Genomic DNA, 72,089 nt, shown 5'->3' with positions numbered 1-72,089 from the left:
TCACACACTTCGCTCAAGGTTCAAGTTGTGCATTTCTGGATACTATTTAGGCTCGATTGCCGCAATGGTTGTCAAGCCCAATAAGGCAGTCATAACCCATAGTTTTGTGGTAATCAAACTGTCGACGCGCTGTCCAGGTCCGATGTGCTCCCTAGAGCAATTGGGTTTTAGGATTTCTCTTAGGTTTTCAAGTAATGTTGAGTTAGCGATTTTAATGGTTTTGGGTCTTGCAGTTTGTATAAATAGATTTCAAGTTAATCCACCGATTAATTCAGTTTAGTACTTAATTAATTTTCATCTAATTTCCACAATATATGGTCTTTAGGGATTTTCTCCTGAGATGGTACTCGGGTCTTTGTACGGATTTTTTCGAGACGTTACAATCTACCCCCCTTAAAGAAAAATTTCATCTCCGAAATTAGTACCTTTTCATACCCCTCGAGGATCTGAGAGTAGTTCTTACTGACTTTGGCCTCCGTTTCCCAAGTAGCCTCTTCCTCGGTGTGGTGTGTCTATAATACTTTCACAAGTGGGATAACTTTGCTGCGTAGCACCTGTTCCTTCTTATGCAGAATATGTGTTGGTCGCAGTACATAGGTAACATCTTCACTTAGTTGCACCTGCTCTCACTTGATATGTGAGTAGGATTAGGAACGTATTTCTTCAGCATTGATACGTGAAATACGTTGTGCATGCTGGCAAATGGTGTGGGCAAGGCGAGACAGTATGCTACCACACCCACTCGATCTAGAATCTGGAATGGGCCTATGAATCTCAGCATAAGCTTCCCCTTCTTGCCAAAATGGAGTACTCCCTTTATGGGGAAAACCTTAAGAAACACATGGTCCCCAACCTCGAATTCTAACTATCGTCATCGGGGTATCGGTGTAACTCTTCTGTTTACTCTGTGCTACAAGGAGTCGGCGTCTAATAATATCAATCTTCTCTAAGGTCGCCTGAACCAAATCTAGGCCAATCAGGCTCTTCTCGCCAACTTTCGCCCAACAATGTGGTGCTCGACATGGGTGCCTATACAATGCTTCGTAGGGAGCCATCTCAATGCTTGCTTGGAAGCTGTTGTTATAAGAAAACTCGACATAAGGGAGATAATCATCCCAACTGTCCTTAAAATCAAGCACATATGCCCACAACATGTCTTCTAATATCCGATTTACCCGTTCCATCTGCCCATCTGTCTGTGGGTGGAATGCAGTACTGAACTTCAATTTCACCCCCATTGCTTCCTTGATTCGAGTCCAGAAAATGGACAAGAATCACATGTCTCGATCCGATACAATCTCCATAGGAACTCCATACAGCTATACAATCTCCTTGATGTATAGCTTGGCCAAATCATCTGCCGAGTTTGAAACTTTAATCAGGAGGAAATGAGCCGATTTCGTCAATCGGTCCGTAATCACCCAAATGAAGTCATGTCCCTTCCTTGTCTTAAGTAACCTAGAAATGAAATCCATGGATATGAAGTCCCATTTCCATTCAAATATGGGCATGGGCTGAAGTAAACTAGGAGGTCGGCGATGCTTGACCTTGACCTACTAGCACGTGAGACAACAGGATACATAGTCTGCTATGTAGGCCTTCATGTTGTCCCACCAGTATGAACGCTTCATGTCTTTGTACATCTTCATACTGCCTGGATGCATTGCCATCCTTGAATTGTGAGCGGTGTCTAGGACTTCCTTTCTTAAGTCATGGAGATTCGAGATGCATAGGCGGCCACGGTATCTCAAACCTTCATCTAAACCAATTCTCCATTCAAACTCTTCACTATCACTTGCTCGCTCTCTCATTTTCACCAATAGTTCGTCTTCTTTCTGAGCCACAATGATTCGATCATCAATAAGTGGCTATAAGCGGATGTGTGTAACGCACTCAAACGGCTCCTCTACTGTAAGCTTCTGTTCGAAGTCTCGCACAAACTCTACCATATTCCATTCTTCTATCATCAGCGGAGCTGTAAATTCTATTGTCTTCTTGCGGCTCAACACATCTGCCACAAGGTTTGCCTTGCCAGGATGGTAGGAGACCTCAAACTTGAAGTCCTTCAATATTTCCATCCAACGTCATTGCCTCATATTCAGGTCTCTCTATGTGAATATGTGCTTGAGGCTCTTGTGGTCGCAAAAGAGCTCGAACTCCTCTCCATAGAGGTAATGTCTCTAGAGCTTTAATGCGAAGATAACTGCTATCAATTCTAGGTCATGCATGGGGTAGTTTTCTTTATGCTTGCCCAACTGTCACGAGGCATAGGCGATCACCATATCCTTCTGCATAAGAACACAACTCAAACCAACACGAGAGGCATCAGTGTAGATAGTGTACTTGACCCCCTGCTCTGGTAATACTAGCATGGGTGCGGACGTCAGCTTATCCTTTAATTCTTGAAAGGCTGCTTTTACTTTCTCATTCTAGGTGAACTTAAGATCTTTTCGAGTGAGTTGTGATAATGGACTGGTTATCTTGGAAAAGTCTTTAATGAAGTAGCGATAGTAGCCAGCAAGTCCAAGAAAACTCCTTACTTCTGTAACTGAACCGCGCTGTTCCTAGTCTTGAACCGCGGCCACCTTGGCAAGGTCCACGGCGATACTTTCCTTGGACACTACGTGTCCCAGAAACTTGACCTCTTCCTTTCAAAAGTCGCATTTCCAGTACTGAGCAAACAACTGGTTCTTCCTGAGAGTATCGAAGACTGCTTCAAGTGCTCTTCGTGATCCTTTCGACCTTAGAGTATATCAAAATGTCATCTATGAATACAATGACGAACCAGTACAGATACGGCCGAAATACCCGATTCATGAGGTCCATGAACACGGCCAGTGCATTCGTAAGTCCAAACAACATCACGAGAAACTCATAGTGCCCAAAACTGGTTCTAAATACTGTTTTCTACATGTCTTCATCCCTGACGTGCAACTGATGATACCCCGACTACAGTCAATCTTAGAGAAATATTGTACTCCTTTCTACTAGTCGAATAGATTATCTATCCTGGACAAAGGATACTTGTTCTTCACTGTCGCTTGGTTCAACCTACGATAATCAATACACAATCACAGCAACCCATTTTTCTTCTTTACAAACAATACCGATGCTCCCTAAGGAGATACACTAGGCCATATAAAACCTGCATCCAACAGATCATCAATCCATTTCACATGGAGGCATGCGATAAGTTGGTAGAGAAATGGGTGTCGCATCAGGCATAAGGTCAATAGTAAAGTCGATCTCACACAGAAGAGGTAGTCCAAGTATTATTCTTAGACTACAGGCGTGTCCCCAAGTGTCGGAACATCAACATTCTCCAATAAGAAAGCGTAACAACTTATACGGTAGGGCCAACTAACCTGCACTAGGAAAGTTAAGGTCATGCCCTCATGTGCATGTGTTGTCACCAATCCAGTATCGGAATCGATCTCTGCCTTCATTTTAGTGAGCCAATCCATGCCGAGGATGATGTCGTAATGATGTAGTGGAGTGACAATCAGGTCAATGTGTACTGTTTTGCTCCCTAAGTCTATCGGATAATCTTTACAAAACTTAGTAGCGTTGGAGAAAGTCCCCGTTGTGGTAAGAACTCTCACCCCAACCAAAGGAGTAGTGCTCAACCCTAAGCACTTGACTATAGAGCATGATATTATCGAAATAGTGGACCTGGTGTACACCAATAGAAATACAGGTGTACCTTGAATGTGGGCAGTGACTTCAAAGGCTAAAGGCACTACAGTTGTTATCTCAGATGCACCAGCTGCTAGTGCACGTACACATGCCTATTGTTGATGATTCGGTTGTACTACCATAGGTCATTGAGGTGGCCTATTTTGAGGTACAGGTGGTCAGTAAAATGGTAGTGTTGGCGGTGCCGATCACAGAGGTGGAGCTGATATAACTTGTGGTTGCTAAGGATTGATCTTCTAAGGCGGCGTGAGACCATTGTCCCTCATCTTAGTAAAGCAGTAGGTGTCTGTACGGCCCATCCTCTTATAGTATGTGCACCACATATCTGATCACCTCTGCTGGGTTGGTGGAGCCATAAGCCTAGGAGGCGAATCTTCACGTAGCCTCTTGTCGAGGAACGGTCGGTTTGGCAATTCAGGCCGAGGCCTCGGGCCCACTAGTAAATGTGTACGAGACAGTCTTTCTCCAACCTGCTCAGCTCACAGGGACATATTCACTAGCTCAACATAGTTGGGAATGTTAGCGCAACACATCTTCGTGTGGATATCGGGCCGCAAACCATCTGAGAAACGTCGCATCTTCATCGACTCATTTGCTAAGATTAAAGGAGAGTATCTGGCTAGCTCCATAAATTTGTTCTCATATTCCGACATGGTCATCCCTCCCTTTCAGAGATGAAGAAACTCACCGTCCTTTTCATTACGGTAAGTGAGGGGGAAGTACTTCCCATGGAAGCAGGTCTCAAATGCATCCCATGTCCACATGTGTTCTATAGGAACTATTCATAGGACGATGTCCCACCATAGACTAGCCTCCTTCTTAAACATATAAGTGACTAGCTCAACTTGTTCTGCCTCAGTGCAGTGTAGCGGCTTTAGTATCTTAGAGATGTGATCTAACCAGTATTCAGCTTCCTCTCTTCCCAAAGGGATTGTAAACTGCAGCGACTATAGTAGTGGGTCTCGTATATGAACATAGAAGGCATGCACTGCCTCTTCACTCACATGGGTATTTCCCTCAAATATGGGACCCCATCCATTTTCCAGGAGCATGTCCATTACTAGGTACAACCCGAAAAGCCTTTCATCCACATGAGCCTCGAATACAACTCTTCGATTATGGAACCTACCTAATTCGATGCCCGCTGGTAGCGATCTTTCGATAGGGATCCACGGGTTAAGATCCCATTTTGATCTCCTTTCTTGCTCGGCGCTCGTGCTTGCTTCGGCACCCATCTTCTTCCAGGAACGGGTTGGGCGGTCAGGCTCAGCTTCATCCACGGACGCCCTCTTCTTTCCCATATGGGAAAGGAGTGTGGTGAGAGAGAAAATAGTAGTAACTAGCTCAAAAAGAGTCATGGGGTTGGAAAATCTTGAAAGGTGGGATGGGTTTGTGGATTTGGAGGGCTATGAGGCACAAAAGAGAACCTTTGTGCTCAAATAAGTAGGAAATGGGAAGATGGGGGGTTCTAAGAAAGAGTTTTAAGGAAAATGGTCGAGGATGGGTGTGTAATGTAGAAGAAGAAGAAGCCTTGTGTATGAGAGGGATATTTGAGAGAGGAAATGTGAATTTAGAGGGGTTTGGAGGGTTGGGAAGCCTGAAAGGGGGTGAAATGGACAAAGGGGGCAAAGGGGACCTAAATAGGGTGGTCCCACATGAGTACAAGGCCCCACACATGTGGGTCCCGCCGCCGGATCCGCGGGCCCGCTGCGACCCGCTGGAGGAGGGTGCGGCACGCCGCAGTTAGGGCAGTGCTGCTGCGGTCCTCTAGACTGGTGGCGGTGGCATCCCCCTCATGGGGCTCCGAAATGATGCGGGGGACCCCCTGGGTCCCACCAAATTTTGCTATATGGGCCTCTACGTCCGTGAAACGTGTTTTCACGGTCCATTTCACACATATTCACGCCCTTTGGCATGCTTTAAGTTTGGAATTAGCCAACTAATAGTTTAAACCCATCGATTGACGACCTAAGAAGGAATCGAGAATATTTCACAGGATCTCGGACACGTACGGGTCACATTTCGATTGTCAATCTTGCCAATCGTTAAAACTTAGGATCTAATGATCATTTCTACATTTTTCACCCCCTCTTAAGTCAAAGTGCATCGTGTTACCATAACACAAGGCTAGTTTAATCTAAATCATACTCTGATACCAACTTGTAACGCTCCGAAAATCGAGGGTCGAGCAAAGCTCAACTCCCGAGTTCCAGCGCATCACTTATGCAACATAGATACTGATGTTTAAATATTGTCCATATTAGTTGTAAGTGCTATAGTTTATATCCCTGTAAGTTGTCAAATTTGCGGTGACAAAATCTCTGTTATGTTTTATATAACTTGCTTAAGTGAAGCTCTCTCAAGGATCAACATTCATGACTTCATGAACAAACTAAGCTCACATCAAGCAAAGCTCTCAAGTACAAGACTCAGGATCTTGAATGAAAGAACTGATCACAAGACAAGACTCTTGAATGCAAGAACTGCTCACAAGACTCAAGCTGAAAAGAAAAAGAAAGTACAAGGCAAGACTCAAGCTGAACTCAAGACTCAAGTTGAAAGTCAAGCTGAACTCAAGACTCAAGTTAAAACTCAAGCCACTTTCATGATTGAGCTACTTCAAGGTTTAGTCTACATCAAGACTTCAAGGCTCATTTTTCATGGTCTCTTGTTTCAATGTCCATACTTCATGATTGAGGTTTGTTTGACCATAAGATGACCTTAGAAGTAGGTCATTTCGGATACATAAGTCGAATGTTATTTTACATGTGATTGGTCTATTCTTCGACCAGTCTTATGTTCTTTGACTAGTCCTAGACTTGCTTGACCGATCTAAGAAAATCCTCGACCGTCGTAAGTTTGTTATAAATTTGGATAAAATCATTAGCCTTCAACTAGTCACGGAATTTGTTCGACCGATCGTAGAATCTACGACTTCGAAGTCCGAACCTGCGGACCTACGACCGGTCGAAGGAAACCTACGACCCGGTCGTAGGTGACCTACGACCGGTCGTAGGAGGGCTACGACCAGTCGTAAAATGGTCAAAGTATATCCCGCCAAATTTTTCAAATATATTATAGCTTCGACTAGTCGAAGAGCACTCTAGACGAGTCGAAGAACTGATCTTCTCACCTATAAATAGTGCACGAATCTCGGAAGAAATCATCGATTTAATTATAGTATTCAAGCCAATCTTCGTCGAACTTAGAGAGATAATTCTATGCTCCATCTAAGCTAAGTGTGCTTATTTAATATCTTCTTTCCTTAGCTTTATTTTAATTGATTTTGTTTCTTTTATTCCAATCTGATTTGAAAAGAGGAATGTTATTCCCTTTCTTTGGAATCAAAATCAATTAAGGCAAGCCCTATTTGGTTTAATTTAAAATCTATTAGAACTAGAACCATTGTAATCAAGTCTTGGACATTGAACTTGGACATTCAATCATCTACTTTGATTTGGTTCTACCGGGCTGCTACAACGAAGAAGATATTCGGGTATTTTACATATTGTAAATTCCTTTCTATTATTTTGGTTTCTTTCAAGATTTGCAGAAAAATCTTGTTATATTGGTTATCGAGGAGAGCCAGGAAAACTCAGAAGTGGGGTTTTTAATTGAGTAAGCCAACATACAAAGACACAATTGTAATGGTTTTGGTTGAACCTGGGAAAACCTATTTTTAGTGAACGCTAATATCCCCTGTGTGAGGATATTAGGAGTGGAGTAGCTTTTTGTGTGGCTGTTGTATAACAGTTGGTGAACACACAGGTGAACCACTATAAACCCTTGTGTTGTGGTTGATTGTTTTACTCTTCTAATTTTTATTCTTTTTGTGGGATGTATGTATGGTGGTGAATGTTGTAATTATTTCAAGCTTTGTGAGAATGTTGTAATAGCTTAGAATTTACTTTCTTCTATTCCTTTATAAGCTTGAATTTAAATTACATTTGAAAGTTGTTCCAGCTTGCCCTGCCATTTTTATGGTGTATGGCTGTCCCTAGAACAATACATCTTTAATTACAAGTTATTTCATTTCAGTTGTATATTTAATTTTGTATTCCTCTTCGATTTGAGACTTGATACAAAGACCTTTCTAGAAATAAGGTTGTCCTACCATAAACTCTGTTTTGGTGTAAGGTTGTCCTTAGAATAACGTTTGTATCAACCTCTCAAGATCTGAATTTTGAGGTTGTTTTCCTTTCCTGCATTGTTATTTAATTTGGCTATCATTTTCTTTATTATTCCGCTGTTATAAGTTTTTATTTGGCATTGTCCTATTCACTCCCCCTCTAGGACATATAGCTTGGCCTTTTCAAGTGGTATCGAGCCTAATAGCTCTTTTTTTTTGGATTTAATTCTGAGCTAACGATTTAAGCTATTTAAGATGTCAAATTTTGATAGCCTTTCGTCACTAGGCCTCCACCCTTTGATGGCTCCAACTATGCTTATTGGAAAGCCGGAATGAGGATCTTCCTCAAATCAATGGATGAAAATGTGTGGCAAGCCACAGTGACTGAATGGAATCCTCCTATCATGGAAGTTATTGGGGTTGATGGTTCAAAGTCTATGAAAACCACACCATATTACCAATGGACCACCCTTGAGAAAAGTGAGAGTAGTGCAAATGCTAAAGCACTAAATGCAATTACTTGCGCACTATCACCGGATGAGTTCAAAAGAATCATCTCTTGTGATACGCAAAGCAAGCTTGGGATACATTAGAAATGACACACGAGGGTACTACAATTGTCAAAAAATCTAAAGTCCAACTCCTCACAACCGATTTGAAGAAATTCATATGGAGGAAAATGAAATGTTTATGGACTTTTACACTAGATTGAATGACATTGTAAACTCAATGTGGGGTCTTGGCGATAAAATCCCAAAAAGTAAAGTGTGTGCAAAAATACTACGCTCACTTCTGAACGGTTCAATTCTAAAGTAACCGCGATCCGGGAACTTCGTGATACGGATAATATGAGGGTAGAAGAACTAGTTAGTTCTCTACAAACCTGCGAGTTAAACTTTAAAGCTCCTAAAGGAAAATCTATCGCACTAAAATCTTCTAAATGTAATTCAGAAGAAAATTCTGATTCAGAAGATGATATGGCTCTTTTAGCTAAAAAATTTTATAAGATTTTCAAAAGCAAGAAAAGGGTTGATTTTCAAAAATCAAATGACAAAAAGAAGTTTAGACCCAAATCTCGAAAATCTTTGAAAGATAGTCAATGTTACAATGTCTAGAATATGGGCACTTAGCAAATAGATGTCCTAAAAGGGACAAACCCAAGAAGAAGGGTATGTTGGCTACATGGGATGAATCATCTGATTCTGAAGGTTCTTCTGAATCAGAAGATTCTGAAACTGAGTCGGGCAATGAGGTTAAAGCTCTTATGACTCTAGCCAAATTCACATTTTCAGATAATGACTCTACAAGTGAAGAAAATCTGAATAGTGAATGTGAAAATGAAGATGATCTTCAAGACGCTTACAATGCCCTATATAAGGAAAGTTGTAAAATTGCTGTCAAACTTAAACTTCAAAAAGAAAAGTTTTCTAAACTCAAAAATTGTTTTAATTCACTTGTCTTAGAAAAATCACAAATTTCAGATAGTTTTGAAAAATCAAAATGTGATTTGGAATTCAAAAACTCACTAATTGTTGATTTAAAATCTGAAATTGAGAATCTTAAAACTGAAGTATCTTCTCTTATGAGTTCAAAGGACACATGGAAATATGCCCAAGGTGATCCAAAGTTAGAAAAACTGTTATCCGGATCAAGAAAATGTGGTGATCGATCCGGGTTGGGCTATGATAAAAATCTACCTCCTAAACAAAAGTATACTCCTCCTATGTTTGTTAAAGGAGAGTCCTCAAACTCAAAAGGGAAAAGTACTTATCAAGATTTTTCTAAAAATTCAAAAACTTTTCAAAAACCTAGAAACGGCCATGTCAACTTTAATCAGAATCGAAATCCACTAGCTGAAAAGATAGTTGATTTACTCAAGGAGCTATTAAAATCTAACTCTATAGGTCATTCCTACAAGTATACACAAAAGAAGACCAACTATGTTCCTAAACCCAAAACAGTTATGAAATGGGTTCCTAAAGTCACCTGCTTGGTTGCTCACACTGCTTTCAAAGCAACAAGTCATTCAAAGTGGTACCTAGACAGTGGATGCTCCAGGCATATGACAGGTGACAAAGCCTTATTCACCGATTTGAAAGATATGACTGATGGTTCAGTCACATTTGGTGATGGAAGCAACTGCAAGATTTTAGGCCAAGGTACGGTTCAACTTTTTAATCTTCCGGTGTTTAAAAATGTTTTATACGTTGAAGGCCTAAAGCACAACTTGCTTAGTATATCACAAATATGTGATAATAACCACAATGTTCGGTTTTCTAATCAAAGCTGTGAAATACTAAACAATAAGGGTTCTGTAATATTAACTGGACGTAGAACGTCTGAAAATTGCTATATTATTAGTGAATCCAGCTCTTCTAATCAAACATGTTACATGGTCCATACAGACGAGACTGATTTATGGTACAAACGTCTTGGACATGTACATTATCGAAATCTATATCGATTGAGCAAACGAGAACTTGTAAGAGGTTTACCCAAACTTCAGAAATTAGATAGAATATGTGGTGAGTGCCAGATAGGCAAACAAATAAAGAACTCACACAAAAAGGTGAATTCAAATACCACATCAAGACCACTCGAACTTCTCCACATGGACTTGATAGGACCTACCAGAACGAAAAGTCGTGGTGGTAAAAAGTATATCTTGGTAATAGTTGATGACTTTACCATTCACTTGGGTAGTCTTCTTAAGGGATAAATCCGAAACCCTTGAAGAAGTAAGAAAAGTTCTCAAAAGGATTCAAACTGAAAAATCTTCTCAAATCAGTAAAATTCATAGTGATCATGGATCTGAATTTGAGAATAGCAATTTTGAGAAGTTCTGTACCGACCAAGGAATATTACATGAATTCTCTGCTCCCAAAACTCCACAACAAAATAGAATTGTAGAAAGGAAGAATAGGGTGCTTCAAGAAATGGCTAATGTCATGTTGAATAGCATGAAGCTCTCTAAAAATCTTTGGGCTGAAGCAGTCAACACAGCTTGCTATATTATTAACCAAGTATACACTAGCAAAGATAATAATAAAACGGCTTACGAATTGTGGTTCAATAAAAAGCCTACTGTTAAATACTTTCGAGTTTTTAGCAGCAAGTGCTATATTTTACGTGATCGTGAAAATTTAGGAAAGTTCGATACGAAGAGTGATGAAGGTATTTTTCTAAGATATTCTTTAAACAGTCGAGCTTATAGGGTCCTGAATAAAAGGACTGGTGTGATTCAAGAATCCATTAATGTTGTCATTGATGATCACTTAAACACACCAATCTCTAATTGAGATAATGATGAAGTACTAATCATTGATAAACCCGATTCTTCATCGAATCAGACTAATTATGAGTTAAGGACTGTTAAAGATCATCCAACCACACAAATTCTTGGAAACCCTCTCACCGGTGTTCGTACCCGTAGACAACTTGAGGATATATGTAATTATGTATGTTTTACATCCCAAATTAAACCATCTAACATAAAAGAAGCTCTGGCTGATGAAAACTGGATTGTTGCGATGCAAGATGAACTCAACCAATTCGTAAGAAATGATGTTTGGTATCTCGTACCAAGACCTAAAGATAAACACATCATTGGAACAAAATGGATTTTCAAAAATAAGTCTGATGAATGTGGAAATATAATTAGAAACAAGGCTAGACTGGTGGTACAAGGTTATACTCAAATTGAAGGGATTGATTTCGATGAAACCTTTGCACCAGTAGCACGTCTTGAATCTATCAGACTATTTATATCCATTGCATGTTTTAGAAAGATAAAGATCTATCAGATGGATGTGAAAAGTGCTTTTCTAAATGGCGATTTACATGAAGAAGTCTATGTTGAGCAGCCAATGGGATTCCAAAAATACTGATCATGTATATCGGCTTAAAAAGACACTTTATGGATTAAAACAAGCACCTAGGGCATGGTATGAGAAACTAACAAAATTTCTTTTAAGTCATAATTTTCAAATGGGATCTGTTAATAAAACTCTGTTTGTTAAGAAACATAATGATCATATCTTATTGGTATAGATTTATGTTGATGATATCATTTATGGATCAACTTGTACTGACTTGACTACTAAGTTTGCAGATTTGATGAAATCACAATTCGAAATGAGCATGGTTGGGGAATTGACTTATTTCCTTGGATTGCAAGTAAAGCAACAACCTGAAGGAATATTCATTTCTCAATCTAAGTATGCCTTGAATCTAATCAAGAGATTTGAATTTGAGAATGGCAAGAATTTTGATACTCCTATGAGTACTACCCTGAAACTATCAAAAGACTCTAATGGTAAAAATGTTGACTCAAAACTTTATCGGAGTATGATTGGTAGTTTGTTATATTTAACTGCTAGTAGACCTAATATTTCTCTAAGTGTTGGTATTTGCGCAAGATATCAATCTGATCCAAAAGAATCTCACTTGATTGCTGTCAAGCGAATTATTAGATATGTCGCAAGTACTGTAAATCTTGGTCTCTGGTATCCTCATGAAACCAATGTCCAATTAGTTGGGTACTCGGATGCTGACTGGGCTGGTAATTTAGATGATAGAAAATCAACCAGTGGTGGTTGTTTTTTTATTGGAAATTGTCTATTTCCTGGTTTAGTAAGAAACAAAATTCTATATCACTTTCAACAGCTGAAGCTGAGTATATCGCAGCTGGTAATGCATGTACACAGCTTGTTTGGATGCAACGAATGCTAAGTGATTATGGAATTAAACAGGATTCTATGTTATTACATTGTGATAATTCCAGTGCGATAAATATTTCAAAAAATCCTATTCAGCATTCTCGTACTAAGCACATTGACATTAGATTTCATTATATAAGGGAATTAGTAGAAGAAAAAGTTATATCTCTAGAATATATTCCTACTGAAGATCAACGTGCTGATATTTTCACAAAACCTCTTGATAAAAGCAGGTTCAAAAAGATGAAATTTGATCTTGGCATGTGCATTTTAAATTGATAATTTATGCCTTCTTGTATAATATTGTATATATTTGCTAGATTGTATTTCAATTTTTGTAAAAATTGCAAGAAAATTGAATTTTTGGGGTTTGTACGACCAGTCGTGAGTATACACGACCAGTCGTACTACGACCGGTCGTAGATACCCACGACCAGTCGTGGAGCACGGGTTTCACTTCAAATGGTATCCATGCTATCTCAAATGGTACTCAGATTTGTTTGCCTTCCTTAATCTGTCATTTCATTCTTCAGTTTCGCCTCCATCCTGGTCATAGTGACATTCCATTTGCATACTTTATGACTGTATTGGCTACTCATATGTTAGTCGATATGCCTGTTGATGAAGCACCAATCCATCATCTGATCTTCAACAATACAAATATTAATAAGATGAAGTTGGATCTGCTTCCTGAACAAGGTGGTGGTGTTGATGGTGGTCCTGAAGAAGCTGGTGTTGATATTAATATGGATGATATTTTTGAGGAACTGGATTCTGACTCTGCTAATGATCCAGATTTTGTACCATCTGATGTTGATGCACGTCTGAGTGCATTAGAAGGTAGAGTTGAGGATATAAATGTTAAGTTGGAAAACATGTCTGTTGCTCATGATTTGCAATTCAAGTATATGCGCAAATATCTTAGGCGCTTGAACAAAGGCATGCACCAACTTGATCCTTCTATTCCTGCTCCATCTTCAAGTTCTAATTCTGACTAGTTTTTATGAGACTTTTTGGTCTGTAATAACTTTATTACTTAGCACTTGTTTGCTTGGGTATGAGTTGGATTCTATTTATGTATTATGCTGAATATTTGTTCTTGATGTAATGCTGGATATATGTGATGCTTTCTTGAGTATCTCTATGTAGCTCTGAATATTTCTTTTGCTATACTCTCTTACTTCCTCATGTTTCCTCTCATGTATTCCTTTATTTAGTTCTCCTTTGTCATATTGTGACAAAAAGAGGGAGAATGGTTTGTTCTTAATGTGATTGTGAGGGGAATAGCAGTGGTTATGTTACCCAGGGGGAGTTAGGGGGAGTATATGTTTGATCTTGTTGAATGAAGCTGGTTGAATGTTGAAACTGGTTGAATGTTAAATGTTGAATATTGATTTGCATGTATTAACCAGTTGATTTACTTTTGTTTGGTTATGTGTTTTGTCACTAATTTGACAAAGGGGGAGATTGTAAGTGCTATAGTTTATATCCCTGTAAGTTGTCAAATTTGTGGTGACAAAATCTCTATTATGTTATATATAACCTGCTTAAGTGAAGCTCTCTCAAGGATCAACATTCATGACTTCATGAACAAGCTAAGCTCACAACAAGCAAAGCTCTCAAGTACAAGACTCAAGATCTTGAATGAAAGAACTGATCACAAGCTCAAGATCTTGAATGAAAGAACTGCTCACAAGACTCAAGCTGAAAAGAAAAAGAAAGTACAAGGCAAGACTCAAGCTGAACTCAAGACTCAAGCTGAAAGTCAAGCTGAACTCAAGACTCAAGCTGAAACTCAAGCCACTTTCAAGATTGAGCTACTTCAAGGTTTAGTCTACATCAATACTTCAAGGCTCATTCTTCATGGTCTCTTGTTTCAATGTCCATACTTCATGATTGAGGTTTGTTTGACCATAGGATGACCTTAGAAGTAGGTTATTTCGGATACATAAGTCGAATGTTATTTTACATGTGATTGGTCTGTTCTTCGAGGGCTTCTTCGACTAGTCCTAGACTTGCTTCGACCGGTCTAAGAAAATCCTCGACTAGTCGTAAGTTTGTTACAAATTCCGGATAAAATCATTAGCCTTCGACTAGTCACGGAATGCATTCGACCGATCGTAGGAGCAGTGTTTACGCATCTTCGACCGTCATAGAATCTACGACTCGAAGTCCGGCGAACCTTTGCAGGTTCTTCGACCGTCGAAGGAAACCTACGACGATCGTAGGTGACCTACGACGATCGTAAAGCGGTCAAAGTATATCCCCGGATTTTTCAAATATACTTAGGCTTGACTAGTCGAAGAGCACTCTAGACAGTCGAAGACCTGATCTTCTCACCTATAAATAGAGCACGAATCTCGAAGAAATCATCGATTTAATTATAGTATTCAAGCCAATCTTCGTCGAACTTCGAGAGATAATTCGTGCTCCATCTAAGCTAAGTGTGCTTATTTAATATCTTCTTTCATTAGCTTTATTTTAATTGATTTTGTTTCTGTATTATTCCAATCTGATTTGAAAAGAGGAATCGTTATTCCCTTTCTTTGGAATCAAAATCAATTAAGGCAAGCCCTATTTGGTTTAATTTAAAATCTATTAGAACTAGAACCATTGTAATCGAGTCTTGGACATTGAACTTGGACATTCAATCATCTACTTTGATTTGGTTCTACCGGTGCTACAACGAAGAAGATATTCGGGTATTTTACATATTATAAATTCCTTTCTATTATTTTGGTTTCTTTCAAGATTTGCCGAAAAATCTTGTTATTTTGGTTATCCGAGGAGACCCAGAAAAACTCAGAAGTGGGGGTTTTTAATTGTGTAAGCCCACATACAAAGACACAATTGTAAGGGTTTTGGGTGAACTTGGGAAAACCTATTTTTAGTGAACGCTAATATCCCTGTGTGAGGATATTAGGAGTGGAGTAACATTTTGTGTGGCTGTTGGATAACAGTTGGTGAACACACAGGCGAACCACTATAAACCCTTGTGTTGTGGTTGATTGTTTTACTCTTCTAATTTTTATTCTTTTTGTGGGATGTCTGTCTGGTGGTGAATGTTGTAATTATTTCAAGCTTTGTGAGAATGTTGTAATAGCTTAGACTGTACTTTCGGCTCTTCGTTTATAAGCTTGATTTTCAGTTTCATTTTAAAGTTTTTCCAGAAGGTTGCCTGCCATTTTTATGGTGTATGGCTGTCCCTAGAACAATTCATCTTTCATTACACGTTATTTCATTTCAGGTTATATATTATTCTGTATTCCTGTTCTATTTGAGACTTGATACAAAGACCTTTCTACAAATAAGGTTGTCCTACCATAAACTCTGTTTTTGGTGTAAGGTTGTCCTTAGAATAACGTTTGTATCAACCTCTCAAGATCTGAATTTTGAGGTTGTTTTACTTTCATGAATTGTTATTTAATATGGCTATAGTTTTCTTTATTATTCCGTTGTTATAAGTTCCAGCGCATCACTTATGCAACATAGATACTGATGTTTAAATATTGTCCATATTAGTGCATTAAACATGAGTGAGATTATACTAAAATAGCATATCATACTGCAGAGTTAATGTAATTAAGCAAACGAAAGACTGAGATAAGTATATAAAGTAAACGTACGAGTTTCATAACCTCTAGAGTATGATCATGTAACCGGGCTGAATATATACATAATTTGTTTCAAAATACACAAAATATCAAAATGTAAATATCCAACTAATCCAATATCCCTGTAATCCCGACGACACAGCTCTAGGTCTACACAGACCCACCTGAGAGCTATACGTAGGAAAACTCCTCCTCGTCAGTGAAATCTGGCTCTATCGTGAAAGCCTTGTCGTAACCTGCATCTAAATCAGAGTCTGGTTGGTGTTTTAAAACACTGTCCCAGAGTGGGAGTGAGTGATCAACTCAGTGGTACTATAAGGTAAAGATTAACATGTTATCAATTCAATCAAGCAGTAATGTTAAAGCAAGACAAAAATTACTTCCTAATTACTCTTGTTAATGCAGGGATGATATATAGTAATGATGCATGCCCTCGCTTGCACTCCCTTAGTGACTTCATCTCATAATCACATATGGAAAACTCCTTAAACGTGCGCTTCCTCGCCAAAGCACATGCAATGTGGTGAATGGTCGTGTTAGCCAAGTATTTGATTAGGCTTATTCATACAGCATATTTAGAAAGCTAATGTACCTCCCTTTATATCACTTACCCAAACAAGGATCCATCTAGGGTTGTCAATCTTAGTTAATCACATATGATAGGCAAGTTGTAGGGCATCACCCCTTATGAAGGCAGTGAATAGGCAAGTTCATGAGTTTACATCGAGGTCACTACGGAGAGGCTCGTCACCTCAGTGTAGGCCTAGTTTATACTCGAGGTCACTATGGAAGGCTCGTCACCTAAACGTAAGCCGACAGCTCGAATACAGTGTCCCATACCACCATATTCGGCTCACGAGTTTGGGTTATTCACTGGTCACTGCGGGGAGATTCGTCACCCTAGTATAGGCCGACAGCTTGACCACGGTATCCCATACCACCATGCTCGACTCATGAGTCTTAGCAGATTGTGGTACCATGGTTGAGACGGGTTTTACATTGGTAAGCGGTACCTTAGATTTAAGTTGTAGCGTCTGTGCATGGTAAACACACAATAGGCCAATCAGGTTATTTGACAAGTGTGATTTGTATGAGCACACGTTGAATTGATCGACATGAAGCGCATAAGTACTCCAAGTGGCCAAACCACTATTGACAATCAGTGTATGGCTCGAATTCATTGAACGTAATTAATGTGGTGAAACTAGTTCGGCCACTCAATTGGGAACCGTTACCGATTACCTGGACTACTTATTAGTCCTAATTATACTTAAATACATAAGTAGTCACATATGTTATTCATAACAGCATTGTACAAAGAATTTAAATAAAATTTTCATCTGAGCATTTTATCAAACACATAGAACATGTTACTATACATACGCATTTCTTCCCTAAATCACATAGTAGCAATTTATATTACATGAAGAAAATTATAGATATGGATAAGGTAGTTGAGAATCCTATCTTAACACCCTCATTAGAAGCGATTCAACAAACACTTTCTTATTTAAACATTTTATCAAACACTTAGATTTCACATTACTACATACATGAACTAATTTAGTTATAGCATATATTATGGCAAATCCTTTCATAAAGGAGTTGTCATTCATACAAAAAACATATATTCTAGATTAATATTCATAGCAGGTACAAATTATAATTTTAATTTCATTCAAACATTCTAATAAACACATGGAATGCATTATATATTCACATATTTCACACACATGTATAATTTATTGTATACATCATAACTAAGATCCTATGGCAGCAATCAAGTCAGAGATAAATCATTGTTGACATTGAAAGCCTTGAAAACCATAACCTAAACATTTATAGTCCGCACCTTCCGTCAGATTTCTCATTTCGAACTTGGTTCAAATCCTATATCCCCGTATACAGAACAACGGTACCTAAACATTGAAATAGGTTAGCTATTTCATCAATTCCTCTACTTGGATTACTAAAACAAAATTAGGGTTAGGATTTCTTCCTAAATCGACATTGGAATCGATGGTGTAGCAAAACGGGAGAGGTGATTTAGCCCGTGGAGTGGTTGGAGTGAATCCCAGCAACGATCTCTCTATCTCTCTCTCTTCTCCTCACCCTTTTCTCCTCCTTTCTCTCCTCTCACCTAAGGTTTGAGAAATTCTTATGAAACGAGAGAGGGGCGGTTTAAGGTCTTTAAATAGGCCCATGTCAATGGCCCCAGGGCCATGGTATACTTGGGTTATAGCCAAAGGCGACTATTTCTGACGAATAGGGCTCATCTGGAGGTCCATTACCTGCCTATGTCACAGAATAAGTTCATTGACAATGGATCTAGGCCAGGTTATGATTTCGATATGATCGGATTGGTGGATTAACCGTGGAGGACCTGTATTAGATCAACGGTCGTTGTCACTCGATCAGGGCCACAAGTATACCAATAGGTGCAAGAAAATTTCCTTGATCCATGGGTGTAGTTGAGTCAGAATCTGACGGTCTAAAGTCTTTAATTTTCCCCGCAAGTGAACGGTCCAATTCAATTAAGTTCTGGTTCATTTTCTAAAGATATTCGCGTTTCTCACGCACTTTACTTAAGGCTCAAGTTCTACGTTTCTGGATATTATTTGGGCTCAATTCCCGCAATGGTTATCAAGCCCAATAAGGCGGTCATAACCCCATAGTTTCGTGGTAATCGGACTTTCGACACGCTGTCCAGGTCTGATATGGAGTTTCAATGTGCTCCCAAGAGCAACTAGGTTTTGGGATTTCTCCTAGGTTTTCAAGTAATGTTGAGTTAGCGATTTTAACAATTTTGGGTCTTGCGGTTTATATAGATAGTGGTTCAAGCTAATCCACTGATTAATTCAATTTAGTACTTAATTGATTTTTGTCTAATTTGCACAGTACACGGTCTTTAGGGATTTTCACCTGAGGTGGTACTTGGGTCTTTGTACGGATTTTTTCGAGACGTTACAGGTGATGAACTATCTTCATAATGAAGATGAGCCTAGACGGCCTACACACAACAAGTATGAGCCTAACAATGGGCCCTAGGGAGAGTTACAATGCGGGCCTTTAACCATCATTGCTCTTACAATGTGGACGTCAAACCATCATTGTTTCCAAGGCATGGCCCGCCATAAACATCATTACATACATCATGGTGGAATCACACATCGCAATGGACCTCATATACATCACATTTGGCCCCACACAAAGGCCTCACATACGTCTCATTGGGCCTCACTCATGGTCCTTATATAGATCACATTGGGCCTCAACCCATGGGCCATCAAATACATCACAATGGGCCTCATATACATCAAGTGGGCCACATCACATGGGCCGCACCAATTGGCCTCATATACATCAAGTGGGCCACATCCATGGGCCATATCAATGGGCCTCTTATACATCAAGTGGGCCGCATCAATGGGCCGCACTAATGGGCCTTATATACATCAAGTGGGCCGCATCAATGGGTCGCACCATCTACACCATTCATCTATTTAGAGATCTTTTTAGAGCATTACCCAAAAATGAATCACATTGGAAGATCATCTAGACCATACCATAAACAGCAATGGAGATAATGATTTTCACAGTTAAAACTTCACAAGGCCCACCAGTGTTTATTTTCCATCCAATCTATTCATATGATCACAAAGACCTGAATCAAGAGGAAAAACAAATATCATATTGATCCAGAACTTCTGTGGTACCAAAAGAATTTCAATGGTAGCCGTTCAACTCTCCACTATTTTCTACAGTGTGGTCACCTGATAGATCTGCCTCATTTTTAGTCTCAGGCCTTGAGACGAGCTTGCCAATTGGATGGATTGTTTGGATGTAACACATACATTAGCGGGCCCCACAGAACTTGCTAGCGTGATTACAGCAACTATTGCTACTGGTGTGGCCTGCTGGCCTACCGTCCAGATGGACGGTTTGGATTACATCAAAGGTGGGTCCCACCAGATGGACCGACGGTGTGGATATACATAGATCATGTGTGGGACCCACAATCTGGATGACATCACTTTAACAGCTATATAGCCGTCCAGGGCTACTAAACGCCCTAGACGGTCTGGATATAATATATATAACATGGTGGTCCCACACGGGTGGGCCACACATTCAAAGGATGGATGGATGGCTGGATATACCACACATACGTCATGGGGCCCGTCCCTGATGGATGGACGGTAAGGATGAAACACATACATCAGCTGGGTCCCACAAATCTTGTTGACGTCAATACAGCAGCTATATATCTGCTGTATAATACAACAACCAATCCTCAAATCAGAGCAGGTGGGTCCCACGTGGGGCCCACCACAATATTATATTATATAATATATTATTTTATTTTTTTTAAAGGCGGCGTACACTAGCCAATCCTCTTCCTTATCCAGATAGCACCACGTGTAGGGTGGGTCCCCACCGTCCCAAACAATGGATGGTGTGGATGTACAACGCATACATGATGGTGGGTCCCACCGTCCAAGGTCTGCACGGTGTGGACACCACACATACATCATTGTCGGGGCCACGCCACGTGGATGGTCAGATGATTTCCACTGTCCAGGAACGCTGGACGGTGGATGGCATGGATGAAACATATACTTCATAGGTGGGTCCAAACGTGTGGGACCCACCATCCCTGGATTGAGCTGATATTTGTGTTTTTCCTCCAATCAGGCCCCTCCAAACAGTCTACCAGGTGGGCCCACTCGGTGGACAACATGGATAAAATACATTCATCATGGTGGGCCGCAAAATAGGGGAGAGAGAGAGAGAGAGAGAGAGAGAACGAGTAATGGAGGGACCCCACCACTATGGGCCCTCCCTTCCATCCGTTACAAAACATATATTAAGTGGGTCCCATTATATGTGGGCCCACCAATCAAAATCAACGGTGGATCCCTTCTCCACCAAAATGCAAGGTCTAGATGACCCCTTTCATACAAGGAAATTAAACATCATGATCAGGTCCATGGAGAATGGCCCCATCATGGGATGGATATATGAATCATGGTGGGCCATCGACCACACTTATGGTCCAAAGTGAGATCCATACCATCAATCGGTAGGCCCCACTTGGCCCATCATCAAAACATAAACTATGAGCCTATAAAACACCCACTGTTGGATCTTCTTGGTTCTATGGAATGCCAAACTCCTTAGTTCTCTCTTTGATGGTGGAAGATGAGAATTGAAGGGCTAGGATGAGGGATTTTGGGTAGGAAGTAGGCCACACACTTAGCCTATTTTTTCTCCTTAGTTGCTTGGAAATGGTGGAGAATGAGATGGGATGGAGTGAAATGAGAGAGGAGTGATGTGTGTAAGAAGGATGGGATGAGAGGGATGGGTAGTGTAAGAGAGGGATTGGTATGTGTAAGAGAGAGTTGACTTATGGGGGGGTGAGGTGACATGGGGTATGGGTTACTTGTCTTTGTTGGTAAGAAAGGGATGAGAGAGGCATGGGTTGTGTACTTAACTAGTACTTGATTGATTGATATGATGGGTTGTAGAGATTCTCTCGAAATTCGCAACGTGCGGTGTTTCTTCGAAATATACGTGGGCCCACAACTCCTGGCCTGGGTATCACATCGGTGCGCAAGATGCAGCATTGGAACCGCAGCGACAGCTCGATCGTGATGATATAAGTTTCGAGTCAAGCTGGCTCAAATCTACGGGATGCAACTCAGGGTCGCACGTAAATGCCGATTATAGGTCGCGGGTTGCCGAAATTTGACAGGGAGGATTGTGGGAATCTACGGAACAGTACGGACTAGGATACGGGCCTTACAGGTAATGTGGACGATAGAAAATCCACAAGTGGTGGATGCTTCTACATTGGAAATTGTATTGTCTCCTAGATGAGTAAGAAACAAAACTCAGTATCATTATCTACTCCAGAAGCTGAGTATATTGCTGCAGGAAATGATGAACGCAATTGATGTGGATAAAATGCATGTTAGCAGACAATGGTATTGATCAGGATACCATGAATTTATACTGTGACAATACCAGTGCCATAAACATATCTAAAAATATCATTCAACGTTCTCGAACCAAGCACAATGATATTCGATATCAGTATATCCGAGAATTAGTTGAAAGTAAGACTATCATGCTTGAATATATCAATACTGAAAAACAGCTTGCAGACATTTTGACAAAACCTCTGGATAGTGTCAGATTCCTTAATTTGAAAAATGATATTGGATTATGTTATATTTCTTAATTAATTGTTCTTGATTGCAATTTATTTTTATTGTCTTTTATGTTGCACTAAAAGGATAATATGAAATGTAATATCAGATTTTTAAAAATTAGATTTTTTCAGCCAACCCATAGTTGACCGACCGATTTGGCCAGCCGAGCACCGCACTCAGACTAGCCGAACCGGGCACAATTTGGGAAAATAAGGGAAAAAATCTCAAAATCTCCATTTCCACTTCATCCTCCTCAACTCGCCAGTGCTTCCTTCGGCCAACCCATCATTCTAAACTCCTAATAAATGGTTCTTTTGTGATTTTCTTCTAGATTTAAGTTCCAAGTTCTGATTTATTTGAGATTTCATCATTTTATTTAAATATAGAACTTTCTTTTTGGTGGGTTTAGCTCAAAAATCTGATCTAGTCTAACCCATCTATTTCTTGGTGATTTCTTGATACTCTTTAATCATTTTCTTCTATGGAACATCGGTATAAATGTACCACTCAATATCCTCAGCCCAGTTCCTCATCTCGCTCTGCTACTCGGGTTGCGCACACCATTCACACACCGGAGGATGACCCGGAGAATATACGAGATTTCCGTACTTGGAGTATATTCATTGAGTGCTTTGTGAATGTCAATCACATTGCTCAATTTGGTCTTTTTGAAATTCTCTCTGACGTAGGATGGGAGAAATTTTTTTATTGGGGTGGAGCGATTTACGGGTCAATTGCACAAGGAATGTACGCATCCATTAATGACTTTTTTACTAAAGCATAAACATTTTCTTTTTAATTTTTGGAAGAAACTGTCACCATTACACCATCCATCATATCGTCTGTTATAGGCATTGATATGGCAAAAGATGGAATTTCTATCCCGACTCTTTTTGAAGACATGTATACTTCGGAAAAAAATTCCATCACTTGGGTGTTATGTGGTTTTAACGCTCAATGCCGTAACAATAACTTTCCCCACATATAATCTTCTTCCAAACTATTGCATTCTTCATCTCATCTTCACTTCTAACGTTTATCTAAGGGCAGGGAATAAGACTGATTTTACTCCCTATATGATGCTCATTATGCACTCCGTTGTATCCAGTATTCACATTTGTCTTCCATCGTTGATTTCATACTTGATTATTCAATATCGTTTCCATCCTCGTCATGGGTCCATTTTATTTGTATTCCTTATGACTTCCATTGCTTTATGGTACAATGTTCAAATTCCCGCGATTGAAGCACCAGAGTCTGAGCTTCCATTTGGAAATACAAACTTAAATATGATGAAACTTTAATTGAGACCTAAGCAACAATGTGATCAGGAAGCAGTTCTTGAAGAAGAAGTCAACATGGACGATATTTTTGCTAATTTGGAAGAATCAGGAGATACAAATGACTTAAACTTCTAGCCTTCACAATTTTCTGAGAGGATGGAGAGCTTAGAGAAGAAGGTGGATGATTTGCATTGTAAGTGCTATGATGTATTAAGCACCCTTTGATGTCAAATTTCGGTGAGACAAAACAATTTAGAGTGTGACTTGTTCGTATGATGGGAAGTTCACCTTCAAGTGAAATATGATGGAAAGTTCACCTTCAAGATCATCATCATATGAAGATTTGAAGTACAAGACATAAAGATCAAGCTACTAAGATCAGTCTTCTAAAGCGAGTCTTCTTCAAGTTTAAGCTTCTAATGCGAATCTACTTCAAGTAGAAGATCTGAAGTTTATGAAGATTTAAGTTCAATGTCCAATATTTCAGGTATAAATGACCTTAGAAAGTTTAGGTCCTTTCTTATGCATATTATCTTCAGGTTATTATACTTTGAATAAGCTTAAATTCAACTAGTCCTAGCCTATGTTCAACTAGTTTAGGCTCTGGTTCGACCAATCCAAGAATTGCTTCGACCAGTCCAAGTTTCAAACTCAAATTTTAAATTCTTCTAGTAGATCCTCGACCAGTCGAGCACCTTGCTCGACCAGTGTGGGGAGCTCAACTTGAACTCCAGCAACATATTTTTGTATCCCACGACCAGTCGAGCAGGGCACTCGACCAGTCGAAGGTTAGTTTTATCCGATCGCGCCAGAAATTTTGAAATTTTGTTGAATCTAAAATCAGTCGAAGGAGACCTTAGACCAATCGAAGGAACCATTTTTTAACCTATAAATAGAGGTCTTTTCTCGTTCCAAATCATTCAATTAAGCCAAAGAAAGCTTCCACTTTGAGAGAAAAGCCCCCGTCATTATTAAGCTATAGTTCGGTAATTTTAGAACTTTTAAATATAGCTTATTTGTTTTTGTAATTCCTTGATATCTATTGTGAATTTGATTTTCTTTTAAAGGGAGTTTTTATTCTACCCTTTAAGATCCAAAGAATTCAAACAAGTAGTCCAAGGTTTAAGATAATTTAAAATTTATTTAAAACCTAAAACCCTTGATTATATTTGTTGGACATTAAACATCTACATCAAGCGAAGCAGTTCTACGGCCTACACCAAGCAACATCTTCAAGAAGAAGATAAGTACTTTTTGATTATTTACTTTTTGGTTTTTTAAGATTAGCCAGAAAAATCTTTGTATTGGTTTTGACTAAGATTAGCCTGAAAATCTCAGCTTGGGGTTTGATTGTGTAAGCCCAATTAAAAACACAACTGTTATAACGTCTCGGATTTTTGCCAACCTAGAGTTAGACGTCCTTAGGCAATGGGTCAATCATAACACCTTATTGACTTCTCAGAACTCAATCCCAAAGTTTAAAATCCCATTTCAACCCATTTCCTTCACAAATCTCACCTTTCACCACCTTATTCTTAACATTTTTCTAAGTACTTTCATAGTAGACGTTAATCCTAACATTTAAATGATAGAGAACAATAATTAAAGTTAAATTTACTATAATAGTAAATATATATAAAAATGAGTTTTGGGCCATTAGTCTTATGGAATCTGGCAAAATAAATAGGTGATTTTGATAGAGCAACCTAATCTGTCATAATTGGGCGACACGTAGTTAAGTAATAAACTAAACAATCGATAGATTTGGCTTGAACCACTTTTTATACAAACTACAAGACTTAAAACCATTAAATCACTAACTTAACATTACTTAAAAACCTAGGAGCAATCTCAAAACCCAGTTACTCACAGGAGCATCTTGAAACTCCATATCGGACCTGGACTGCGCGTCGAAAGTCTGATTACTGTGAAACTATACAGTTATGACTGCCTTACTGGACTTGACAACCATCTTGAAAATCAAGTCCAAATAGTATTAAAAAACGCACAACTTGAACCTGGAGCGAAGTGCGTGAGAAACACAAATATCTTTAGAAAACTAACTCAAACTTAAGTGATTTGGGTCGTTCACTTGCAGGCCAAATTTAAGGTTTCAGACCGTCAGATTCTGACCCAACTACACCCTTGGATCAGGAAAATTTTCTGACACAGGTCAGTGTACTTATGGCCCTGATCGAGCGACGATAGCCGTTAAACTAAAACTAGTCCTCCACGGTCGATCCACAAATCCAATCGGACCGAAATCTTAACCTGGCCTAGATCCATTGTCAGGGAACTTACCCTACGTCGTAGGTGAGTAATGGACCACCAGATGGGACCCGTTTATCAGAAACAGACACCCTTTGGCCATGACCTAAGTATACCATGGCCCTAGGGCCATTTGAACCAGTTCTGGGCCTATATAAGACCCTTAACTCATCCCTTCTCTCTAACATACGAATTTGCTCCAAACCCTAGTAGAGAGAAGAGAGAAGAGGAGAAAAGTATAAGGAGAGAAGAGAAAGAGTGGGAGATTATTGCTGGGATTCTCTCCCACAACTCCATGCCTCGATTCACCCTTCCACATCGCTTCACGATCGTCTCCAACTTCGATTTGGGTAAGGAATCCTAACCCTAATTTTATTTTAGAAATCCAAGTACAAGAATCAGGGAAATAGCTAACCTCTTTCGTGATTGAGGTAGTCGTTGTGCCGTAGACAAAAACGTAGGGTTCAAATTGAGTTCGTAATCTGCGTACCAGCGAAAGGTGTGGACTATAAATGTTTAGGTTATGGTTTTCAAGGCTTTCAATGTCAGTTAATGATTTATGACTGACTTGATTGCTATCATATATGCTTAGATGCGATGTTTTTCGCGTATTATATATATATATATATGAACTATGTTGAAATTAATGCATTCCATGTGTTTATTGAAATGTTTGTATGAATATGGAATTATGATTTGGGCTTGACATGATTGCTGGTTAAGAATACATGATTGTTGTATGTAAGGCAACTCCCTTATGAAAGAATTTGCTATAATATATGTTATAACTAATTTATTACATGTATGTTGATATGTGTAGTCTAAGTATTTAATAAAATACCTGAATGAGAAAATGTTTGTTGAAATGTATTTAATGAGGGTATTGAGATAAGATTCTCAATTACCTTATCTATAGTTATAGTTTCCTTCATGTAACTTACCTTACTACTATGTGATTTATGGATGAAATGCTTATGTATAACCATATGTGTACGATGTGTTTGTTAAAGTGTTCAAATGAGATTTATATTTGAATTGTTTGTCACATGCTGTTTGACTATCACATATGAATGCTTATGGTGTTTGAATATGATTGGGATTACTGCGTAGTCTAGGCAATCGGTAACGGTTCCCGTTTGAGTGGTCGAATTAGTTTCACCACATTTGATGCGTTCGATAAATCCGAGTCGTACAATGATTGTCGACAGTGGTACCATATCGATTAATTCATCGTACGCTCGTACCAGTTGAACTTGTCTAATAAACCGATGGGCCTATTGTGTGTTTACCATGTATAGACACTATTGCTTGAATTTAAGGTACCACTTACCAATGTAAAAGCTCGTTTCAACGATGGTACCACGATCCGCTAAGACTCATGAGCCCGGCATGGTGGTATGGGACACTGTAGTTGAGCTGTCGGCCTACGCTGGGGTGACGAGCCTCCCCATAGTGACCAGTGAGTAACCCAAACTCATAAGACGAATACGGTGGTATATGACATTGTATTCGAGTTATCAGCCTACCCCGGCGTAGCCTGGTTGTAGTCCCCAGTCGGGTTGGTGATGAGCCTTCAAAAATAGACTGTCAATTGGTAGGGCATTGGTGGTGTGACCTTGAGTACAAAATAGGCCTGCGCTGATGGTGACGAGCCTCTCGTAGCGACATAGAGTGTAAACTCTCGAACTTGCCTATCGTATGTGATTAACTAGGATTGACGACCCTAGATGGATCATTGTTTAGGTAAATGATGTAAAGGGAGGTACCTTAGCTTCCTAAACCTGCTGAATGAATAGGTCTAATTAAAAACTTGGCTAACACGCACACGCACTGCATTGCATGTGCCTTTGGCGATGGAGTTGAGCATAGTGGGAGTGTTGCATACGCGACCGTGAGATGATGTCCCTAAGGAAGTGCAGGCGAGGGCATGCATCATTATAACATATCATCCCTGCATTAACAAGAGTACTTAGGACATGATTGTTGTACTGCTTTATCATTACTGCTTGACTGAATTGATAACATGTTAACCTTTACTTTATATTTTCATTGAATTAACTACTCATTCCCACCTAGGATGGTGTTTTAAACACCACCCAGACTCTGGTTTAGATGCAGGTAATGGCGAGGTCTATACAGCAGAGTTGGACTTCGTATGCGAGGAGAACGAGTCCTCCTACACTCAACTATCGAGCGGATCTATGTAGATCTTATACCGATGCGCAGGGACTACTGAGATATTTATTTAGTTGAACACATTTACTTCCCACATTTATATGGTTAGAAACAACACACGTATATATTTAGCCCTATTTCATACTCATACTCCCAAATTTGTGAAATGTTTTCATAATTAAATGCATATATTTCAGTCTTCCGCTTGCCAAATTACATTAACTCTGGATTATGATATGCTGTTTTAGTATAATCTCACTCATGTTTACTTCATTACTAATGGAAGACATCTAAACATTATTATCCATGTCGCATAAGTGATGCGTTAGAACTCGGGAGTAGAGCTTTGCTCGACCCCGAATTTCAAGGTGTTACAACTGTATAGGTTTTAAGGTGAACATGAGAAAACATTATTTTATAGTAAACGTCAATATCACCTGGGTTGTGATTATTGGGAGTAGAGTAGGTGTGGCTGTTTGAGAATAGTTATTGTACACACTGAACAACTATATATCTTGGTGTTTGAGGTACATGATGATATATGTGATGGATGTGTGTTGAATGTTTGTAATCTCCTCTTTCATGTTCATGTGGTGAATGCTTGTAATAGATAGCTTCCATTATTTGCCTCTTGTTTTAATTTGCAATCTTAATCCTTACTACGTTCAAGAAATTAGGTTATCCTACCATAAACATTTGTTTTTGGTGTAAGGTTGTCCTTTGAACAAAGATTTGAATCAATTTCTCAATACTATTACGATTGAGATCTGCGATTGATTCAGTTATTTATTATTTCTGTTCAGCAATTTTTTATTTTTGGCATAGTCCTATTCCTCCTCCCCCCCCCAGAACTGAGAGCTCACCCTTTTCATGCATGTTTCATAGAAAGCATTACTTTAGAATCAGAAACAACAAATGAAGTACATGAAAAATATTTTCATCGTTTTAGTAAGAGTCTGAAGATCAATAATCCTGATATGCCTGCACTCTCCTCTTTTAGCTTTGATTGATAAATTTTATTATGGTTTGTAATAACTTTAATTCTCTCTTTTGGATTATTTACACTAAGATGATAACTCTTTCTTTCCCTTCCATACATCTGGATGATATCTAATATATTTTAAAATTATTATCCTTGATTATCTACTTGAATGCTTTATTTATTTTGTTTCTTCCTTTGTCAACTTCACACAAAAAGGGGGAGAATAAATATGGATAAATATGTGGATATGATTGTGAGCACACATCTCTCTCACAATGAATAACATATGAGCACCTACACTTGCATGCATAAATTCTATGAGATTATATATATTTTTTGTTGCATGTGATATACGTGACAAAGTGCTCAGGGGGAGTTTCGTATGCATGATCTAAGGGGGAGTAACAAATTCCAAGATATCTCTGGTGGTGCACAAATGTTCCTTTGAATCATAGATCGTATGCATATAATGTGTTATTGAGATGTTATAATATGTTGTGATGAGTTGTATGTTTGTATGAGTGAGTTTTGTCATGAAATTGACAGAGGGGGAGATTGTAAGTGTCACGCCCCAAACCCAGAAATCAGATTCACAGGAATCCCGATCGCCGAATCCGGTGCCGACAGCCTCCGTAGTACCCCGTTCTCAGCTCCTAGCGTACATACGCCAGATTCCGATCCTGAGATCCTACAAGAAGGAATTTATTTTTATTTTTTTTTGTACATTAAACTTGTAATAAGCATAACCACAAGATTACCCAATTCACAAAGGCAACATCATCATCATATATCCACTAATATAATCATTTGAGTAAAATGCTGAAAGGGAAATACATAAATCGAGAATCAATCTCCAGAAGACCGTTGCATGCTCCAAGCTCAACACTGCTGCAACCTAACATCACCTGCACGCATCTATCGTGCATAAGCTTATAGAAGCTTAGAGGGTGGTGTAAGTGTGTGCACAAGGTAAGTGCCAAGTATTCAGTACAATGCCAAAATCATACAATACCGGAAATAATGGTAATCCATAAATCGTACAATATCGGAATAAGCAGAAATACTAACAAGATCATGAATTATCAGAGTAAGTAAAAATACTGACAAGATTATAAATCATACGATAACAGAGTAAGCGGGAATACTGACAACTCCATGAGTCAATCAATATCAGAATACGCAACACAGATTAGCTATGCAAATGAGGAGTCATAAAGAGTCAAATATCAAATGCCGAGGATGCCATGTAATATACAATTCCTGATGAGTTCATGAATAGCATCGGACGTATCTAAACCATATAAATGCAAAAACACAGTAACCAAAAATACCATATGCCACGGATATAATGCAATATGCGGTGCGAATGGAATGACCATACTGGAGTGTGAAGTTGGGATGATAGTACATAGTATCGAAAGTTATGAGGTCTATCATAAGGGACTTCTATCCAAACCAGTCTCATACCTAAATTTGGATAGTCAGACTCAATGTGGTAAACTCCTGATCTCAGGTTAGTCGCGCGCCCTAACCGAAATCCTAACCATTGCAAAGGTACACATAACAAATAGTTGCGCACCACTAGCCCGAGTGGATAGTGAATGAATGAATGAATGAGTATGCAACTCCTACTCAATAAGTCCACATATCAGTACTGTTCATCTCTAGGATCATCACTAGGATTTAATACACTCCAAATGGCACTACCTCTCTCCCAGCAGCACAGTCCAAGTGAGCGTAAGAAACCTCACTATCTGCCTGACCAATAGTCTGTCAATACCTATCCGGCATGTCGATAGCGGACCATTTACGAGCTAGTCAAACTCAGCCTAGTCATGCCTCCTACCCTCAGGCAGGTAAGGTCACACCCTCTTCCAATTAACCACGACACAGTGGGAGACGCGGCCTCTTGGTATTCGGCACTCGAGCACTCATGTATCCACTTGGTTTCGACATTGGGGCATCCTCTGGTACCAAGAGGGTTTAGGAATTTTCACCATGGGCCATTTATGGCAGCCCGATGCTAGAACAAATTTTCGGTGCCCCGTCTAGCCATCCACGATATGCCTTAGAGGCTACGGCCCTGATGTCGGTAGGGTGTACAGTAATCATAATGCAAGATGCATTAGTCATACAATCCAGTCATGCATCAATCATGCGCATACCGTGTGCTCATGTGAGATAAACTCTGCCTATCAAGGAGTCTCATAACAACCTGCCCAATGACATATGCAATGGTCAACCACATCTCATAACAAACATGCAAATGATGCATATGGGCATGTATCATGATGTTATACTGTCACATACTCATAATCAGTATCAATAACTGACATCGATAATCGGCCTCGACAATGTGGACATTAAACCAACATTGCCCCCAAGGAATGGCCCACATAGAGCCTAACATATAGTGGACCTATGGCCTCACACAAGGACCTAATACACAACACAATGGGCATTACTCAAGGGTCACATATACACAACAGGTGGGCCCTGCTCATGGGCCTCAATTACATGACATGTAGGCCCCACACATAGGTCTCATATGCATCAAATAGGCGACGTATCTGGGCCTCGAATGCATCAAATAGGCCATGCATCATGGGCCTAATACACATCACAATGGGCCTTGCCCATAGGCCACGAATGCATCACAATGGACCTTGCCCATAGGCCTCAAATACATCACAATGGGCGTTAAACACAGACTGAATACACATCACAATGGGCCTCAAGTATGGACCGCATATACATCACATTGGGCCTCAAACACGGGCCGAATGTATATCACAATGGGCCTCAAATATGGGCCGCATATACATCACATTGGGCCTCGACAATCGGAATCGGCCTCGATAATTAACCTCGACAATCGGCCTATACAATCAGCCTCAACAATCAGAATCGGCCTCGATGATCGGAATTGGCAATCGGCCACGACAATCGGAATCGATCAATAATCGACCTTGATAATCGGAATCGGCAATCGGTCATAACAATCGGAATCAGTAATCGGTCACGATAATCAGCCTCGATCACTAATCGGCAATCGGTCACGACAATCGGAATCGATCTATAATCGGAATCGGCAAATTGGTCACGTCAATCGGAAGCGATCGATAATCAAAATCGGTAAATCGGTCACGTCAATCGGAATCGGCAATCAGTCATGATAATCAAAATCGATCGATAATCGGAATTGGCAAATCGGTTACATCAATCAGAATCGACAATCAGTCACGATAATCAGCCTCGATCGCTAATCGGCAATCGGCTATGATAATCGGAATCAATCGATAATCGGCATTGATAGTCAACCTTGGTGGGAGGCAAGGTCCATAGATAGACGGCTGATGATGGACCAATTAAAATCAATGGGGCCCAAGTGTTTGGGTTAACCCGCGAGTGAATGATGAGGAAGGGCCTAACAAGGCCTAAGAGAAGGTCACAATGTGAACGTCCAACCATCATTGCCCATCAATGTGGACCTTTAACCAACATTACTCCCAAGGAATGACGCTCATAGGGTCAATCGCATAATAGGCCCACCGTCTCATACAAGGGTCTAATACACATCATCATAGACCTCGCTTATGGGGCATATACGCATCACATTGGGCCTCACTCATGGGCCAATGTATATAACATCGGGTCGTATCAATGGGTTGAATTAAATGGGCCGAATCAAATGGGCCGGTATAAATGGGCCAAATCAATTGGGCCGATCAAATGGGCCGATACAAATGGGCCAGTATAAATGAGCCAAATTAATTGGGTCGATCAAATGGAATGTTACAAATGGGCCGGTATAAATGGGCTAAATCAATTGGGTCGATCAAATGGGCCAAGTCAAGTGGGCCTCAAAATACATCATATCGGGCCTTATCAAGTGGACCCAAAATACATCACATGGGCTGCATCAATGGGCCGCACTAAAGGGCCTCATACACATCAAGTGGGCTGCATCAATGGGCTGCACTAAAGCGCCTCATACATGGGCTACAAATACATCAAGGTGGGCCTCACAGATGGGCCACAAGTATATCAAAGTGGGCCTTATAGACGGGAGCTTGGATTACATCTAAAATCATTTCAATAGTTGCAAGTCTAACATGCGTATCACTGTACACATCATTCTATGTGGCACATGGCCACTAATGATGATCAGCACTGTCCAAACATTGTCTATGTGAGTCAGCACTATCCAATCATTGACTATAAAAATCAGCACCATTAGAACACTGACCAGCCCATCAGCAACGTCGAAATATTGTCCAGCATTGTCCAAATAATCTAGACGGTGTGGATAAAGCAAATACATCATGGTTGGCCCCACAGCACCATCCAGAGATAGACGGCGTGGTCATAAAATACATTCATCAAGGTAGGACCCTCCATAACATATATTCTCCATCCAAACTGGTCATAAAGTCACAAGATCTGGATTAAGAAGAAAAATAAATTTCATATTTATCCAAAACTTCTGTGACCCAAAAAGGGTTTCAAGGGTAGCCATTCAATCCCACTGTTTGAAGTGTAGTCCACCTGATAGCCAGGGGTGAGTCCCACGGTCCAGCCATCTGGACAGTGTGGATGAGACCCATACCTCATAGTGGAGTCCACCTGATGGAAGGTGTGGATTACAATACATACATCAGTGGGCCCACATAGCTCATGACATCAAAGCAGCAACATTTCTGCTGCGTGGGCCCCACTGTCCAGATAGACATTATATATACATATATATATATATATATGTATATATATATATATATATATAATGCATACATCAAGGTAGAATTCCACCTTCCAGCAGATTGGATGGTGGCGATATATAATACATGCATCTATGTAGGGTCCACATAGATGGACGGTTGGTATAAACACATGCATCATGTGGAGTCCACACATGCATGGGTCCCACGACTGCTATGCAGCATGGATAAAACACATATATATCATGTGTAGCCCACCCAGCACACCTCAGATGGACTGTGTGGCTGTAGAACATGGTGCGGCCCACAGTACTCGGTGACGTCAATGCATCAGTATGTAGGTGGGGTCCACACGTCCTCATGGACGGGTGGTTAGATAAAATACATATATTAACATACGTGGTCCATGCAGATGGACGGTGTGGATCAAACCCATGCCACTTGCTGACGTTAGAATGCCAGTGCACTCAACGGTAATCCCCACTGTCCAGATGGACGGTGGGATAAAATATATACAATCTCATCGCTGCTGGACATCAGCAGCGTCCTCCATTGGACGGTCAGGCATATAAAATGAAGGTGGGTCCACACGTGTGGAACCCACCGGTTATATATACGTGTATATATATATATCATATATGTATATATAATATATTATTATATCATATATATATATATATATAACATTATTTATTTTTATTTTTATCTTTTATATATATATATATATATATATATATATATATATATATATATTATTATTATTATTATTATTATTTTTTAACAAGCCAGCGTCCAACGTCTGCAACTGCTGGACAGCAGTCCAGCAGCAGGATACAGATGGACGGCCCGGATGCTTTTGGTCGTGTGCATCAAGTGGGTCCACGCACACGTGGCCCCCTATTGAACTAAACTGATGTTTTGGTTCTCCTTTCGGTCCGGACCAGTCCAAATGGACAGTAAGGTGAGCCCCACCAACTGGACATCCAGAAAATCATCTGGACGGTCCGGATTGTGGCTGAACACATTAGGTGGGCCACATCATCACCAACCAAAAATAAAATAAAAATGAGAGAGAGAGAGAGAGAGAGAGAGAGAGAGAGATGTGAAGGGGAGGGACCCCGCCACTATGGGCCCCTCTATATAATGTATACATCATGATGGGTCCACATATGCGGGCCCTCAAATCACAAAATCAACAAATAAAAGCACCCACCTTTGGTCATGGACTCTTCGTTCCACCGCTAACATGATCAAGAGCTCCAAGGGAGTGATTTCAACGGTCAAGATGTTCTTAGGATGGTGGAGATAGAAGGTGGGAAGTGGGCCACACATGGCTTCTCATGTGGAGGCTTGGACATTGGAGTCTCGTGGTTTGCTTGAAAAATGAAGAAATGAGGGGGGGAGAGAGAGAGAGAGAGAGAGAGAGAGAGAGAGAGAGAGATGTAAGAGAGAGAGGGAGATGAGTGTGATGGGGAGTGATGGGTGAAAGGTGATAGGTGTACTTGTGTAAGGAGAGAGTTAACTTTATGAGAGAGGTGGTTATACTTGGGGATGGTTGCTTACACTTGACTTGATTTGATTGATTGATGTGACGTTTTGTAAAGATTCTCTTGGAATTGCAGTGCGCGGTATTTTCCTCGAACTGAACGTGGGCCCACATATCCTGACACGGGTATCACCTCGGCGAGTGAGACGCGGCGACGGCACGGCCGCAAGGGTACAAGTCTCGAGTTGAGCCGACTCTAGAATACAAGACACGACTCAAGATCGCGCGCTAACGCCGATAATAGATCGCAGGTCACCGGAATTCGATTGGGAGGACCACGGAGGCATACAGAATGGTACGGGCTATAATACGGGTCTCACAGTAAGTGCTTATACTCAAACACAATTTAGTTGATAAATTTCGTAGTCTTGAAAGGATCGCAAGCTCCCATGAAGATTCTCTTCGACAACTCATGAAGATATATCATTGACTCAATCAAGCATCTCAGGGAAGACTCAATATCTCAAGTCATGAACTTCGTATGAGCTAACCATTAGGTGCTATAACCTTAAATTGACCTTAGGTTAGGTATATTTTTTCATAACGTCTTAATGATCGTCTTTTATGTTAAAATACACTCAAGTTAGGCTAGCTCGACATTTGGTTCGGCCAGCCTAACTGTCTTTAGCTAACCCTATAGGTTTTGGGCAAGTTTACAAATTGAACAAGATTTTCCGTGGCATGTTCGGCCAACCCAACCTTGGGTTCGACTAACTCGACTTATTTGGTCAAGTTTTCAGCAAAGGCATGTTTTCGGATTTTAGGCACATTAGGCCAGCCAAACCTTTTGGTTGGTCAACTAAACTTGGGCTTGGGCCAACCGAAATTTCGAAAGATCTTATCCTGCAAAATCCAAAGATCTGTTGGAATGGAATCGTTCGAATCCAACTAGCCGAACCAACACTCGGGCTAACAGAATTTACAAATCCTTTGGCGATAAATAGAAGGCTTCTCTCATTCTTTTACATAACGAAAGTGAGTGATAAAGTTCATCTTTTCAAGTGAGAAAGTTATGCTCCTCTTAAGCTTTTTGAGTGTAATTCTAATATTTTGTTTTAACTTATTTTAATTCTCTTTCTCAAGTCGCTTTAACTGTTTTTAATAGAGTAATCCAAACTCTAGTTAAGATCTAGAGAATTGAATTTGCAACACCTAGGGCACTTGTTTTATATTGAATACTTTATAGATCCCTATAATATCTTAAGAAGAAGATCACTACATTCATGCTACAGCTACGACTTCGACTCATCAATCGAAGATAAGTACTGATTTACTTTTATTTCAGTTTGGATTTTTTTGAGATAGCCTAAAAATCTCAGCGGGTTTGTTTGTGGTGATTTCGTGAAAATCACAAGTGGGTTCTGTTGTAATAGCCTGTAAAAATTGCAATAACTATATCAGGTTATTAAGGTGATCCTGAGAAAACCTTGAAATACTAAAAGCTAAAATGCGAGTGTAGTAATTTTGGGAGTGGAGTAGGTTTGCGTTTATACACCGAACCACTATAATTTTTTTGTACACTGTGGTGATTGCTTTTATTACTTGTATGGTTATTTTTTGTTTCATTTTCTCTTGTTAAAGTTTGATATTTTGATTTCAAAGACGTCTTGAAATAAGGTTAGCATGCCTAAATCTTTTAGGTGAAGGTTGTCTTATGAACTATTTAATATCAAGAATTCAATGCTCTAAACAATAGAGTTTATTTGATTTATTATTCCATATTATTATTCTGAGCCTCTACTTGTTGTTCGAGGGAGACAAGTCGACCTCCCCGGCTCTAAAACCACTGCATTGGTCCCGCGGACGCAAAGTCAGCCTGAAACTGGAAAGATGAATCCTAACGGCTAGCAAAACTGCTCTGGTGGTGCAAGTTCAGGGGTAGCGGCGGAGGGGGTTGTCTTATTCTTCCCTTTCACCATTGTTGATCTGGGAGAGAGTATGAGAACGACTTTCGATGTCATTCTCATAGACGGCGTCAAACTGTTGATACAGAAATCTGGTTAGTCCTCCCTGGACTGGTGAACCTGCACAAAGAACAAATAAGGAAGACCCTGGCTCGTGTAGGGGAACCTCCGATGCCTAAGTCAGGTATAAAATCTGGGTATCAGTTGAATGAAGAACTTTGGGCTAGAGATTGTGCATACCTCTCACCACTGGGGGTACCCTTATTTATAGATGGGGAGAGGCAGTGGCATAGAGGGCCTTTCCCTGTTTGGCAGGGATAAGTCATAGTGGGATTCGAACTCCTTGTTTGGCGGGAGGATCTTTCTGGAACATTGGTTAGAATCCCGAGTAGATTCATATTGGAGTCAGTCTCCTGGATCTTTGACTGAGATTGTGGATAGATGCAGTTGGGGTCAGGTCAGATCCAATAGACGGTGGGTCTTGCCGACTTGGGGCGTGCTGACCTGAGATGTGCCGACCTGGGGCACGCCGACCTGAGCAGTTGTTCTCTCAATGCGTGGTTGACCAGACTATTTCGACCTAGTGTAGAGAGAGACCGAGCTTGACCTTTCTCTACACTTGGTCAAGGATATGAGGGTTAGACCATTTGGTCGCGCCTGCTGCTATTTGAAGCATTGACCTGGCTTGCATTAGTTGGTCGGCCCACTTTTTCCATAACAATATTTATTATAACTAAGAAGTAATCTTCAAAGTATAATATATTGATGCAAATGAATTATATTAAGTTTTAAATAAAATTGTCATTAAATAGCAATAATTTCACTATATATCTCGAAAAATTAAAAATTGCCAATATTATTTATTCAATTTTCTTCAAAATTATTGCAAGTTCTTTAAAATCTCAGCCATCCAAAATCATATCGTTTCCTTGTGATGGAAGCCCAGTTTGCTATGCATCTAGACAGTGCATGATTTAGAACCATGTTTATATAAAATCCTATTGTTTCCTTGTACAAATTTGTATGGGAAGAAAAGAATCTAGCCTATCCTTTTTTCTTTTTCTTTTTCTCCCCCCCCCCCCCCCCCCCCCCAAATTCAAGTACTTCTTGCTTCGAATTAAGGATCAGAATGTTGGAACAAACTTCGGCGACAATAGTATTGAATTTGACAATTTGATTTCCCTCCTAGAAAGAAACTAGTTAGTTAAAAGCCCCCCAGTTTGGAATACCCTACTTGCAGACCTTAAGCCGTTTCTCCATAAGAGCATAGAAACAGTATTTCTTGTCATCATTGCATCTTTATCCTAGCTATTTGGGGTTGGCTTTATGAATCTTATTTGGCCAGTCAATCCTCTCTAAAGACCCTGTCCTCAGTAAGCAAGCCTTCTTGCCTTCTCCCACCTCAATCCATAAGTCCTTTTAGGGCCTGTTAGGACAGTGAATTACGATAATATTGTAACATAAAAGCACTATCATTATGATTTTGCACTATTTGTTTAAAAATGTAATTTAACAGTTAAATGTAAATATAATAAGAAATAAGAAATTCGTAATCATTACAAACTCATAATACATTGTAGTAAAAATCTTCTATCCAAACAAACAGGAAATAAGCACATTTTTTTTTTTATTGATTTGACATCTTAATATCTTAATAATATAAAAGTATTATCATCGCACTTTTACTTCGCCTATTCAAACATGAGAATTTTTGGTCTAATTACCTATTTACCAAGAAATATATATTATAATTTATAATCATTGTACTTTAACAATTCACAACAATCATAATTTATTGTCCAAACAGGCCCAATAAGTCTTTCTTTCATTCTAATTTCAAACCTAGCAACTCTCTAAACCCATGCTCCCCACCTCAAAAGGCTAGGACTCTTATTGGGGAGATATTTAGGGGGCTAAGACAAATGGTCCAGCAGCAAACTATGGGTGGTTCCAGAAAGAATAAGGTGCATTTCCTTGCCTTGAGGATGCTACAAGTGCGTTTTTGTAAACTAAGAAAATGTACTTGTCATTGTTTGAGAAGGTAAGATATATGCATCCCTGGAGAGACACAATCTCCCACACATATACATCACATGCAGCTGTTTTCATTTCTCTAGCTAACTCTAATCTCCCCTGTCATTAGACTCCCCGTGAATAAATAAACAAATAAACAAAATCATGTGAAAAAAAAAAAAAAAAAGATATTCCACCCCACTAGAGGCTGCTTGATTGTATGAGATCATCCGAGAACTCTCTGATCAAGAACCCAAATATGGCGAGCTCTACATCTTCTGCTATTTCCTGTACCTCCTCACGATTCCTCATCCACTCATCGTTCACTCTTCTAAAGTCCATCTCCAACATCAAGTCGATGCTATTCGACTTGGTGTAGTAATTCCAAGACTCGATCATGACGTCGGACGGAATTCTCCAGAGACAGTGGCATGTGTTCGGCCGGAGTAGAGTTTCTCTGACTATTCTTTCATTATCAAGCAGTACTCGTAACCCTTCTACACTGTCTTCGTTGTGATACTCTTCTTCTTCTTCTTCTTCTTCTTCTTCTTCTTCTTCTTCTTCTTCTTCAGCAAGTATCTTTTCTAATTCAAGGGGATCTAACTCTGCTAGTCTCTCGAACCTTCGGATATTGTTTAATAACTGTTGTTTAGCTCCTGTAGCAAAAGGAAAATGAATATTCATATATAAGCAAAAATGGAACTATCACAAGCATGTAGAAAATTTATTTGCTCATTGACACTGGACATTGGGAAAAATAGTCCATGCTTCAAATATAAGTTATGAGATGGAAATCCAGAAGCTCAATCAATGAAATGATCTAAACTAACCTAAATTTCATTCTTAAAATAAAACACCCCTTGAACTTGTAACCTTTTCCACAGCCAAATCAAACTCAATATCGTGTAAATAATTTTTATTTTTTATTTTATTTTTTATTTTATTTTTATTTTATTTTTTTAAAAAAAAAAAAGAAAAGAAAAAAAGAAAAAAGAAGATTGCTAAAAATGGCAATTCTCTTCTTAGATTTTGGAATGATCATTACTAATAACTTGCATAAATTGCATCATCAATGTGGTTTTAGATGCCCAGTATTGAGGAATGACCAATGAAAGTGGGGTCATTTTAACTTGTAACGACGAATGAACACCATTTGCAATTCATGGATGGAACATGACCAATGATCTCCTTAATCGGATTACAACCTTTTCAATTCATGGCCCACAAGTAGATGGTCAACAAGAGAAATATAGAGCACATACCCTGCGGCCACATTCACTAGACACGGTATACACGTGAATCAATCCAAGCACACATTAATCCATTAAGGATTTGAGCATAGACCTAAAATCATGCTAATGGGATGATCCATCAAGTTGAATTTGGACCACTAGTTCTTGGGAAATGCCCAAGTGGGCCCACTATCCTATGTCCTAGCTCAATGCATTTCCATCCGGCTTTCGTGGTGGATATATGAATAAGCGTGGTCTACAATACCATAGAAAGATGGGCAAGCGCAAACAGTCAAACAATTAAGTAACAGACTGAAACGTACTTAGTATTGCGGCGAAGTTGTGTTCGAAGCATCCTTCATCCTCTCCATCTGCTTGTTTTTCTTCTGGCTCTTGAGTGTCAACGTCATCTTCAAAGGGAGGGTCCAACACTGAAACAGGACTGAACTGTTCCTTCTCTTCTTCTTCTTCTTCTTCCTCTCCTTGATACTCTTTATTAGTCCCGAGGATGCCAATGTGCCCATCATGCTGCTCGCCACTTGTTTGCGGAAACATCTGCCATTACATAACATGAGAAATTCAAATTAACTTCAATGTTTCAGATAATCATATTTAATTAGTATAGTTAAATTATTATTTATTTAATATATGTTCGTTATGACTGAAAACCAAAATCCAGTAAGGTTGTCCCTACCTTGTCACTATGCTAATGTACATGGGCCAAACTGGACCTGCTTATGACCATGGTAGACCACTGGACATGAGGCCCGCCAGTGATTGTCTATTGTCCCAGTATCATCCCAACCCAGGTTATCACAGAAATCAAATAGGGCATGCAAAATAGATGGTAAGACCATTCTCTCACCCTAGCCGTCCATTTTTTAAGCCATGAATTTTCATACCTCTGATGAACAATCATTTTTAATTTTGAGTCATATCCAATTTGCGACCATTCTTCCTATCCAACGGTCTTTATTAAGTATAGGTTGGACCACGTGGTCTTTATTACCATCAGAATTTTTCACAAAATCTCATTGGCAAGACAGCATGGAGAAGCCCAAATCGACAGGAAATGGATCCAGTGCTCTCAAAGGTCAGAAATTTTTTGTACCATATATATGTGCCACATGCGCATGATTGTTCGGACCAAGCATGCATCTCCCTAGCTTGTGATTGACCATAGTTCAAAACTCGACAACTCAACTCGATTTTAATGTTTTGTTGGGTTGACACACACACATATATATATACCACTTCTTGTGAGAACATTTTGAAAACTCATTTTTAGTGATATGAGTCAAAAATCTATAGTCTAGGTGATGTAGCACCCCATGAAACTGTTAGGGCTCAACTTTTACCTTGATCCAAAACACTGATGGGCCATGGCAAAAGGAAATAGTTTTGATTTGTCTCTCTTTCATAATGGCCCACCATAGTTTTAGATCATTGTGTGCTGATCACATGGATGGTTCGGATTTTAGGCGCATATCATTGTAAATGAGTTTTAAAAAAGTTTTCATGAAAACTTGAGAACTAGTAGCTGAGCATTCCTCTCCGTATATAGTGAAGAAAATACATGATTATCATGCATGGGGTGCTAGTTAAAGACTCATATACTCCCACACACGTGCACATGCAAATATGACACGTGATTGTGACCTGAGCTTAGGTTGGAAATAATGCTCATATCTTCTGCCTAAAAATCAAACAATTTCACTCTTTCCATGTAGAGGCAAATCAAATTAATCGGTTAATAAGCTTTTCCTTTCTTTTTATTTTCATTTTTTTCTCTAGCAATTATGAGCTTCTATACCTGTAGGAATTTCTTCGCACACGTGGAAGCAGCACACGTGTGCATTATCCAAGCCTCCCATCATGATGATCCACATGAAATAAATTATTTAAAAGGTCAGGCTGATCTGACCATCAGATGGCCAAACGTTGAATCCAGAACGTTGGTCAAGTGCTATTAAATGCATACACGCGTGGCCCACCTGATGAGCATATAGACTTGATTATGAAGCAATCACAAAGGCCCATCTGATGACCGGCACGGATATCTCGAAAGTGTGCCACTTTCCCACGGATAAGATCGGACGCGGTCCAGGGTAAGGGGAACGGATTGGCCACTCCCCCTGGCACCAGCCATGTGGCTGGTGGTCGGTGATCTTTGGCCCCACCATGATTTATCTATTTCATCCATTCCGTTCATCCATTTTTAAAGATCATTTTAGGGCTTTATCCCAAAAATTAGAGGGACATAAATCTCAGATGGACTATACTACAAGAAAACAATAGTGATTGGATATCCATCATTTAAATCCTACTAAGGCCCACTGTACTGTTTATTTTACATCCAATCTGTTGATTAGGTCATAAAGACCCAGATGAAGGGAAGAAAAAAAAAAAAAAAAAAAAAGATCAGCTTGATCCAATACTTTTATGGGCCCCAAAAAGTTTTTAATGGTTGACATTCATTCAACACTTTTTCCTATAATGTGTTCCAGTTGAGATTGGGATATATCTCATTTTTGGTATAATACCTTAAAATGATCTAGAAAAATAGATGGACGGCATTGATGAAACACATACATCATTGTGGGGCGCACAGAGCACCGACCACCAGCCATTGGCCGGTGGCAGGGGGAGTAGCCAATCCGTTTCCCAGTGTAAGAGTCTCTCAAGTCAGCCGACGTAGAATCTACCAGAAACAGACAAAAAAACGTTTTGTCGTTTTTTCTGATATAATACAAACAGAAAACAAACCCTGCCGACCAAATACGTAATTAAAAAAAAACAAAAAACAAAATGTCCATAGTCCGACGTAAATGACAGAAATACCCTAAAATACCCGGTGCTGACTCATCCCCACAAGGGTATTACCGTCATCTACTTGGCTATGAGAAGGAATCACCGACACCGTCGGCAACTGCTCGCATACTGACACCTCAAAAGACAAACACCCCGGTAAACTTGCCAATGCAAGCTACCATGGAAGGGCATCTTCGTCATTTTTCCAAATTACTTATTCTCCTCACACGTGGCACTCATCTACGGCTATCCGAAACATCCAATTTGTAGGTCACATTGTGGATGGAGCAAACCACCAAAATTATAGTCATCAAACAATCCTGACCATCTAATTGATGGCTATCTAATGGATGGTTAACAATAAAGAGTGAGTGGTCCAACTCCAAATTCACACGTGTTGTACATCAGGCTCCTCACTCATAAGGCGAGCAACGCTCGTAAGCTATAACTAGACCATTTAGCAAAGTTTTGTAAACCCATCCATCCACTGATGGGGCCGCAAGTGGCCCACCTTAAAAGCATCCAAGCTACTTCATGGTGGATCCTGTTCTGTTTGGCACGTGCACTACGTGTAAAGGGGCACGTGGGATTGCCTAAGAAACGGGATAGAGATTGCACGCCAGGGGACATGACGAGAATACCCTAATTTTAATATCAAATTGTCGATACTGAAAGGGCACAGCCGCACAGGTACCGAGGGGTATATCCGTAATAAAGACAAAAATACCATGCTATCCACAAAACGAGGGAAGCATCCAGGCTAATTAAATAACAAAATAACAATCAGCCACAAAAATAAGACTCGGATTGCTGTGGACCCCATAATATGTATGTTCTTTTAATCTATGCCATCCATCCATTTTACAAGCTCATTTTAGGGTATTGGCTCTAAAATAATGCAGTTCCAAATTTCAGTTGAACCACACCACAGGAAATAGCAGTGATTCTACCCTCATCATTAAAAACTTCTTTAACGGCCACAAAAGTTTCAGATCAAGCTAAAATTGGTGTTTTTCCTTCATCCATCTGACCTGATCATCAGGCTGGATGGACATGAACATTACAGTAGGCCTTAAGAGGTTTTTAAGGGTGGTCGTTCAATCACAACAGTTTCCTATAGTGTGGTCCACCTGCAATTTGGATCTGCTTCCTTTTTTAGTTTACGCCACAAAATATGGGGGGAAAAATGGATGGATGGCATGGATAAAACACATACGTTATGGTGGGCCCACAACAACGACCAGTACACGACCTTGGCACTAGAGAGTTCACTGCCGAATCCGACTCCACAACAATAACCTCCGCAGATGGCCGAGCCATTGCATAGTCTCCCATAGAAGGGTATTTCCGTCATTTCAGTGTTTATCGGCGTGTTTTGCAAGATTGGCTGCGAGCAAGGAAAGATAACCGACCAAAATACCCAACTTACTAAAAGAAAATTACGATATGGCCCATATGACGGAATAAAGTATCAATTGCAGCATGGAAGGTTATTCCCGTCATTTCGACTTCGAAGAACAGGGTATAAATCGTACCTCATTTAGCTGTCGACCGGGAGATGTAGCCGGCGACCCGAATTCAGGCGTACGGAGGCCGGAATCAGGCACACATTCCAGGTCCTGGAATCTAAAAGGGCTCAAGCAATATCCCTTTGCGCATGGCCGGGAATCTCCCTCCCTTTCTCCTCCAAATACTGTCTCTTCGAAATCCTCTGTTCTGCAGCTGGAGCTCTCAAAATCCACTGATTTCTCGTCCAAATCATCCAACCCATCGCTCCGTTCGCAAGAACACAAAAAACCCAACTCCGGAATCTCCTTTCCTTCCAGACCCACCTCCAGTTTTGCGTCCTTTGGGGCTCTCTCCTCTGCAAATCTCTGTAAATCCTCAATTGAATCCCATTGCAAGCCGTCATAACAGATTTCTTGTTTTTGGTTTTTACCCTGGACGATTCTCTTCAAAATCGATCCAAAGAATCCAAACCCGCGGCTTTTCGGCTTCTTTAAGGAAGAACATTGCTTCTGAATCCGCAGAGCTGATTCGAGAAGCAGAGCTGCGGTTATTGAAGGGACATTTACGAGAAGGGTATTTGAATTCCGGCGAGGGCTTTTTGGGAAATCGAAAAGTGGGGATTTTGTGCGGTCGGAATCGCAGGAGGGAAAAAAGCAGGGGTTTTTGCGGAAATTACAGGAAAAGGTGGGGGTTTGGGAGATGGGTTTTCGTTTTCTGAGGTGGAGGTGGTGGTGGGTGATTTGGGTAGCGGATTTTTTCAAGTGGTAGCGTCGTTCGTTGATGTAGTGCTTGAGAACGAAGGGCTCTTGTTCTTCTTTCAAGAGCTCTTGGAGATGTTTTCTCGCCATTGGGCGAGCTGGAAGATAGATAGCAACGAGAATTCGGTAGGGAATAAATAAATAATTTGGATTTTGGATTCCTCTAATACATTTGGCTGTAGGTTGTGCGTGTTTTTGAGAGAGAGAGAGAGAGAGAGAGAGAGAGAGAGGAGCTCTAAATCGATTCCAAATACATGAAAAGTTGAAAAGATTTCAGGAGAGAGAGAGAGAGAGAGAGAGAGAGAGAGAGCTCTAAATCGATTCCAAATACATGAAAAGTTGAAGAGATTTCAACTGAGAGAGAGAGGAGACTTCCTTCTGAAACTTCGTTCACGGTTTCAAGATATAGAGATTAAAAATCGATTTTCTCTCTATAGAGTCTGTAGAAGCCTCTCCGTTGGCTGTTTGTAGCGACACTGCAACGAAATAGACAGGGTACGGTCGGATAGGGAGGCGGATTTCCTGCGAAAGCCTTTCGCAGGAAGTTCCTCCAGGTGTGGCTCACTGTCATATTTGTGAGAAATCCTCTCCGTCAATCCGTTTTTTGAGTTCATTTTAGGATGTGAGGCAAAAAATGAACCCTATCCAATGCTCAAGTGGGCCGAAAAGTGATAATTGAACGTTTACAGTTGAAATATTCGTGGGGCCAAAAAGTTTTGAATCATGATATTATTTGTGTTTTCAGTTCATCCAAGTACAAACGATGTTATTAACAGTATGGATGGTATTTAAACATCACTGCCGAACCTAGGGAGATTTCAACGGTCGAAATTTCCCTAACTACCTTTTCCTTTAGAACGGCCCACTTGAGTCTTATATCCTACTCAATTTTGATTTCATCTCTTAAAATGATCCCACAAAATGGATAGACGGAGTGCATTTCTGAAAAACATCACAGTGGACCCCACCTAAGTTGCAAGCGCAGGAACTTCCTGCGAAAGGCTTTCACAGGAAATCCGCGTCCACCGGATAGTGAGAAAGCAGTCAATTTCTACCAGCATAGCTAATCGCCTACAGCCAACTATATATCTTCCGGCCAACGTGCCATTTTTTATTTTTTATTTTTACCCTTTAAGGGAGATTGACCGTACCCACCTCGAAATTTGGACAAATTACCTAGGAAGCTGCATCATTCCATATATTATAAGAAGGGCCTTTTGACATGCCTTTGAAAATTACTCAGACCAAGATGCCCTTGTCTTTCTTTCCGTAGTTGTACGGTTTTTCATGGAAGAAGTTATGTCGTATTAAATGCCAAGAAAGTGATGTTTACAGAACTCTTTTTTTATGCATGGACAAGGACCAAGCTCATGGGGCCCACATTGATGTATGTGTATAATCTATACCGCCCATCCTTTTTGCCGTGTCATTTTAATGGCTCAGGCCCAGATATCAGCTTGATCCAGAGCTCATGTAGGCTACATAATAGAAAACAATGGAGAAAATGAAACCCACTGTTGAAACTTTTCAGGCTCACTATAATGTTTGTTAGAAGCGGATATTGCCCAAGTCAGGACTTTTTTGGGCCCACACGGAATAGGCTAACAAGGTGGACGAAATGGATCACCCCATTGTGGGCCTTAAGCTATAGTACCAATGGTTTAGTAGAAAAGGACGTGAACACGTTCACAACCACAATCCATACAACATGACGGCCACGACCCATATAACATGACAACTACGACCCATGCAAACCACGACCCAAATGGGCCCACACGAATGTATGTGTATAATCCATTCCGCCTATCCTTTTTGTTGTGTCATTTTATGGCTAGGGCCCAAATATCAGCCCGATCCAGTGCTTTTATGGCCTACAAAATAGAAAATAATGGTGACTGTTGAAAGTTTCCAAGCTCACTATGATGTTTGTTTGAAGTGGACATTGCCCAAGTTGGGACTTTTTAGGCCCATGCCGAGCTGGCCGATAAGGTGGATGGATTGGATCACCAAAATGTGGGCTCTAAGCTATGGTACTAATGGTTTGGTAGAAAATGAATTGAACACGTTTAAAACCACGATCTATACAACACGATAACCACATCCTATATAACATGGCAACTACGACCCATGCAAATGACAACCCAAATGGGCTGCAGTTGTATGGATCGTAGTTGTCATGTTATATGGGTCTTAGTTGTCCTGTTATATGGGTCTCAGTTGTTTGGATCGCAGTTGTCCTGTTATATGGGTCATAGTTATCCTATTATATGGGTCGCGGTCGCAGTTATCTGATTATATGGGTCTTAGTTGTCCTGTTATATGGGTCTTAGTTATATGGATCACAGTTGTCTATTATATGGGTCGTAATTATCCTGTTATATGGGTCGCGGCCGCAATTGTCCTTTATATGGGTCTTAGTTGTCCTGTTATATGGGTCTCAATTGTATGGATTGTAGTTGTCCTGTTATATGGGTCGTAGTTATCCTATTGTATGGGTCGTGGTCACAGTTGTCATGTTATTTGGGTCTTAGTTGTCCTGTTATATGGGTCTCAGTTATATGGATCTCAGTTGTCTTGTTATGTGGGTCCTGTTATATGGGTCGTGGTCACAATTGTCCTGTTATATAGGTCTTAGTTGTCCTATTATATGGGTATCAATTGTATGGATCGCAGTTGTCCTATTATATGGGTCGCGGTTATCTTGTTATATGGGTCGCGATCGCAGTTGTCCTGTTATATGGGTCTTAGTTGTCCTGTTATATGGGTCTTAGTTGTATGGATCGCAGTTGTCCTGTTATATGGGTCGCAGTTATCCTGTTATATGGGTCGCGGTCGCAGTTGTCCTGTTATTTGGGTCTTAGTTGTCCTGTTATATGGGTCGTGGTCGCAGTTGTCTTGTTATATGGGTCTTAGTTGTCCTGTTATATGAGTCGCAGTTATCCTGTTATTTGGGTCGCAGTTGTCCTGTTAGATGGGTCTCAGTTATATGTATCGCAGTTGTCCTGTTATATGGGTCGCAGTTATCCTTTTATATGGGTCGCGGTCGCAGTTATCCTGTTATTCGGGTCGCAGTTGTCCTGTTATATGGGTCATGGTTATCATGTTATATATGGCCTACAGTGGGGTGATCTGATCCATCCACCTTGTTGGCCAGCTTGCCGTGGGCCCAGAAAGTCCTAACTTGGCCCCACGTTGATGTATGTGTATAATCCATGCCGCCCATCCTTCTTGCCATGTTAACACTATATTGCATTTTCTCAAGTCCTTAGGCCATTCTAAGTGTTTTAAAGTGATTCAGACACTCCTTTATCATGTCAATGAGGGACGAAGTGCACAGAAAGCCCGCACAACTCATCTCCCCTAGACACATGACTGATCTGAGCCAGATTGTTGCTGAAATTTATATTTGAGCCTATTCAATGCTTGTACTTTTGTATTTTGGTAGAAATTCTATCTCAAAATCAGAGGATCAAAAGGATGTAAAGAACTCAGAAAGTTTTATTTTTTCCTTTTGTCATTATTGAGTGAGATAATTCCCCAAATCAAATGCTTTTCGTTTCTGGTCGAAACAACGTGTGAATTCTTTAATCTTGGTCTCCTAAGATCCATCCCTTGCCTTGGTGATTCTTGAGCATCAAATCCATACGTTTAGCACTCTTTTCGATCCAAGCTCTTAAATTCATCTTGCAACACAAGCATGAGTAAAATAGATCATTAAGCATTACCATGTTCATAAAACCAAGATATAAATGGCGGATAATATACAATATTTGACCCTCAACACACCCCTCAACCATCATTTTGCTTGTCCCAAGCAAAATAAGCAAAGAAAAATAAAAAATAATTCTAGAAAAATTAAAACGAAAATAAAAATTCTAACTACACCGCTTTTACAGGTAATCTTGATTGCGTTTATCATATGCAACAAGCCTTTAAACCCCTAAGTTTCCCCTAGTGGACAAGTTATAATCTCGTGAGGGTTTTCAGAAATGTTACCCACAAACATTGAAAACATGAAAAATAGTTTAAAACTCAAAAATTTATACAATTATGCCTCCATTCATTATATGATTTCCAAAACAAAGCAACACTTGTCCTAAGTTTGAAGTTAGTTAGAATCTCAATTTCCTAATTCATTACATCCTTGAGTTCAGAAATCTAATCAAAATTTAAAATAGTTATGATCTAATATACTTAGGTGCTCAGCGACACTAGTATAACTTTGAGAAATATGCATGTAACGCCCTGGATTTTGAGCTGAGATCTAGCAAATCACTTATGCAGCATGGATAATGATGTTTAAATGTTGTCCATATTAATGTATTAAACATGAGTGAGATTATACTAAAATAGTATATCATACTCTAGAGATAATGTAATTAAGCAAGAGGAAGACTGAAGTATATGTATTAAAATAAGTAAGCGGTTCACAGCCTCCAGAGTATGATGATGTATCAGAGTTTAATTTATACAAGGTTTGTTTCAAAATATATAAAATCTCAAAATGTAAGTGTCCAACTAATCCATGTATCCCTGTAATCTCGTCGGATCAGAACGAGGTTTACATAGACCCACCTGCTGGCTGAACATAGGAGAATTCCTCCTCCTCATCTATGAAGTCCAACTCAACTGCATAGACTTCGTCTTCACCTGCATCTACAATAGAGTCTGGTTGGTGTTTTAAAACATCGTTCTAGAGTGGGAGTGAGTGATCAACTCAGTGGTACTATAAGGCAAATGTTAACATGTTATCAAGTCAATTAAGCAGTAATGATAAAGCAATACAACAATCACTTCCTAGCTACTCTTATTATTGTAGGAATGGTGTGCAGTAATGATGCATGCCCTCGCACAAAGCTCCCTCAAAAGTGACTCCAACAACCAAGTTCGCGCATGACAAACTCCCTAAAGTGTAACTTCCTCGCCAAAGCACATGCAATGCGGTGCATGGTCGTGTTAGCCGAGTATTTAATTAAGCTTATTCATACAACAGGTTCAGGAAGCTAAGGTACCTCCCTTTTTATCATTTACCCAATCGAAGAATCCATCTAGGGTCATCAATCCTAGTTATTCACATACGATAGACAAGTTGTAGGGCATCATCTCTAAAGAAAAGCAGTGGATAGGCAAATTCAAGAGTTTATACTTGTGGTCACTACGAGAAGGCTCGTCACCTCAGCGTAGGCCGACAACTCGAACACGGTGTGCCATACAACCATGCCTAGCTCACAAGTTTGGGTTGCTCACTGATCACTACGGGGAGGCTCGTCATCCCAACGTAAACCGACAGCTCGACCACGGTGTCCTATACCACCATTCCTGGCTATGAGTCTTAGCGGATCGTGGTACCATGGTTGAAACGGGCTTTTACATTAGTAAGTGGTACATTAGATTTAAGCAGTGATGTCCATACATGGTAAACACACAATAGGCTAATCAGTTTATTTGGTAAGTTCGATTGGTATGAGCACATGTTGACTTAATGAACATGGAGTGCATAAGCACCCCTTGTGGCCTAACCACTGTCGACAATCACCGTGCGACACGGATTCATCGAGTTACCCAATGTGACAAGACTAATTCAGCCACTAGTACAAGGATTGTTACCGATTGCTTGGGCCACAACGTGGCCCCAATCTTACTCAGATGCAATAGATAGACACATGTGATAATTATATTAGCATTTAACAAACAATTCAAATAAATACCTCATTTGAGCATTTCATCAAACACATTGGACATGTCACCTAACACGTGTATTTCATCCATAAATTACGTAGCAGCAAATATGATTACATGAAAGGGACTATACATATGATTAAGGTAATTGAGAATCTTATCTTAATACACTTAATAAATACAATTCATCAGCAATTTCTCATTCAGACATTTAATTAAACACTTGGACAACACATCATCAAATAGATAGACAAGATTAGTTACGACAAATATTATGGCAATTCCTTACACAAAGAGATCATCATGCATACAGCAAACATGTATCCTAGGTTTACAATCATGATAAGCACAAATCACAATTTCATGTTCATTCAAACATTTCAACAAACACATGGAATGCATCTTGTATTCAACATAGTTCACACATGCATAATATATCGAAAACGTTGTAACTAAGATCATATGGTAGCAATTAAGTCAGACATAAATCATTAGCTGACATTGAAAGCATTGAAAACCATAACCTAAATGTTTATAGTTTGCACCTTTCGTCGGAATACTCGATTCGGACGCAGTTCGAATTCTACGTTCCTAAAATTAGAACGTTGGGCACCTAAGTAATGAAATAGGTTAGCTATTTCGTCAATTACTCTATTTGAATCTCTAAATCAATATTAGGATTAGGTTTTCTTACCCAAATCGAAGCTGAAAACGATTGTGTAGTGAAGTGGAAGGGTGATTCAGTGCGTGGAGTAGCGGGGAAGAATCACTGCAACGATCTCCCAAACCTTACCTTTTCTCCTCACTCTTTTCTCTTCTTTTCTCTCTTCTCTCTCCTTAGGGTTAGAGAAATTCGTATGGAATGGGAATGGGGTGGTTTTAGGGCTTTATATAGGCCCAAAACTGATGCAAATGGCCCCAGGGCCATGGTATACTTAATTCATAACCAAAGGGTGTTTGTTTTCGACAAACAGGGCTCATCTGGAGGCTCATTATTCACTTACATTGTAGGGAAAGTTTCTTGATAATGGATCAATGCCAGGATTGTGATTTCGATGCAATTGGATAGGCCAATCGGCCATAGAGGACTCGTGTCAGATCAATGGTCGTACTTGCTCGATCGGGGCCGCAAGTATACGGATATGAGAAGGGAAATTTCCTTTTTCCCTGGGTGAAGTTTGGTCAGAAACTGACGGTTAGAAATCTTCAATTTCACGCACAAGAGAATGACCCAATTTACTTAAGTTTCAATACATTTTCTAAAGATATTCGCGTTTCTTATACACTTTAATTAGGGCTCAAGTTGTGCATTTCTGGATACTATCTGGGCTGGATTCCCGCCATGGTTGTCAAGCCCAGTAGGACGGACATAACCATATAGTTTCACGGTCATCAGACTTTCGATGTGATATGGAGTTTCAATGTATTCCTGAGAGCGACAGGCTCGTGGGATTTTTTCCTAGGTTCTCAAGTAGTGTTGAGTTCGCAGTTTTGATGGTTTTGGGTCTTGCCATTTGTGTAAATGGTGGTCTAAGCTAATTGCATCGATTAATTTAGTTTACTACGTAATTAATCTTCGCCTAAATTTCTATAGAATATGGTCCTTAGGGATTTCTGCCTGATGTGGTACTCAACCTTTGTATGGATTTTTCCGAGATGTTATAATGCATGTTCCCTATCCTAACTTCTTTAATCATCCCAAGAATATGAAATCTCTAGTTATCTCATTTCATTCATGCCCTTTCTTCTTTTATCATCATATCCTCATTATTATAGACCACCCTTAGATGAAGATTCCCACCGGGTTTGTTTCATAACCTAAGGTATCATAATTGTAACGGTAATAGCACTAGATACTTAGGTATCCTTACTCTGGATTACTGACACGATTGTTATGGTCATTAAATTTTTTTTCTTTTTTTAATCTTAAAAAAAAAAAACATATATCAATGATACTAGTTCATTCAACCTTGTTTGAATCAAAATTTGTTATTCTAATTCACATATCATATTCTTCACTTAGTTAGCTAGTGTGTATTGTGAATTTAGTACATCAAATTACAACTCACTCTAAACTAGTGATTAGATAATCGAACTCAAGTCTACAATTTTTAGTTATTTGAATTCTGACTACTATAAACCTAGAATAAGTATTAACTTTGCATTTGGAATTCACATAATATCATGTTCATATTCTTGTATATAGAAATTTTTCATAAACCTAAAAAAGAAACTCAAAAAAAAAAACTCATATGGATGACTACCATATCCCCCAACCTAAAATCTATATTGTTCCCAATGTAATGATACATGTAATGCAGAGAACAATAAAAATAAAAGAAAGGGTGGATAGTACCTATAAGACCCGTGTCCTAGTCCGTACCGTTCTGTTGGCTTTCGCAGTCCTTCCGGTAGAATTTCGGCAATCCTCGACCCATATCCAACGTTTGTGCACGATCCTAAGCCGGATCCCACATACCGAAGTCGGCTCGAACCAAAACTTATACCCTAGCAACTGTGCCGTCGCCGCGGTTTCAACGCCGCGACTCGCGCCCTCAACCAATACCCAGGCTAGAAGTTGTGGGTCTGCGTTCATTCCAAAGAAACGTCACGCGTTGCGAATTTTGAGGGAATCTCTACGTCATGTCCCATCCATTAATCAATCAATCAATGTCAAGTACATGGTGGGTCAGTAAAAACCACATTGTAAGATTTTTGCAGTGGTTTTCTTAGCAAAAAAAGGCCACTACATGCTTATATGTGGCAAAAGGAAATAACACTCTGAACTTCATCCTCTAAGACACGACGTCTAAAAATTTGATTAGTCTCATATTTATATAAATACGGGTCATCCCAGAAGAAGTTCCTAACATCGATTTCAAAATGCTTCCTATCTTGTGACTTCCAATGATATAATATTTTTTCATCATAAGATAGTTCACTATATCCACATACCAAGGAAATTTGGAGATCACAAATAATTGTTCATCAGGGAAAGTATCCTGGATATGCATCTCCTCAATAGAATCATCTAATACTAATCTGGAAAGGTGATCGGCTATTACATTTTCTACACCTTTCTTTTCTTTTATCTCTAAGTCAAGATCTTGGAGTAGGAGGATCCATCTCAAAAGTCTCAGCTTTGCATCCTTCTTAGATAGCAAATATTTCAAAACCGAGTGGTCTATGAAATTGTCCACTTTGAACCCCAACAAGTAGGACCTAAACTTATCTAAAACAAAAACTACTACAAGTAACTCTTTTTCAGTTGTTGATTAGTTCACTTGGGCCGAGTTTAGAGTTCTACTCACATAATGGATAACGTAGGGCTGTCTATCTTTCCTTTGGCCCAAAACAGCCCCTATGGCATAATCACTCGTATTGTACATTAATTCAAAAGGAAGTGTCCAATCCTATGGACGCATGATAAATACAGTGGTAAGGGATGATTTAATTTTAATAAAGGCACTTGTTAACTCATCTGTCCACTTAAATAGGACATCCTTTTGGAGAAGATTAGTCACGGTTCTAGTAATAGCACTGAAGTCCTTAATGAATCTTCTATAGAAACCGGTGTGCTCTAGAAGTGATCTAATATCTCTAATAGTTCGGGAATTGGTAGATTAGCAATAATGTCCAGTTTTGAGCGATCTATCGTGATTCCATTTTTGGAGGTTTAAAAAGGCCAATCTCTAAGTCCTAAGGGGAGGGTGAGTAGGACTATGTCAAATTAAAAAATAAATGTGGAATACAAAAATAGATAGCACAAATAAAAACAACCTCAAATGCACAAGTCTTGAGAGGTTGATACAAACTGAGTTCTAAGGACAACCTTATACCAAAAACCAAAGGCTTATGGTAGGACAACCTTACTAGAACGTTGGTAAGTATTAAAAACTCAAACTTAGAAAGAGGCAAAGGAAATAAACTAAGTTATTACAACATTCACCACAAGTGCATAAAAGGAAATTACACCATTCACCACAAGTGCATAAAGTAAATTACAACATTCACACACATAAACAAATACTATCATCCACCACAACTCCAGGAATTATAGTAGTTCGTTTGTGTGTACACCAACTGTTAGCAAACAGCCACACAACTACTCCACTCCCAATATCCACACCCACAGGATATTGGCTTTCACTGTGAAATAAGGTTTTCCAAGGTTCACCTTAAAACCTTCACAATTGTGTCTTTTAAATAGGCTTACATAAAAACCTCATAATGCGTTTTTCCTGGCTGAATCTCATAAACCAAAATGCAGAAAATTAAATTGTACTTATCTGAAGATTTTTCTTCTGATGAAGCCCGGTAGAATCAATTCGATGTAAACGAAGATGTTCAATGTCCAGTCTCACAAGTGAAAGGGTTCTAGGTCTAAATTAATTTTAAATTAAATCAACCTAGGCTAGATTGATTTGATTTTTATTTCAAAAGAGGGTAAATCACAATTCCTTTCTTTAATGAAATAGAGTTGAATGGAGATCACAAAATCAAATAACAAAAGTTATTAAAATGAATCTAAAATAAGCACAATATAGCTTAACAAATGCAGAAACTTATCTCTCAGAGTGATGACTTGACTTAGCATGTATTGAATGAAAAATTTTGAAATTCATCCTCTATTTATAGGTGAAAATATTGTTTACTTAACTGGTCTAAGGGTTGGTTCGACTGGTCGAAGGACCAACCACATTCTAAAATTTTTGGCGTGATAAGATAAGATTGTTACTCAACTGGTTGAGTGGCTTGCTCGACTGGTTGAGTGGCCTGCTCGACTGGTCGAGTGGGACTAAAAAACCTTGCTGGACTTTAAGTCAAGCCTGTACAACTAGTTGTGTGAGCATCTCCACGACTGGTCGACGGTCCAACAGAAAATTTTGAAAATTCATAACAAATCTTGGACTGATCAAGAAACTCTTGGACTGGTCGAGCCAAAGCTTCGACTAGTCGAACAAAGACTAAGACTAGTCAAGGAAATGACCTATAAACTTATGAAATGACCCAAATAAAATATGCAACGAATATGACTCAACCTATGGTCAATCTAGGGTCATCCATACCTTGTTTGTGAATTTGAACAATTGAATCATCGTTCGCTCAGCTAACTCAATCACTTGAAATACTTGAAGCTTGTCTTCAAAATCTTAAACTTGAGCTTGAACTAGGGCTTGAGTTCTTGAGCTTTTTAAGGTACTAAACTTGAAGATGAAATTTGAACTTGAGCCTTGAACTTGTACTTGTACTTGAGCTTGAAATCTTGAACTTAGACAATGCTCTTCAAATTGAATACATAGAAAAGTTCGACGAAGACGTGGACAACTTTAAAATGCACGAAGTTGATCTATTCATCTCATCAGCACATGATACCGATTTTAAATGATTTGGCACAACAAAAGCTGACAACTTTATGAGCTAAATTTACAATATAGCATTTACAATCTCCCCCTTTGTCAAATTTGTGAAAAAACCAAATAAAGAATCATGCACCAGTTACCAAATAAAGAATCATGCACCAAATGTGTAACATTTACTCTTCCCCTTAATCCAAGCGAGGTGATATGTAAAATCTGTATAAATCAAATACAAGTCCAATCCAAAAAAAATACACCATATTTTCCAGAATATAACATTAAAATCATTCCACATTTCTCCCCCTTTTTGTCACAATATGATAAAGGAAAGAAATACAATGTGATGATATAATCAAATAGATATGAGAAGTATAAGAAAAAGAGAGTAAATAACATAAACATATTCATCAAAATATTATCATGAAGCTTAAAGTCATGTCCACATAAAGTAGCAAATAAAAACACATAAGTGCAAGTACTATCCAAGCACAAATAAAGATAAGAGTTAATACATGCCCAAAATGAAAAAATGCAGGGTGTTTGTAACGACCTTAGAATTTTTGTGCTAATCTTTCCTTAAGTAGTTGTTTTTGGGGTAATTAGCGCTCTACTTGATTGCTTGTGAAATTCGCATCAATCACTTTAAATTGTATCTGCATGGCTCTAAACTTGTAGATTAGTTAGCGCTACGTTACTCAGAAATCTGGGATCCATCGCTAAACCCAGTTGTTCTGAAAAAATTTTGGAAGATCTAGATCGGACCTGGACTGCGCGTCGAAAGTCCGATGGCGATAATCTTAGGCTGTTGCGGTCACTGAGTTGGGCTTGACCATCACCTCGAAAATCAAGTCCATGTGATGTTCTGAGTCGATTTGTTTGAGCTCGGAGTGAAGAGTATGAGAACGGTTGGAATTTATTTAGCTTTTATGAAATTGAGTCGTGTCGCTTGCGCGACGATTTTAAGCTATCTGACCATTGGATTCTGACCCAATTTCACCCTCTAATCAGGGAAGGTGGCCCAGGCATATCCTAGTGCTTGTGGACTTGATCGAGATTCCGTGACCGTTGAATTGAGTGTGGTCCGCCACGGCCGATCCAAGAGCCGGTCGGTATGAAAACTCAGCTGACCTAGATCCATGGTCGATGAGCTTAAGTCCGACCTTTCGTGGTATTTGGCCCACCGAAGTGCTTCGTTGGATCGAGTAAGGCATGCTTTGGTTATAACTTAAGTATACCTTGTCCCTAGGGTTATTTTCATCAAGAATAGGCCTATTTATAGTCCTTAAACCCTAGCCCTCTTTTCCATACGAATTTTCTCTAACCCTAGCTTGGAAAGAGAGTGGAAAAGAGAGAGAAAGTGAGAGAGATAAGTTGGTGAATCATCTTGGATTCTTCCTTGTTCTTCTTCATCTTTGAACCTTCACTTTGAATCGTTCTTCTGACGGTTCTGAGTTCTTTTTGGGGTAAGTTAATCTAACCCTAACCTGTGTTAGAGCTTAGATTAGTCTTGGTGTTGTTGTATCTCATTTCTATCCTTATTTTAAGGTATTCTATCGCCGTTGACGAAGACAACTCGTCTAAATCAGTTCGGTGTTTCTTTCCTTGCTTAAGGTGCGGACTTTAAGTGTATAGGTTATGGTTTTCAAGGCTTTCAACGTCAGTTAGTGATTTATTCTTGTTATGGATGAGATTTCACATGTCAAATGTTGTGTTTACATTTGCTTTCCTGATATGCATGCGTTATATTGAGATTTGTGTATTCTATGTGTATTTATAAAGTACCGTATATGTATAAAATATGCACTTGTGTTTGCCATGATTATTTGTCATGTATGTGTGCTAGATGCATGTATGGCGACTCCTTGGTAAAAGGAATTGTCTAAGTGCATGTGTTCCAACATACGTCATGTATGTTGTTCCATGTATGCTAAGTGTTTGTAGAAATGCATGAATTATCTAAAGTGTAATTTATTACACTAATTGTGGGCGTTGAGAAGTGATTCTCAATACTCCTATTGATGCGCATGATTTCCTTTATGCAGTTACATTCCAAGTTATTTAAATTCAAGCATTACCTATGCTTACATTTATGTTAAGTTGATATTCTTCAGATGCGTATGTACCATGATTGGAGTTGTTGTTCCATTATTGTTTTACATTCCATATGAATATCTGTAGTAGTGTAAGATGTTTGGGACTATGCTTTAGTCCAAGAAATCGGTAATTGACCCTATGTTCGTGGTTGAGACTGCTTTCGCCACATAGGACGTATTAGACGAACCCGAGCCGTATTAGAGTTGGCGGCAGTGGTTTGGCCACGCGGAGTGTTTGCGCACTCTATGTCGTTCTATTCAACGTGCGCTCGTACTAGTCGAGTTCGTCAAGTAACCCGATTATCCGATGTATGTTCACCATGTATTGGACGCTACTGTTTGAATCTAGGGTACTGAACTTACCAGTGAAATCCTATTAACTATGGTACTTAATCCGCTAAGACTCATGAGCTGGACATGGTGGTATGGGACACCGTGGTCGAGCTATCGGCCTACGCTGGGGTGACGAGCCTCCCCGTAGTGACCAATGAGCAATTAAACTCCAAAGGCTTATGGTAGGACAACCTTACTAGAATGTTTGTAAGTATCAAAAACTCAAACTTAGAAAGAGGTAAAGGAAATAAACTAAGTTATTACAACATTCATCACAAGTCTATAAAAGAAAATTACACCATTCACCACAAGTGCATAAAGTAAATTACAACATTCACACACATAAACAAATACTATCATCCACCACAACTTCAGGAATTATGTGGTTCGATTGTGTGTAGACCAACTATTAGCAAACAGCCACACAACTACTCCACTCCCAATATCCACACCCACGGGACATCGACTTTCAATATGAAATAAGGTTTTTTCAAGGTTCACCTTAAAACCTTCATAATTGTGTTTTTCAAATGGGCTTACAAAATTACAAAAACCCCACAATGAGTTTTTCCTAGCTGAATCTCACAAACCAAAATGCAGAAAATTAAAATTTACTTATCTAAAGATTCTTCTTCTAATGAAGCCCGGTAGAACCAATGTAGACGAAGATGTTCAATGTCCAGTCTCACAAGTGAAAGGGTTCTAGGTCTAAATTAATTTTAAATTAAATCAACTTAGGTTAGCTTGATTTGATTTTGATCTCAAAAGAGGGTAAATCACAATTCCCTTCTTCAATGAATAGAGTTGAATGGAGATCACAAAATCAAATAACAAAAGCTATTAAAAATGAATCTAAAATGAGCACAATATAGCTTAACAAATGCATGAACTTATCTCTCAGAGTGATGGCTTGATTTAGCTTGTAATGAATGAAAAACACTGAAATTCGTCCTCTATTTATAGGTGAAAATACTGTTCACTCGACTAGTCTAAGGGTCAGTTCGACTGGTTGAAGGACCAACCATATTTCAAAAATTTTGGCGCGATAAGATAAGATCGTTACTTGACTGGTCGAGTGGCTTGATCAACTGGTTGAGTAGCCTGCAAGACTGGTCGAGTGGGACTAAAAAACCTTGCTGGACTTTAAGTCGAGCCTCCACGATTGGTTGAGCACTGTTCACTCAACTGGTCGAGTAGTATCCACGACTGGTCAACGGTCCAACAGAAAATTTTGAAAATTCATAACAAATCTTGGACTGATCAAGAAACTCTTGGACTGGTCGAGCCAAAGCTTCGACTAGTCGAACAAAGACTAAGACTAGTCAAGGAAATGACCTATAAACTTATGAAATGACCCAAATAAAATATGCAACGAATATGACTCAACCTATGGTCAATCTAGGGTCATCCATACCTTGTTTGTGAATTTGAACAATTGAATCATCGTTCGCTCAGCTAACTCAATCACTTGAAATACTTGAAGCTTGTCTTCAAAATCTTAAACTTGAGCTTGAACTAGGGCTTGAGTTCTTGAGCTTTTTAAGGTACTAAACTTGACGATTAAACTTGAACTTGAGCCTTGATCTTGTACTTGTACTTGAGCTTGAAATCTTGAACTTCGACAACACTCTTCAACTTGAATACATAGAAAAGTTCGACGAAGACGTGAACAACTTTAAAATGTACGAAGTTGATCTATTCATCTCATTAACACATGATACAGATTCTAAATGATTTGGCATAACAAAATTTGACGACTCTGGTGCTAGATTTACAATATAGCATTTAAAATCTCCCACTTTGTTAAATTTATGACAAAACCAAATAAAGAATCATGCACCGGTTACCAAATAAAGAATCATGCACTAAATGTGTAACAGTTATTCTCCCCCTCAATCCAAGCGAGGTGATATGTAAAATCTGTATAAATCAAATACAAGTCCAATCCAAAAAAAAATACACCATATTTTCCAGAATATAACATTAAAATCATTCCACATTTCTCCCCCTTTTTGTCACAATATGATAAAGGAAAGAAATACAATATGATGATATAATCAAATAGATATGAGAAGTATAAGAAAAAGAGAGTAAATAACATAAACATATTCATCAAAATATTATCATGAAGCTTAAAGTCATGTCCACATAAAGTAGCAAATAAAAACACATAAGTGCAAGTACTATCCAAGCACAAATAAAGATAAGAGTTAATACCAGCCAAAAAATAAAAAGTCTAGTCAGAACTAGAAGGTGGAGCAGGGATAGATGGATCAATTTGATGTAATCCCTTGTTAATGCGCCTAAGGTATTTGCGTATATATTTGAATTGAGCTTCCTGGGATACATGCAAACCTTCCACCTTTTCCTCTAGGGTTCTCAACCGCTCATCAAAATCAGATGGCTGAAAGTTAGGATCAGCCTTAGAATCAGATTCTAATTCATCAAATAAATCATCCATGTTCATATCATTAGGAGGTAAAGTATCTTCCTCTCTAGCTTCTTCAGCAGCTCCTCTAGCATCCCTATCAACTTGGCTGGGTTCCAACCTCAGATTCATCCTGTTAATGTTGGAATTGTTGAAGGGTAGATGGAAAATAGGAGCTTCTTCAACAGGCATGACCACAAGACTATGAACAGCTAGGGTGGTTATCAGATATGTAAAAGGAATATCTATAAGAGACGAAAGACACACTTAAACACCAGAAACAACTGAGTGAAGAATGCGCACCATGAAAGATGTTAACTCAGTTTTGTTACCAGACCGAGGTTACACATTTGAAATAAAAATATGATGAAGAACCATGTATCTGAGTAACATATTTTTGGAACTAAGTGCAATACCAGAATTCCATTCCGCATTCATGTTGTACAAAACTCTAGTTAGCATACGTTTTTCTGATTCAGACGGTCTTCAAATTAACGTAGAGATAGGTATTCCTTCATCATTCATAAGAATATCCATTAAACCAGAGATCAACTGACAGTCTACTTGAGCTGGACATTCTCTAGTTGTTACAAGAAAGGTTAAGTTTTCAACAGAGAAGTCACTGATACATACATACATACATGGCCTGTGCAATGGACCGGTATGTAGGACCGCCCCAACTCAATATGTTAGTCCATCGTACAGTCTCAAGGAGGGGAACGATATTGAATGGACTCAAATGGTTGGAATTAATAGTACGCTCAACAATAACATTGTGGAGACGAATATCTCGCACATATTCGGGGTCCTCTTTGAGTGGTCAAAGAGTATGCACCGTAACTGGTGTGGAACGGGAAGAAGAAGAACCGCGAGAGGATCTCTTCTTATTTCTACCTTCCATTTCACAATGCACAAAAGGAATACAAGAAAGGAATGGAGGGTTTCACCCAAATCAGATTTTTTGCTAGAAAACCAAAGAAACCACTAGAAATCTTAAAATAAACCTCAAAATCAAGGAAATAGAGTGCAAAGATCCTAAATCCAAAAGGAAAATGGAAAAGATGCACTAACGAAGTTGCAATCGAAGGTGGGTTCGACCGGTCGTGGAAGGGCTTATTGGGGAAGATGAGACAATGGAGAAAAAAGTATTTTTTCCACATTTAAAACCCCTAAACCCGAGCTACTCAACTGGTCGAGTACATACTAATATCTAATTTCAATTTAGCAAAAAATTTAGCAAAAATGTTTCTGTCAAGTGGTTTTGTGAAAATGTCTGCAAGTTGATTTTCAGTTTGAATATAATCTAATGAAATAATTTTATCTTCAACTAATTCATGAATATAATGATATCTAATGTCAATATGCTTAGTTCGTGAATGTTGGATTGGATTTTTAGAAATATTGATTGCGCTAGAATTATATCAATATAAAAACATAGAATCTTGCACAAATCTGTAATCATTTAAAATCCTCTTCATCCACACAAGCTGAGTGCATGAAATACCAGCTGCAATATACTCAGCCTCAGCTGTGGAAAGCAATACGGAACTCTGTTTCTTACTATGCCACGAAACTAGACAATTCCCGATATAAAAACATCCACCATTGGTAGACTTGCGGTCATCAATATTACCAGCCCAATTAGCATCCGTATAACTGGCTAATTGAACATTAGTATCATGTGAATACGAAAGACCAAAATTGGCCAAACTTGTGACATATCTCAAAATATGCTTAACAGCAATCAGGTGGGATTCTTTATGGTTAGATTGATGCCTATCATAGATTCCTATGCTAAATGCAATATCGGGTTGGCTCGTAGTTAAATATAATAAACTACCTATCATACTGCGATACAACTTAGGATCTACACTTTTACCTGTCGAATACTTAGAGAGCTTCAGAGTTGTACTCATAGGAGTATCGAAGTTTTTACAGCTCTCGAATCCAAACTTTTTCACCAAGTTTAAAGCATACTTGGTTTGAGAAATAAAGATCCCATCTTCAAGTTGTTTCACTAACAGACCTAAAAAATAGTTCAGTTCTCCGACCATGCTCATTTCAAATTTGGACTTCATTAAATCTACAAACTCAACAGACATGTTAGAACAGTTAGATCCATAGATAATGTCATCAACATATATCTGTACTATCAGTATGTGATCATTATGTTTCTTTACAAATAGTGTCTTATCAACACTCCCCATTACAAAGTTATGACTTAGTAAAAACTTAGTCAATTTCTTGTACCATGCCCTGAGAGCTTGTTTTAATTCATAGAGTGCCTTTTTTAGGCGATAAACATGATCAGTATGTTTAGGGTCTTCAAAACCCTTAGGCTATTTAACATATACTTCCTCATGCAGATCATCGTTCAAGAAAGCACTCTTAACATCCATTTAATAGATTTTAAATTTTTTGTAACAAGCAATGGATATAAATAGTCTGATAGATTCAAGACGAACTATTGGGGCAAAGGTTTCATCATAATCAATGCCTTCTATCTAAGTGTACCTTGTACAACCAGTCTAGCCTTGTTTCTTATAATGTTACCTAATTCATCAGACTTATTTTTAAAAATCCATTTAGTTACAATAATATGTTTATCATTAGGTCTAGGAACTAAGTACCATACATCATTCCTTACGAATTGATTGAGTTCATCTTGCATAGTCATTATCTAGTTTTCATCAGCAAGTGCTTTTTTTATGTTAGCCGGCTCAATCTGGGATGTGAAGCACACATAATTACAAATGTTTTCTAATTGTCTATGAGTGCGTAAACCAATGAGAGGGTTTTCAAGTATTTGATCAGTTGGATGGTCTTTAACTGACCGCAGTTCAATGTTATTTTGACTGGATGAAGAGTGGTTTATTAAACAAAGAGACTTCATCATCTTTTGAACTTGAGACAGGTGTATTCAGGTGATCATTTATAACCACATTAATGGACTCCTGAATTATACCAGTCCTCTTATTGAGAACACAATAAGCTTGACTATTTAAAGCATAACCTAGAAAAATCTCTTCGTCACTTTTAGTGTTAAATTTTTCCAGATTTTTCCGGCCCAGTAGAATATAGCACTTACTACTAAAAACTCGAAAGTATTTGATAGTAGGCTTCTTATTGAACCATAGTTCATATAGGGTCTTATTATTTGATTTTCTAGTATAAACACGGTTAATAATATAACAAGCCATGTTCACTGCTTCAGCCTAAAGATTTTTAGGAAGTTTCATGCTATTTAACATTATTTTAAAGACAACCCCATTCTGTTGAGGTGTCTTAGGAGCAGAAAATTCATGCGATATACCATGATCACTACAGAACTTCTCAAAACTGCTATTGTCAAATTTGAAGCCATGATCACTACGGATTTTAGAGACATGTGATTCCTTCTCAGTTTGGATACGCTTGAGTATCCTTTTCACTTCATTGCGAGTTTCAGATTTCTCTCTCATGAAAACTACCCATGTATACCTGGTAAAGTCATCTACTATTAACAGAATATATTTCTTACCACCTCGACTCTCCATTCTAGTAGGTCCAACAAGATCCATGTGGAGAAGTTCAAGGGGTTTGGATGTGGCACAGGAGTTCACTTTCTTGTGAGCACTCCTAGTTTGTTTCCCAATATGACATTCACCACAAATTTTATCTATTTTCTTAATCTCGGGTAGACGTCTTATTACTTCATCTTTGCTCAGTCTATGTAAATGAATTTCTCCACTTGTACTAAGTGCGGGCACACACTCAGCATCCTGTCTGGTTCTTTTTCTGCTCCTGGCGGAACACCGGCGAGCCCTTAATAACTGACCCTCCTTCATTGAACAAGCAATAGAGGGATAGGTGGTTTTGGGCCCTCGGTAGGTGGGAGTCGGCTGGGTCCGGACCTATTTGCCTCTCGTCCCTTGAGCGTTTTGTGCGGCAGGTAGAGTTGATGTGATTTATTGTCTTTTGCTTAATCGTATCTTTGCCAAATCACTAACGCGACTTCTCTCTTTTTTTTTGTAGTGATACCGAGGCATCCTCAGAAGCTTGACTCGGACTCTCTGACTCGGATTCAGAGTTTCTGAGCCTTGAACCTGGAGAGGAGATCTTGTAAGAGGCTTCTTCAACTGGAGCTTCTTTTCAAGTGGGGCTTTGACTCTGCTGTGACCAGTGAGAAGCTTAGGTTTCATTTTTTTTTTGCATGTCTGATTGTACTGACGCTCATTCTTCTTTAAATACAAACATGTCAGAGGCTCAACCCTCTCTTCGTCCCCCATCTCAAATCTGAGCCCCGCCTCGTTCGGGCTCTCGGTTCACGAAGAGACACAAGACGGTCTCGAAGGGCCCGGCGAAGGCCGCCCCTCCTGCCTCCTCGGCTGTTATCGAGGTCGATGAAGGTACGGAGGTGGCAGAGGCGACGGAAGTGGCCGCTTCAGAGGTGATAGCGGCGTCCTCTGAACAGCCTCGGGAGGCTCCTAAGCCAGAACCGGCTGAAGCACCTGTCGCTCCGAGGACTGAGGAGAGGGAGCCACGGAGGATGGGAGAAGCTGAGGAAAAGAGGATAGCCTTCCTCTAGAAGGTTGAAGAGATCCTTCTATGGGTGAGTCGACCGATCTTCACGGGAGAGTTCTTCGACCTTCTAGAGTCATCTTCCGTGGACACTATACTCGGCAGGATTAGGACGCTATTGCTTGAGGTAATATCACCACTTTTTTGTCATTTTGCTTCGGACTTCCTTTTTTATTTTAAAATTGCCCCCCCCCTTTTTTACAGTTCGTCTCTTACATGCTGAAGGCTCGTGCCGAGGTATCTACCTTGGTGAGGCGAGCTAGGGATGTGGAGGCTAGACTGTCAGATGCTGAGGCTCGACGGTCGGAAGTAGAGGCTCGGCAATCGTTTGCTAAGTCTCGGGCCATCTTTGCGGAGGGCCAGCTCGAGGAGGTAAAGGCTGCTCTTGAGTCGGCCACAACGGAAAGGAACTGCGTGGCCTCGTGACTAGAAGAGGCCAAGTTGGCCTTCGAACAGGCTGCCTCAGAGCATGCCTCAGCTCAATGGAAGCTTCAGGAGCTTAAGAGGGGGACTAAGGCCGTTCTCGCAGCTGTGAAGGTTGAGTAAGTGGAACAGTTTCTTTCATCTCCAGCCTTCGAGGAAGAGCGAACCCTTGTCTATCGAGAGGGTTATGCAAAGTGTATTGAGATGATGAAAGGCGCTTTCCCCCATCTAGATCTGTCCGGCTTCGACGAGGGTGAGTCAGGGTCTGGTGGCGAGGTAGCAATTGATCACGAGGCATACACTTATGATGCCTTTGCTACTGCTCCTAATGCAGCTCCATCAGCCCTTGATGCAGCTCCATCAACATCTCATGGGTTAGCTTCTGATGCGTCGGGCGAGGCCGAGTCTTGAAGCCTATGGGGCAGAGTAAAATTCTTTTATGTTCCTCACATCTGCTTCAAGTACTTCAAGTACACCGAGCTTTAAAGCCAAGCAAGTCAATTGAAGCAAGCGTCGTCTTTTGCTGATATCCGAGTATTGAGCATTTATTATCTTGTAAATCTGATACATTTGTAAACAATGAACTGATTAATGTAACACGTTACTGATCAATGAATATACATTTTTTGACACTTATTTGTGCATTTTACATTTTCTTTTCAATGATTCTTCTAAGTGCTTAGAATAGTCAAGCTGAATGTAGATTGTCCTTTGGCCGAGCTAAGGATAATATATCTTGAGATGCTCGGTATTCCAAGGATGAAGTAGAAGCTGCCCTATTAGGTCTTCTAGTTGGTAAGTACCCGGCCGAACAGTATTTGTGATTATGTAAGGGCCCTCCCAGTTGAGCCCCAATGTTCCTGCACCACTTTCCTTAGTATTCTGAAAAGATCTTCGGAGGGCCAAGTCCCCTGCTCGGAATTGCCTGATTTTGACTTTGGCGTAGTAGGATCGGGATACCAATCGTTGATAAGAGACTATCCGAAGTTGAGCCAACTCTCTGATTTCGTCCAGCAGGTCGAGGTTGAGGGTCAGCAACTCCTCATTATCTTGCTCATTGAACGAACTTACTCGGGCGGTAGGTAGGCCGATCTCCACAGGGACGATCGCTTCCGAGCCATATGCTAATGAAAATGGAGTTTCTCCCATCGTGGTCCGAGCCATAGTTTAGTATGCCTAAAGAACTTTAGGAAGTTCTTCAGCCCATGGCCCTTTGGCTCTGTCCAATTTAGTCCGAAGGTACTATTTTATAACCTTATTGACGGCTTCGACCTATCCGTTTTCTTACGGATGACACAGGGACGAGTAAACGTTCCTGATTCCGAGATTTTAGCACATTTCATGATACTGCTTGTTGTCAAACTATTTTTCGTTGTCGGAGACAATAGTCCGAGGTATCCCAAATCAACAAATGATGTTTTTCCAAACGAAGTCTTTGATCTTCTGCTAAGTTATCTTGGCCAGGGGCTCGGCCTCGGCCCATTTGGTGAAATAGTCGATAGCGACAACAACGAACTTAGTCTGACCTTTCCCTAGAGGGAATGGCCCGATGATGTTGATCCCCCATTGGGCAAAAGGCTAAGGTCCGACCATTGGTGTCATCTCTTCGGGTAGCTATCGAGGGATGGTGGCAAACCTCTAACATTTATCGCAACCCTGGATGACTTTCTGGGCGTCTTGTTGAATTGTCGGCCAATAATACCCTTGCCGAATAACCTTGTGGGCTAGGGATCGGCTGCCTGAGTGATTGCCATAGATGCCTTCATGAATCTCATGCAGAACATAGTCAACCTCACTCGGTTTTAGGCACCGCAGGAGGAGTACATAATATTCTTTCTTGTATAGCACTTCGTTAAGCATGGTGTAATGTGTGATGCGATTCTTCAGTCGTCGAGCCTCGGCACGATCTTCGGGGAGTTTGCCGGTCTCAAGGTATTTGACGATTAAGTTGACCCAAGATGGTTCAGAATTAATGGGGAGCAGGATCGAAAGTTCAATTCCCGCGACACTTGGCTCGGCCACGAATTCAATAGGAATGGACCTAGGGATATCGTCTTTGTCGGCTGAAGCGAGCTTCGCTAGGAGGTCGGCTTTGGCATTTTCGGTCATTAGAATCTGAGTAACAGAACATTGGTAGAATTAGGCGATCATCTCTCTGGCCTTCGTAAGATAATCTTTTAACCTCTCCTTCCTAACATGATATATATCTGTTATCTGGTTAACGACCAGTTGGGAGTCGCTGTACACTTTAGATGAGTGACACCTAAGCTGGCTGCTAGTCGGAGACCTAGGAGCAAGGCTTCGTATTCTATTGCATTATTGGAAGCTTGAAATCTAAGTCTCAAGGCATATTGAATGACCATGTGGTCAGGAGTCTCCAGAACTACCCCTGCCCCGCTTGCCTCAGAGTTGGATGAATCATCAACGTAGAGAGACCAAAAGGGGTGGGTGAGAGGGGAGATTTCGGACGATACTTCTGAGTCTGCGGAAGCGATTTCAGTTTACACTGTGACTTCGATAATAAAGTCTAACACGGCTTGTCCCTTAATCGCTACCCAGGGCTTGTAATGGATGTCAAATTCACTGAGTTCGATTGCCCATTTCGTGAGTGGCCCTGAAGCCTCCGATTTTTGTAGTATCTGGCATAAAAGTTGGTTGGTCATGATGATGATCGTGTGAGCCTGGAAGTATGACCCTAGGTGTCGGGATAATATAACTAGTGCCAAGGCCACTTTTTCTATGGTTGGATACCTCGTTTCTGCCGAGATGAGAGCTTTACTTATATAGTAGACGGTGAGTTGTTTGCCTTCATACTCGCAGATCAGGTCCGAGCTTATAGCCGCGTCAGATACTGCTAGATAAATCAGTAGAGGCTTGCCTGGATCAGCCTTAGAAAGCAGTGGTGGCGATCTTAAATATTCTTTGAGTTGCTGGAGGGTGCCCTCGCATTCCTCTATCCAATCGATGATTTGCCGACCTTTCAATTGTTTAAAGAAAGGGAGACATCTGTCGGTAGCTGGGGACACGAAGCGATTTAGGGCTGCTATCCTTCCAGTCAATCGTTGAATATATTTGATCGTCTTAGGGGACTCCATGTTGAGAAAAGCCTTAATTTTTTTCGGATTAGCTTCAATTCCCCGTTGGCTGACTAAGCATCTGAGGAATTTCCCCGAGCCCACGCCAAATGCGCACTTACTCGGATTAAGCTTTATCTTATACTTTCATAGGATGAGGAACAATTCCTCTAGATCGGCTATATGGTCGGTCGCTTTAATGCTTTTAACGAGCATATCGTCAATGTAGACCTCCATTGTTTGTCCTATGAGTCGGGCGAACATTTTGTTGATCAACCTTTAATAGGTCGCTCCAGCATTTTTCAATCCAAACGGCATTACTTGGTAACAATAAAGACCTTTGTCAGTGACAAAGGTGGTTTTTAATTTATCAGAATGATGCATTATAATCTAGTTATAACCTAAGTAAGCGTCCATTAAGTTAAGTAATTCATGCCTTGCAGTACTATCAACCAGCTGATCGATCCGAGGAAGGGAAAAACTATCTTTCGGGAAGGCTTTGTTCAAGTCAGTGTAATCTATACAGACTCGCCACTTCCCATTAGCCTTCTAAACTAACACAACGTTAGCTACCCACTCGGGATAGTATATTTCTTCAATGAAATTGGCTTTGAGAAGTTTTCTAACATCTTCCCCGATTACGGTGTACCTCTCAGGGCCTAGTGCACGCCATTTTTGATGGATCAGCTTGTAAGTCGGGTCGATATTGTGGCAGTGAGTCATGATCGAAGGGTTAATTTTCGGCATGTCTTCATGGGTCCATGCAAATACGTCGGCGTATCGTTGGAGCAGGGCTACCAGCTTTTCCTTTAATAGTGTCTCCAGGGACGAGCTAATCCGGATAGTCTTCGAGACATCCGACTCATTCAATGGCACGTGGATGAGGTCTTCCATGGGCTGGCCGCTTCCAGGAGATTCATCGCGTGGATCTAGGATCTCGATCGTCTTAATCTCCGCGGGTGCTCGTAGAGCAGTAGCATAACATTGCCGAGCGTCGTGCTGGTCTCCTTTTACCACCCCGATGCCATTCTCAGTTGGAAACTTCATACATAGATGATAACTTGAGATGATGGCTCAGAGGAGACAGAGAGAAGGTCGGCCGAGGATTGTGTTATAAAAAGAGGACTGATCGACTATCAGAAAGTCGATCATAATAGTAGTTTGATTCGGTGCATTGAATTGCTCCTTCGAAAAGAATCTGTCCACCCGAGAATCTAATTAACAGGGTCTTTATGGGCCTTAAATCCAATCGTTCAGCACTCATCTTGTTGAACACTTGAGTAAACAGCACGTCCGCAGACGAGCTTATGTCGATAAGGACTCTGAAGACTCGGTAGTTGGCGATAGTGATAGTGACGTCTAGAGCATCGTCGTGCGGGTGATGAATGCCCCTTGCGTCTGCCTCGGTGAATGTGACACTGTATTTCTTGATCTTTCTTTCCTTTGAGGGCTGAGCTAGAACCATAATCTCCGACTCAGGGCGACCAACATTTCTCGTATAATTTTTTCGAGCGATGTTTGAGTCGCCTCCGCACAGATGACCACCGATAATAGTTCAGATATCTTCAGTGGGACGGTTATCATTCGGGCGTTCTTCCGTGGTCCTGGTTCCTGGGTCGACTTGTTCACTGAGGTGACCCTCTCCAATGAGCCTCTCAATCTTCTGCTTCAGGTTATAACAGTCACTCTTGTTATGTCCATGATCACGATGGAAATGACAATACTTATTCTTATTCCGTCGGCTCGGATTGCTTCAGAGTCTATCTGGCTAGTTGATGAATCCCTTCGCCCTTAATTTCCATTAATACCTGCTCCTGTAGCTTATTGAATGGAGTGTACGTCAAGAATTTGTAGTCAGGCCGCTTACCCGACCTACGTTCGTCGCGGGACCGATCATCTTTATGTTTCTTACCACTAGCTGAGTTAACTTCCTTTTTTGCTGACTCTTTGGCCAGGGTTTTTGCGTTTTGAACGGCCTCGTGCAGGATTTGGGTTTCTTCAGCGTCCGCATATTTATCCGATCGAGCCATGAACTCAGCCAGAGTAGCAGGCGGGTTCTTGTCCAAGGATGCAAGAAACGGCCTATCTCTGACGCCTTGCATGATAGAGTTGAGGGTTGTCTCGTCCGAATGTTTCCGAACTTGGAGCGACTCGCAGTTAAATCGCTTAATATAATCCTTAAGTATCTTTCCCTCGTTTTGAATTATATTGTTCAAGTGCGTAGATGACTTTAACTTTTTCTTCGCACCAATGAAATTGCGGAGGAATGCGTCGCTGAGCTCAGTAAATGAGCTAATGGACTTTAGCTTCAGTTGTTTGAACCAAAACTGAGCTACATTGGCCAAAGTGAAGGAGAAGGCCCGGCACATCATGACATCCGAGGCATCGTGCAATTCCATATAAGTTTGAAAGGACTCAATGTGCTCAATTGGATCGGTTTTGCCAGTGAAGTATGTGATGTGAGGAAGGCGGAATCGTTCCGATGGCCGAACTTGCATGATTTCTTCCGTGAACGGGGATGCCTTCACCTCGGGCCTTGTCTGATTTGCATAGCGGTTTTGTTTCATA

General features: G+C 39.9%; 1 protein-coding gene across 2 annotated transcripts; it reads right to left on the bottom strand.

Annotated features, from left to right (window-relative positions):
- Positions 1-38,991: 38,991 nt before the first annotated feature.
- Positions 38,992-45,984, bottom strand: LOC131251322 (uncharacterized). Of its 2 annotated transcripts, XM_058251984.1 has the most exons (4): positions 44,840-45,984; positions 44,557-44,691; positions 40,817-41,048; positions 38,992-39,917 (listed from the first exon to the last, which is right to left on the bottom strand). In XM_058251984.1, exons 1-4 carry the CDS (start codon positions 45,659-45,661, stop codon positions 39,463-39,465), a joined length of 1,644 nt encoding a protein of 547 aa, XP_058107967.1. In that variant the 5' UTR covers positions 45,662-45,984; the 3' UTR covers positions 38,992-39,462. The 2 variants fall into 2 exon arrangements, with proteins under 2 accessions (XP_058107967.1, XP_058107975.1); XM_058251992.1 differs by lacking the exon at positions 44,557-44,691.
- Between the last annotated feature and the right edge of the window lie 26,105 nt (positions 45,985-72,089).

Source organism: Magnolia sinica, chromosome 1, assembly GCF_029962835.1.
Source record: "Magnolia sinica isolate HGM2019 chromosome 1, MsV1, whole genome shotgun sequence".
In the NCBI taxonomy this organism is placed as follows: domain Eukaryota; kingdom Viridiplantae; phylum Streptophyta; class Magnoliopsida; order Magnoliales; family Magnoliaceae; genus Magnolia; species Magnolia sinica.
The sequence above is the reverse complement of the archived record's forward strand: the minus strand, read 5'-3'. Positions and strand labels throughout refer to the sequence as shown.

Bases quoted from the DNA above. Each gene is read 5' to 3' on its own strand.
- LOC131251322 (XM_058251984.1), bottom strand. From the start codon at position 45,661: ATGGCGAGAAAACATCTCCAAGAGCTCTTGAAAGAAGAACAAGAGCCC. The intron at 44,692-44,839 runs GTACGATTTATA...CCTTGCTCGCAG, and splicing joins CCGGTCGACAGCTAAATGAG to CCAATCTTGCAAAACACGCC. The intron at 39,918-40,816 runs GTACGTTTCAGT...CTTTTGCTACAG, and splicing joins CAACTTCGCCGCAATACTAA to GAGCTAAACAACAGTTATTA.